Source organism: Lissotriton vulgaris, chromosome 1_1 (genome assembly GCF_964263255.1).
Source record: "Lissotriton vulgaris chromosome 1_1, aLisVul1.2, whole genome shotgun sequence".
Lineage (NCBI taxonomy): Eukaryota > Metazoa > Chordata > Amphibia > Caudata > Salamandridae > Lissotriton > Lissotriton vulgaris.
Window position 1 is genome coordinate 91177399 of NC_141685.1, and position 72089 is coordinate 91249487.

A 72089-nucleotide genomic window follows, 5' to 3' on the forward strand; every position below is an offset into this window, starting at 1 on the left:
GAAACTCCCTGGCGCACCTTTGTCTGGCTTAACAAATGTTTCCGTTGGATTCTCTGGCGCCCCCGTTAGCAATCCAGTTTCGTGCCCTTTGCCCCTTACAATTGGGCCACGTGAGCTCCAAGCTCCGTTGATTTTGACTACTGGTTGTGGTGAAAATCTTTTGGGCCTGGATTTGCTTAAACGTTTGTATGCAACTCTGTATTGTTCTCCTGCAGGAGTACAGCTTACGTTTGGAGAGAGAGTTGTCTCTCCCATGTACTTGTCTCTCGACAGGCTCCCACCGGAATTGAGTTCTCTTCCTGCGTCTTTGTGGGCGACAGGTCCAAATGACGTGGGCCTACTTGATATCTCACCCTATGTTGTTCAGTTGAAATCTAATGTGCGTTTGCCACGTATTCCCCAGTATCGTATCTCCCTTGATGGTGAACGAGCATTGTTAGCGATCATTTACGATCTGATTGAGAAAGATGTTATTGAAGAGACTCGGGGAAATGTGTGCAACAGCCCTGTGCTGCCCATTCTTAAACGTACTGATCCTTCAAAACCACCTGTTTATCGTTTTGTTATCGATTTACGGGAGGTGAATAAAATTGTGATTCCTCAATTTCCTGTTGTGCCTGACATCACGGCGCTACTGACTCTGATTCCAGCTTCTGCATCGTGGTTTTCGGTGATTGACTTGAAGAATGCGTTTTTCAGCATCCCGATTGCCGAGGAGAGTAGGGACCTTTTCGGTTTCTCTCTCGGTGGACGTAGCTTCCGGTTCAAACGCGCTCCTCAGGGCTACTGTGAAAGTCCATCTATTTACAGCCAAGCCTTGAAGGGTCAACTGGATGCGTTTAGGTTGCCGGTCGGTGCGGCTCTGATCCAATACGTCGACGACTTATTGGTGGCGGCCGATACTCAGGACATTTGCAAAATTGCTACAGTGTCGTTGCTGCAACATCTCTGCGAGTTGAATCACAAGGTGTCACCTACTAAACTCCAATATTGTTGTCAAGAAGTAACCTATCTAGGTCACTTATTGTCAAAGGAGGGAAGAAGGTTGACCCCAGAGAGAATTGCAGCGATTGCACGAATGGCTGTGCCAAAAACCCAAAGAGATGTACGTGCCTTTCTAGGTATCACGTCGTACTGCAGGCAATGGATTCCTAATTTTTCATTGCTAGCGAAACCATTGGTGGCTCTTACGTGCAAGGATGTTTCAACTCCTTTACCATGGACGGAAGAATGTCAGAAAAGTTTTTCTGAATTGCGTGATTCATTGTGTTCGGCTCCCGTGTTGGGTACTCCCGACTACAGTAAGCCGTTTACATTATATGTTCACGAGAGAGAAGGTTGTGCTTTGAGTGTCTTGACGCAACCTTTTGGTGGTAAGCAGCGTCCATGTGCATATTTTTCCTCGACCTTGGACCCAGTAGCTAGAGCATTGCCGAGTTGTTTGAGAGCAACTGCGGCAGCTGCGGTCTCCATCCGACAATCAGCAGGATTGGTCATGGATAATATGCTTACGGTGATGGTTCCTCATGCAGTCGATACTCTTTTGAATCGAACGAAAACTCAGCACTTGACGAGTGCGAGGTTGTCTGGGTACGAGTTGACACTGTTGGCAAGCCATATTCAGATAAAACGTTGTAATGTTCTGAACCCGGCAACTTTGTTACCGATTAGCGCAGAGTCAGATGAAGTAGCAGAACATGACTGCTACTTGAGGACTGAAGAGGAAACGAAAGGTCGAGTGGACCTTAAAAACACCCCATTGGAAGACCCGGATGGTACTTTGTATGTGGATGGGTCATGTTTTAAGTTGCCGAATGGTGATGTGACTACTGCTTATGCTGTTGTAACGTTGAATACTGTTGTGGAGACTGCGAGGTTGAATCAAAATTCTGCCCAAGCTGCAGAATTGATTGCTCTTACTAGAGCATGTGTGTTAGCGAAAGGGAAACGTGTGAATGTGTTCACCGACAGCCAATATGCTTTTGGCGTCGCGCACAGTTTTGGACGATTGTGGCGAGAAAGAGGTTTCTTGACGTCGCACGGTACGAAGATTCAGCATGGCCAGTTGGTGAATGATCTTTTGGATGCATTGACTTTGCCTACGCAAGTTGCGATTGTTAAATGTAGTGCACATCGTAAGGTGACGGATGATGTTGGTCGCGGTAATGCGTTTGCAGACGAGATTGCTAAGGAGACTGCCCGGAACCTTAGCACTCGAATGTATGTGACGAGTTCAGTTAGGTGGCCTACAGAATCGAGCATGTGTGAGGACACTATCGAAAGTGTGAAAGAAATTCAGAATGAGGCCACTGAGACTGAAAAGGCGAAGTGGAAAGAAAGCACGGGAAAGTTGGATGTGAATGGTTGTTGGATTGATTTGTCGGATCAGAAAAGATGGCTGTTGCCGGATGCGTATGTGCTGGCCGTTGTGACAATGGCACATGGGTTAGCGCATATTAGCGCGAAAGGTATTTGTAAGTTGCTGTCTCCCGTATGGAAGAATGATGGTATCACGAAGTGTGCTGAACGTCTGGTGAAGAATTGTATGGTGTGTATGATGTATAACCCTGGCAAGGGAACCCCAACTCCTCCTGGCAGTTTTGCTCCCCCTTCGTATCCCTTTGAGGTGATTCAATTGGACTTCATCCATATGGAGCGATGCAACAACCTTAAATACGTTTTAGTTGTGGTTTGCGCATTCTCCCGATGGATTGAGGCCTATCCTCTCAAAGATAATACTGCTTTGTCTACTGCGAAAATCCTACTGAAGGAATATTTTCCTCGGTATGGAATGCCTAGAGTCGTGTGGTCAGATAACGGAAGTGAGTTTGTTGGAAGTGTGATGAAGAGTGTGTGTAAGGGCCTTGGAATTAATCAGAAATTCCATAGCGCCAATCATCCCCGGTCAGCTTGGATTGGTTGAGGGGTACAATGGCACCCTTAAACTAAAGCTAGCGAAGATTCAGGCTACGACTGGTCTTTCGTGGCCTGACGCTTTACCTTTAGCATTACTGTCAACTAGGGCGACTGTACACTCCTGAGTAGGGCTTAGCCCCTATGAAATAGTGTTCGGCCGTCCTGCGAATGTGTGGGGGGTTCCTAGGCCAGGAATGTTTTCTGATCTTGATTACCCTATGCTGATTGATTATCTACATGACTTGACTGCTAAACTGAGGTTAATTCACCAACAGGTTTACGACGCATTGCCGACGCAGACGGAGGGTCCAGGCCACCAGCTCCAGCCCGGAGACTGGGTGGTGACAAGGAACTTTTCACGCAAAAATAACCTGGACCCGAGGTTCACCGGACCTTATCAAGTGCTCCTGGCCACGAGGACTGCTGTTCGTCTCGAGGAACGTAAAAATTGGGTGCACGCCACCCACACTAAACGAGTCCCCATTCCTTTGCCGGCAGACCCGTGGGTAAGGAGAGGCATTGCGTCTACAGAAACAGAAACATTGCCGGCGTTTGTACCTTTCAGCGACGCACAGCCTGTTGGAGAATCCTCAGCGCAGCAGAAAGGCACCGTTGAACAATTGTCATCAAAAGACTCACGGCCAGAACAATCTACTGATCAGCAGGACGCTGTCCCTTCAACGGATCCTTTGTTCGACGAGCAGACAAGTCCTGGGAAACACCGATACTCTTTGCGATCTCGCACTAAGGACAAATAAAATATTTCGCTTTGCTGAATTGACGACTGCAGTATCCCCGTTTTCCGTGATCAGTTTTGAACATTCGTATTATTGTAATTGATTTTTGTACACATATATTGAGCTTCCTTCATTGTATCTTTTTGCTTCCACAGCTGAGAGACTTTGTTTTTGCATACATACATATTGTGTATTAAAGGCCGTAGGGCCGCGCGCGTACTTCCTTCTGGATAGTAGGTCTTGACGCTAGGTTAAAGGCCGTCGGTTCCTGGGAACCCCCAGGGATTGACTATTGCTACACAGAACGAAGTGCGTCAAGAAACGTTGCGGACGGTCGTAGGGAATGGCATTCTCGAAGCTGAATGATTTGGAGGGAGCTCATGTTCATCGATTCAAGCTGCAGCAACTCAGTCGTACCAAATGTTTTATATTCCAACTGTTTGTATTGTTTTTGACTGCTTCTGCATTATTGGCGGGTGGGGTGTATTACACGATGTCTTACTTCTTACCTGCTACACCTACTCCTACTCCTTACCCTAATCTTACCTCTACTGCTTCTCCCCATTCCTTTCACATGTTACCGGAACACGAGCAGGCTAGACGTGTAGAATTCCGCAACAATTCCTTTATTCAGCTCCTTCATCAGCATCAGTTAGTGGTTAACACTACTAATTGTTGGGTGTGTGGGTTGATGCCACATACTACAGATAAGGGAATTCCATATCTGGTGTTACCGTATAGTTCCCAAGGGTCAGCTCGAGCATTTCAAACAATGTTTCGAAGCGCACTGGGTTTCCACCCCATTCGAGAACCACGTTCCCCCTACTCTGGTCCTACCTCGTATCAAAAACCTTTGTCAATAGCAATAGAAGATTTAGATAGCGATATCTATGATCCTTCGCTTATTCCCGAAGAAGAGATACAAGCCTATAGGGTCCTAAATAGAGGTGAATATAGTGTGTTCACTAGCGAAAAGCAGCTTAAAAGCTCGCCTCCGATATGGGTCGTACCCCACACTGGTAATCTTTGTCTCATGGGTCGTGGCCGAAGATCGCAAGCCCGACTTGGAGCAAGTGCTTGCACCGAAAATTACATTCTGCCAATGTTCTCGTCCCCTGTGTTTCTGGCTGCCAAGGGTACGTACTTTATCTGCTATGATCGTGCATATGCATGGTTGCCCGCTGACTTCCTGGGCTCATGTTTCATTGCAAATCTGTTGCCGCCGACGTTCACTGTGGATGCCGATTACCACAAGACTAGAGTTGTGAGAGGCGTAATTAGCGAAGAGGATACTGCCGGTCAAGAGGCAGGAGACTTTTTCAAGGGTTTCCTCCCGTTTTGGGGACCTATGGTTAATAGTAGGAACCTGAGACAGTTGACTCGAGTGGTAGAATCGACAGCTAATATTACTGCCAGTGCCCTTGGTAATATCACCACAGAACTTCAGGCGGAGAGACTGATGACGTTACAAAACCGTATGGTTTTAGATGTCATCTTAGCAGATCGAGGTGGGGTATGTAAGGTGATCCATTCGAGCTTCTGCATTTTCATTCCAGATAATGCTCCAACTGTCTACCAAGCCATCTCGAGGTTACATAAGATCTCCGAATCCATACACGTGGATGTAGGGGATTGGACGTTACTTGGATGGTTTTGGGGCCTGATGTCGACTTGGGGTTGGAAGATTCTGATGATCATCGGAGTCGTTGTAGTGTTCCTGTTCACGTGTTGCCTTTGCGTGCAGTGTGGCCCTGCCTTATGTGGCCTCTGTGCTACAACGTGTATGAGACAACCACCTGTTACCAAGGGGACTCGATTGGACAGAGCTATGCTACAGCAACATCTCGATGGTCTGATGAATATTGAATATGATTCTGACTAGTGCTTGCCTACATGAGGGCAAAAGGAGCGTCTGAGGTTCCGTGACAATTGTAAGTGGTGCTTTCGACTCGCACGAATATGGTCGAGTCTGGTATCTATGAACCGCAAATGACGAGTTTAGTAAGTGTGCGCAGTTTCGCTGTGCTAAACTTAAACCGTTCGTTTGTTATGTGGGTTTTTCAGCTGTACCCACGGGTTCCATCTTAGATACGGCATCCATTTTGTCTCTTGCCCTCAAGTAGCCAGCGAACGGACGCTGTCCGCTTCGCGACCCTGGGACTCCCAAGATATCTGCGGAAGACACATGTTCTTTGTGAGTGTCTTTATGACGAGGGGGATGTTACTATAAGGCAGATGGCGCCGCTCAAGGCTCATCTTGCCGCACGGACTTATTGTCTCAGCCGTGCATCCCATTAGGCACGTCCCTTTGATGCCTGTATCTCGTGTTTCCCGATACCTCCCCTTTTACACCCTTTCCGATCTCCCCACTGTCTCCATCTTCCTCTGCACCTGTCTTTGTTCCTACTTCGATCTGTTTATTACCGATTGGAATGCACTAATGTTGGGAAGATGGGTTTTTACAGTTGGGAACCGCCAGATGTTTCCGCACTTATGTTCCGGACCTCATGTGTATCAAAGTGACCAAAGCGACCCCTCTGGGGGATGATGGTGGGAACCGGGCCATAAACTTTTGTGTTCAATGTAACCCTATGGGGAAATTGTGTATAAAAGGAGCGATCCACAGAACCAATTTGAAGCAGTCTCCCCAAGTTGCACGTGGTGTACTTGTCGTGACTTCTGTATTCCCTGCAGTAAATAAACCTTGAATCTTTGACGCCGAAGGAAGTGTCCCGTGTCTCTGTGATTCGTACGCCGGAGCAGGTTACCCACGAAGGTTTCAGGTGTTGTGCCCTGGCACCGCTGGGTCCTACAGAACCCAGTCCTTCAAGACGATAAGTCGTTGTTTTTCCTGTCCCCGGAGGATGCCTGGGATTGGCTGGAGAGGTGGCATTCCTCTGAGGAATGGGGTCGCCCATCCCCAGATCAACCTCATAGATCCGACCGCCATCTGGAAAAGGTTGACTGAGAGAACCGGATACAGGTGTTATTGGATGTTGCCACGAACTGGGGTTCTGCCCCGATGTTAATGTTTAGGTGACCCAATAGGGTGGCCCTGGACACGGTTCCTGGTTCAGTGGGAGGGAGGTGTTACTTGCTTCCAAACGTTGTCTGACTATCATCTTGTGCACCGCACTGAGCGCCTTAGGGTTCTGTTAAGGGTTTCTTTGGGACTCAATTTTGGAGAAGGGGGTGGAAAGATATTCCGCTCAGGGTGGTCGGAGCTACATAAATCCAGCTTGGGGCTACGAGGCCCTTTGGGATTCATCATGGGCAAATATAACGGTTCTTTAGGGGGAGACGGTCGTACTCTGGGGTAGTTTGGTTGAGTACCGTTCCCCTCTACACGGTTCTAGTTATGGGTACACAAGCGCTCTGCAAATTGGGGTGGTGGGCAGTTCTGAGTCCACGTTGCAGGGAGGCAGGTGGGGGGGGGGTTCCAGGGTGTTTTCCAGGGTATTTGTTTAATCTTTTATTGTGTTTTTTAAGCAGCTTGTCTTTCAAGGTCACATGCAAACTCGACTGGGTTACTGGCACACATGTTGTCTTACACTATGCATTTCTGCTATGTTTCTGGTGCACTTCCGCTTACATTGCTACCTTTGTGGTCCTCTGTGTTACCCCCGGTGGCTCTGACGAATTCCTCACGGGCAACACTGGGATCTGCTTATTTTCCTGTTATGCTGTGGGGATATGTCTCGTTTTGCCGGTTACACTTTTGTCCCTGTGGGAGGGTGGCTCAAGATCTCCGAATGAGTGACGACCCCACCACAGTGATGGGTTGACTCAAAATAATCTCCTGGAATGTGAATGGGTTTGGGTGACCGAATTAAGAGGGGGTTAGTATTACAATACCTTAAGCGCCACGCCTCGACTTTGTGCTGCTCCAGGAGACGCACATTTCTGGTACTACCTACTGCGCACTCAACAGATGGGGTTATAAACTGCTTGCCCACGCAGGTTATACGTGGGGGTCCAGAGAGGTGGGTATCCTGGCACGCACCTCCCTCCCTTTTCAAATCAAAAACATTACGTGCGACCCCTCTGGCCGCTTTGTCATGGTATCCAGATGGTGGGAGGGTCGATCTCTCAATGTGACCTCACTGTACATACCTCCCAGGCTACACTCCTCCACCCTGATGGACTTAGACCCCCACATGCTGAATTTACCTGAGGGGGACAACTTGCTGGGGGGAGACTGTAACGCTGCCCTGGAGGGTGAACTGGATCGTTTACCACCCGACGCAGTGAACCACAGGGGAAACTCCTGGCAGACTTCCTAGCAGGATTGGTGGATGCGTGGCGAACACACCACCCAACAAACAATATACTTTCCATTCTGAGGTCCATGGTAGTATGTCCCATATTGACTACCTTTTCTGCCAAGCTACTCAACTCTCCATGTTTGGTGAAATCTACTTTTTGCCCAGGAGTATGTCCGACCATTCCCCTATCCTGGCCCACTACGGTGGTGTACCTTCTCGCTCTTGCCGCAAAATGGTTCTTAACCCATGGTATCTCAAGGTTCCGGAGATACGGGACACATTGGTAACGACCACTACTGATTATTTCGCAGAAAATGAGGGATCCATTGAATCAGATGTGACACTTTGGAGGCATATAAGACGGTGATTGGAGGTTGCGGGGTGGCGGCAGTGACGGGTCACAGGAAAGAGAAGCGTAAGCAGTTGGTAGATATAGAACTTGAGGTGGCCTGTCTCGAACGTGACTTAGTCGTATCCGCTTCTCGTGACGCCTCCCACAAACTTGCGGTGAAACAAAAACAATACAGTGATATAGCTAAAGAGGCGGCCCAAGTGCACTATCTATCTATCTATCGCCCTCACTCTGTCTATCTCCCTCACTCTATCTATCTATCTTTCACCCTCACTCTATCTATCTATCGCCCTCACTCTATCTATCGCACTCACTCTATCTATCGCCCCTCACTCTATCAATCTATCGCCCTCACTCTATTGCCCTCACTCTAGCTATCTATCTATCGCCCTCCTTCTAGCTATCGCACTCACTTTATCTATCGCATCACCACAGTATCACTCAGGGGCACCACAACATCACTAGCCTGGGAAGGCCATGGGTCCTAGTGGCCTCCCAAATGAGCTCTACAAAGCCGTCTCTTCGGTGCTAGCCCCTTTTCTCATACGGATGTATGATGAGTGTGTGGACCGTGGATTCCTGCCTGAAACTCAGAGAGTAGCTAAAATTGCGCTCATACACAAAAAAGGGAACCCCTGGACGAAATCATGTCAATGTTCAAATTAGTCCTGACCCTGCTCCTCATGGGAACAGTCCATCTCGAACTGCCAAGCCAGGTCTTCCTTGGACTAGAAACAAACATCCTCGGACCAGTTTTGGGGTATCACCAACCATCAGCCTGGCTAGCTTGAAACAGTGGCACAGTGAGCCCGGGACCCATGTCTGGGCATACCCGTCAGACTTAGGGCGAGAAAGCAAAAGACACAAAAATGATGGACGGAATGAGGAACAAATAAAACATTGACCCCCAGGCAAGAGATCTGGGTTCAATCGTAAGTACTTTTGCTCACCATGCCACCCCAATTTATAGCCAGCCATATGCAAATCAGTCTTAACCCTGCTTTTCATGGAAACAATCCAGCCCTAGCTGCCAAGGCAGGTCCTCCCTGGACTAGAAACAAGCATCCTAGGATCAGTTTTGAGGTATCACTCCTCATCAGCCAGGCTAGCTTGAATACCGTGGCACAGTGAGCCTGAGACCAATATCTGTCCTGAGCGCAAACGTTCCAATGTTTGTCTTCATGTTTCTTCCTTTTTAATTTAGAACATTCTACCCTCAGTGGATGGAATATTCTAATAGCCTTATAGTCTTTCTGCCTCAGGGTATACCGGTTGTTAAAGATCCTGAACCTGAGTTTTAGGCCCGAGCCGCAGGCCCTCGGCAGCGGGCTATTAAGCTATAGTAAGGCCTGTCTGACTAGAACAGTATGTTGGGCAATCATGCATTTGATTGCATGTTTAAAACAGAACTTAACTGCATTGCTTAAATAAGTCTAGACATAGTTAAACATTGACAATTTAATAGAATAATTGTGAAAAATTCTAAGGGGTGCCCTATGATTGCTGGGAGGAAGGGGGGTGTGGTATTAAAAGGTTTTAAGACCACTGGTCTAGGGTGTTCCTCATCGGAGAGGTGTGAGGGGCCTGATGTAACACTGTTGGTTAGCCAAATCTTAAAGGGGAGAGCACAGAGACTTAAAGCCGTTGGATTTCAATGTCGGATCTGTTTATCACCACTTAATCATCCTCACTAATCGCAATAAGTGACTGGATCAGGCCCCTCCCACTATGTCCTGATGCACTGCCAGCTAGGTATATTCAGCACAGGTTTGTAAATCAAGATTTGTGATGTAAAACATGAAAGTAATAGAAACATGTAAACTTTACAAGGGAACGGTGATGGTGATCAACACTGTTAGTACTACTGGCAAGAGTGTGTACATTTATCTGCTAACAGTGCCCCACCATGGAAAAGGTCAGCCATACATTGACTCTTTCCCTGTCAAACCCAACCCATTCTAAGCTCTCTCCAGCAGGACCTGCAGACTGCTGGCGAGTGAACACTAAGCACTCTCTCACAAACCCAACCTATTCTAGACTCTCTCTAGCAGGACCTGCAGACGGCTGGCGAGTGAACACTAAGCACTCTCTCACAAACCCAACCTATTCTAGACTCTCTCCAGCAGGACCTGCAGATGGCTGGCGAGTGAACACTAAGCACTCTCTCACAAACCCAACCTATTCTAGACTCTCTCCAGCAGGACCTGCAGACGGCTGGCGAGTGAACACTAAGCACTCTCTCACAAACCCAACCTATTCTAGACTCTCCAGCAGGACCTGCAGACGGCTGGCGAGTGAACACTAAGCACTCTCTCACAAACCCAACCTATTCTAGACTCTCTCCATCAGGACCTGCAGACGGCTGGCGAGTGAACACTAAGCACTCTCTCACAAACCCAACCTATTCTATTCTCTACAGCAGGACCTGCAGATGGCTGGCGAGTGAACACTAAGCACTCTCTCACAAACCCAACCTATTCTAGACTCTCGCCAGCAGGACCTGCAGACGGCTGGCGAGTGAACACTGAGCACTCTCTCACAAACCCAACCTATTCTATTCTCTACAGCAATACCTGTAGAAGACTTGTAAGCGAACAACAGACACTCCCTCTGTCAACTCCAACTTATTCCAACCCTTTTCATCAACACCTAGAGAAGACGGGTGGGTGAACACTTCAGGCAAATGAAACAAAACTAGGGCTGCTGATTGACCCCGATCGCAGGCCCAGAGTGGCTGATCCACAAAGGCTGGTTCGATCCCATGTGTGGGCAGAAACTTCACCGGTTCTTGTCCAGAAATGCTTAGTGTGCATAGGAGACAGGCAGCCCTTGTTCTGGAAGAGCATGTGTGTTGAGTGCTTATGACCCTTGGCCCTCTTACAGTAATTTATTGACAGTACACATATCACTAGTACAGCGGCTGGTGTCAAACTCTTGAAGGGGGAAGAGTCACGTTCCCTAAACCACTGCTGTTAGAGCTGACGCTAGGAAACCAACCAACCTTCAAATAACTTGGTTTCCGCTGGTTCTTTTGGTATGGCACCGCCATATTTTGTACATTTTGGGGCATATTATCAAGGAGGTTTATCTCCGCTTTTTTGGCTTTAAAAGCCAAGAAAGCGGAGATAAAATTATCTCCCTATTACCTAGCTGTCGCTAACACCAGTTAGCGACAGCTAGTAGGAGATAGCGACCATCTTGGGCCCCACTTTGCATGTCAGTGATATTTATCACTAATGACATGCAAAGTGGGCGTGCCAAGATGTTAGCGACTGGAAACAGTCGCTAACATCGCTATCTCCTATTACCAACTTTTGGAGATATTCGCGCTAAGCGCGAATATCTCAAAAATCTAACACCTGCCCTGAGCAGTTCTTAGCCATGTTATCCAATGGGAGGTGGATAACATGGCTAAGAGCATTAGCTCGGTAATGCATGAATATCGCTGACTTTTCAGCGATATTCATGCATTGCGGCCAATTTTTTTTGCATTTGCGATAAACCTTGGTAATACCAAGGTTTATTTGCGATAAAAATCGCCGCAGCTCAGCGGTAATTTTTTGTCTCTAACCAAGCAATAGCGATAATTATCGCTAGTGCTTGGTAATATGCCCCTGTGTTTTTATTTAAATATTTTTTCAATTAAAAAAAATATTTATAAAATACTTTATACAATTTACATCAAAATATTAGCACCCCAAAAAAAAAACTTCAAAAGTTTAGAACATGTGAGAATTCAAATTTATTTTTGGAAATAATATTTATCTTTCTATACTTGTTTTATTAAAATTCATTTTTAACCCACATTCTTAAATTACTCCCAACCCTTACCCTCTATAAACCCAACATCCTGCTCCTAACTTTTTACATAAAATTAAAAAAATATTTTAAAAAATGGAATAAATATTTTTAGATTACTCCCCACCCTTATCCCCCATTAACCCAACATCCTGCTCCTAAGATTTTACATACATTTGTAACTGGCAATGTTATATGACCATGAGTTAACCATTCTATGGACGGTGACTCTGCCACAGTGAAAGGTAATTGGTCTAATTTCTCAATGTGCAGCATTGTATATTTTGCATCTCTTTGTGCCATTCTCATTTGTCTCTCTGATAGATTATATGCGGAGAATAGAGACGTACTGTTAATATATTGCCAGGGCACATGACCAGAGCGCAAAGATTGTAGCGCCAGCTTAAAAATAGAATGGATCGTAACTGTCCGTGTTGTAAGATGGACAAATCCTGTTCCATTATATTAATAGCAGAAGATACAACACTGCCCAGTGAATAAATCCTGGTTGTCAGTATGGTCACACCATTGTCAACCACAGCCAAAGCCTTTCCTAAGTTAACTCTGTCAATTTCACGCAATCTCGCTGCAGCTTCTTGTTGAGAGATTTTCCAAATTTCATTATAGATTACGTATAATAAGCGTTTCTGACGTGGCCTTCGGGACGTGGATGTATTGCTGGACCCGTTAAAGGCCTACATAGTGCATTGTCCTCAGCATATTCCCATGTTGATGTCGGCATTCTTAGAGCAACCACAGAAAGCTTCCGCTCCAGTTGGATTGGATACCGGCTTTACTACAGGCACACAGGCTTTAGATGTTTCGAATACTTCCCTAGCATTGGTTGTCGGAACTGAAGAAAATCATCTTTGCTGAATCGACCTGATCTGTGAGGTGTTACAGGGACCATCGTCTGTGAACGCAAGCAGCAGTGATATTAGTTAAACAGTCGGTGGTCAGCAATAGGCAAAGATGGTGCTCTAATGTCTATCACAAGTAAAAATCAGTTACAGCAGGTAATCTGGCACGGTGCATAAGATAGGGAAAAACCACCAGATCCCCTAATTTGTGGCCAGCAGACCACTAATGCTATATATACAAATCCTCTGCACATGTTCAAAAGCAAGTCCATAAAGTTATATTAAATATCACAATGATGCTTGTCTTTATATTTTTAGTTGTCTTTAATTCAAGATCCTTAAGCCTTCTTAGCCAACACGTGTTTCGCCGCTGTTACATGGGATTACCATGCAACTTCTTCAGGGCTGAGGTCAGCTCCAAGTAGTCTCTTAGTTCCGGTGATAGTTCCAACCCGGAAGGGGATCCTATAAGTACTGTTCCTGGAGAGGTAGACCAATTAGTCTCTTGCCCGGAGAGCAAAATTTGCTTCCAAATATAATGGAGTTTCGTTTAGAAGCGTTGCCCCATCCACCAATATTTAGGTAGAACCCTTCAGATCTCCAGGCGGTGGCATGTTCGCCGTGCAAATCAGCAGTCTGAACACGTGTTGGCTAAGAAGGATCACAGATCTTGAATTAAAGACATCTGAAAATATAAAGACAAGTCTCATTGTCTCAGTTTACATTTGTTAATCGGGCCCTAAGTGCAGGACTCCCCCAGACTGCAAGTTCACAAGTGCCTGGGGGAGTGTGTCTTCCCATCGGCAAGCTTTACTGGTGATGTGGCAGTGGCGCTTGTGCTGAGTCCCCAGCTCAGGGCTAAGGTAAGTCCACCAGCATGAGAGTGCTGGCTGCAGACACGAAATCGTCCGAGTTGTCACTCTGATATCTGGCGCTAGGATGCAGCAAACCGACTGCTCTCTTGACCAGACTATGGCAGGCTCGAGCACACCAGGAAAGAGTGCATTCACTGCTACGGCCAGCTGCAAAGATAGTGGCCCTTTGGGGAGGTGCTGGAATGTCTGCCTTGCAGCAATTATGAGTAAGCGTGGGAAGCCTTGCCAGAACATATCAGCAGGCAAGGTGTAGCCTCATGGATCCATGTGTGCCTGGCGCTGTCTGCAGCTGATGGCAGTTATGTTATCACCAATTAAGGTGCAGCTGTGCACACTGATAAGACACGGTCTGACTCAGCTACTAATAATGATTTAGGACTTTATTTTGCCTACGCCTGAACCCAGACCGTAGTAAAATTGACAACATAATGCCAGCGCCCCCCTCCCCAGGATTGGGGCTGTAGGACATAAATTCCCATTGTGGCAGGCACTATTGTGACAGAGCGAGCCACGGCCCGACTGGAAACCGAAACCGGCCCTGGCAAACAGCTCAGCATTGGACAAATCATTGCAGTCTCACGTGATGGATTGGAGTGCCCTGGCTGACTGTAGCTGAACCAGAACCCCTAAACGTGCGTTGCCAGCTTTGCTCAGTTTTACTTCTAATTATTATAGCATCGCTCAGCACTTGACAGCTCAGAAAGCTATACAAATGTGTGACTCTGCATTTTAGTACGGTGATGCGGACCACCGCATTGAAATGCGTTAGTCTAACCTGTGATGCGTGGTACTTGGCAAGCCTGTTCCCCTCAACGCAGGCACCCTTGCACTATGGTGCAAGGCTGCCTGCATTGGCACTAGGCAGCTAAATCTAGCACCAGCACAGGAAGAAATGCAGGGCTGCACCTTATACTTGTAAATACGGTGCAGCCTGCATTTCAGAAGTGGAGAGTACGGTCTTAAGCCAAGGAGGATAATGCCGTACTCCTCCACTTGCTTGTAAATATGTCCCTTAATGTCGCCAGCCTGACCTATTTTATCATTTCAGAAGATGCACCGCCTTGATGTAGCATTGCTCCCGGACACACACCTGCACCTATTGAACATGATACATTCAGAAGGGATTGGATGAGTACGGTACCACATGCCAGCAGGATCCAGACTACCCTTACACACCCATCTACTCCTTTGGAACACAGGGAGAGGGGGTTGGACATCTGTTTTCACAAATCCCTGGGGGTTTGCACACTGCAGACATGGCGGGACCCCCCGGGCAGATATATTTTTGCCAAGGTTCAGATGTTCAATGAGTCTTTGTGTGTGGGCTCTATCTATGCCCCGGCGGCTGACCAAACTCCTCTTTTTTGGGACAGCCAGGGTATTCATGACGGGAGGTGCTGGAATATGGCACCTTGACAAGTCCAGAAACCATACAACCAGGCAGCCCCGAGACAGGTTCATCCTCTCTGACATTATTGATGATCATGCCTTGATGGATCCATGGCGATGGACGCACCTGAGGGACGTGGACTACACTTTCACCTCCTGCGTCCATTGTAAACGTTTACGCCTTGATCCTCCCAAACAGTACCTCTGATCATGATCTTCTGCTACTCGACCATAAACTTTGATTGTTGAAAAACCCTCAGGCCCGTTGGTGTATGTATACAGCATGGTATAAAGCCCCTGAGAACAAACACAGATGGTTCCAATATCTGAGCCAGTACTTGGAGGAGAATACTGGGTCCATCTCCTCTGCACAGGTGCTGTGAGAGGGCAGGAAGGCCGATGAAAGATTTGGCGGCCTATAAGTGCCACTGTGAGGCATAACAGCGTTGGTTGGCTGACCTCACGTTTCACCTGGCTCAGACATATAATGCATTGCTGACCCCAGCTCTTCTCAAGGAGCTGCTTGGGGCCAAGTATGATCTGAACTCCCATTGCACAGTGGAGGACCAGAAGGATACAATCTGTTGACGATATAATACGGGACAGTGAGTTGGCCCCCTTTGCTACTCTCATGCATGATTATGGGATGCCACAATAACATCACTGACAGTACCGACAGCTCATGCAGAGCCTGCGACACATGCTGGGTGCTCCCCCTTATGATCTTGAAACTGTCCCAATGTTGCGTTACACTCTGATGTGGAAAGGATTCAAGTATACTATAGACCCAAGTCTGATGCGGTGTGGAAAGCTTTCCCACCAAATGGGTTTGGGAATGGTTTCCAACCAAATCGGATCAGGAGAGTCGAACGGAGTGAGAATGATACACCTGGACGCTTCCAGATATTATTTGGTTGGACTCCCATTGACTTCAATGGGGACTCCCATTGACTTCAATGGGAGCCTATGTTCCTAACCGCATCAAAATCGGGACCCAAGTGAGAATGCTTTCCTAACCACATCAAAATCGGGCCCCCAGTTGGAAAGACACATTCCCGATCTGATTTGGACGCAGTAAATACTGTTAAGAGGCCTTCCTAACCACATCAGAATGAGGCCCTAAGGTAGGATTGTATGTTACAGCTGCGGACAGCCTTTTTTTGAGCACCACTGCCAACAATCTATGCTGTTTGTTGGAGCAGAGGCTGGGCCTCTCCTCTCTGAGCAGGACTGGCATGACATTTGGCAAGACCATGGCAGTTTCCCCCAGGAGGTCAGGTTGAAATTCAGTTATTTCAAGTTCCTGCACCACTGGCACTGGACGCCGCAGTGGATCTATAAAGCAGATAGGGCAGACGATTCCAAGTGCTGGAGGTGCTGAAGGGGTGGCGCACTCGCCTGTGACATTTTGCATTTCCTGAGGACTGTACAGTATTTTTTGCTACTGGGGCTCAGTTTTGGATACCTTGATGACCAACCTAGGGGTTGCACCGCAATTCATAGCCTGTCAGACCTTGCTTCACAAAAGGTCAATATTGCAGGATTTAACACCCCATCGTAATAGTTAGCTGGCCACAGCCTTCGTAGTGGGAGTTGGCTTTTTTGGGGTGCAACCATGGGGCCTCGCTCCCTAACCTTTCTCTCCTGTTCCCATGTCCCTTCCCCTAATGTTCACCCTCGTCCTCTTTCCCTGATCATCTGCGGGATCTCCTGGGATACATCACCTCTATCTGGAGGGGTTATTTAATTTATAGTTTATCCTGTTTTCAATGTCTTCTGGCAAGTTCTAGTTTACGCAGTATCTTGGACTCTGCTGAATCGATAAACTTCCATCCCTGTTTTATGCTCATTGTATATGAAAAATCAATAGAGAATTGAGGTATTTAAAAAAGACATTGGGAGTGGTGTCACTTAACATTTGACTTTGACAATTCCAAAGGAAGAGACATTACTGAATTTAAAGACATGATCAGAACGCATGTAAAGTGATAAAATTAACAACCAAGTCTCCCTAAAATAGACATTCAATTTAACATTCTACTGAACTGTGTGCAGTACTCATGGTGAAATATGAGAAACGTTTGCCACCAAAATGTGGGACAGAGGGTCTGCTCTCTGCAGAATAGACATGTGTGAAGTTCTAGTTAATCCCCTTAGTTTGAAAGAATGGGCCAGGTTTGTGTGAGACCTCACCACAACCTACAAATGTGTGAGTGTCACTCGTGATGAGTGAGGCTTGAGGGCTCTGATGTATGCACGTCAAAAATAATGTCGCTGTCGAGGCACTCAAGGCTGCTTGTATGACAATGCTACAAAGAGTTGACGCACTCACTAATCAATGGTGTATTGATGACGAGTGTACTATGATATAGGGGCCTATGTGAAGGAGTAGAATATTTTTGAGAAGTGAAATGCCCCTCCCCTGTTCTTCAAACCAGTAACACCCACTCATTTTTATGATACTATGCAAACTGTGTGAGAAACGTCTGGTTCATACTTGATAGCTCTGTCTAAGGAATTACTTCTTTCAAAGATAAATTGCTTTATTTTATTTTCTGTCAGTGAATCTTTGTTGAGAGAGGGAGGTGGTTACTGTAAACAAAACAACAAAGCCTGGAAGAGGCCGCTATCTTGATAATTTAGGAGACAGTTGTGCTCTTAAATCAGAAACGCAAAACCTAATTTGGGGCCTAAATTTCAGTCTTGTTCGTGGATATAAAACCATATTAAATATAAGGAATAAGCCACAGACACAGGAAAATTGGAAAGAAGCTGTTCCTTTAATTGTCGCTTTAACACATGACCTATGCTGTATTGTCACTGATCTGGTGTATACAATTCCATGATATTTTCCTCTGTTTACTTTCCTATGTACCATGCTCTGGATTTGAAAAAAAATATAAGCTGTCGGTTTCATTGCAAAACTGACCGAAATACTCATATATTCATTGAAATACAGATATATTCATTGAAATTCAGACATATTCATTGAAATACAGACTTCCACTTCTAGTTGTCACCTTTTGTAAATACTCTTTAGTCCTTTACATCAATGTTTGGAAGATGCTCATCTAAAGTAAAGCTATTAATGTTTTTTTACAGCAGCAGCCAGGGTGAGGCCCTGTACTTGAACTGTCTAACCCTTAAAAACATTCACATCTGTGACATCTGAAATCCCAGGTCTTTACAGGTATAAATGCTTGTTAATGAGAAATGTATTCACTGCTGAAACCTGGAGGTGGTGGTTCCGTCAGCGGCCGCCAGAGGGCGCTCCTCGCCTGCTGATGAAACCCAATGAGCTGCACATTGGATAAAAGGGAGAAGGGTTTCCTCTTCCGGGGCAGTGGTGGCAGAGACAGCTCTAGCAGCGGTGCTGACATCACTTCCGGCCTCTCCTGGTGTGTCCAGCCTGCTGCAGGGAGGAAGGAGCCCTGTCTGTCTGTGCAGTTACCTTCATCTTCAGACCCTCACAGACCCCCCCTTCTCAGACCCCTGATCTGCCCCTGTCCCCCCTCAGAGTCCATATCTGCCCCTTCCCCCCAGCCCCAGGAGGAGGAGAGAGCCTGGACATGTCTACACAGGTCTCTGCTCAGGTAGGAGATTGTCAGCACCTTCTGCTGTGTTTGCAGAAATAGACTGAATAATCCTGGAGGGAATCTCTGCAGGAGCCGGACTGAGCTGAGCTGAGCTGAGGGTCCCTGGGGCTGAGCTGGGCTCTCCTATCCGGGGGGCCCTGGGGCTGAGCTGGGCTCTTCTATCCGGGTTCCCCTGGGGCTGAGCTAGGCTCTTCTATCGGGGGCCCCTGGGGCTGAGCTGGGCTCTTCTATTTGGGGTCCTCTGGGGCTGAGCTGGGCTCTTCCATCCAGGGCCCCAGGGGCTGAGCTGGGCTCTTCTATCCAGGGGCCCCTGGGGGGCTTTCCTTCCGCCCTGGGGATGTTTGTGGGCATCATGTGTGTTAAAGAGGGAATCTGTGCACTGCTGCACTGCATGTTACTGCCGTGTGAGAGGTATGTGCACTGCACTGCACCTTACTACACTGACGAATCTGTGTACACTGCACTTCATCTTACTGCACTCAGAGATCTGTGCACTGCATCTTACTGCACTGTGAGGAGTCTGTGCTCTGCATCTTACTGTTTTCGAAGCATGACCCCCAGGCAGTGGAACATCAAGGCTGCCCCTTCTCCCCTGCGCCCCCTTTTTCCCTTTGTCCTGTTTCCATCTCTCAGACTAGACAGAAGCTTCAGTGTTATATTCTGATCATCTGTTTCCCTGCTGCTCAGCCTGTGTGTGTGTGATGTCATTAGAATGTTCATGTATGCATGGTTTGAATGTGTGATCAGTTTGAATGAGTGGGGCTGAGCAGCTGGATGCTGCTCCCGGTGGGGCCTTCCTATTTACCAACTTTAACTAATAAACATCTATTTGAGAACATCTACGACTACTGGATCTACTTACATTACAAAGTACTTTTATCATTGCAACAATGGCGACGATGGAGAAAGAACTACGCGTGCAGGAACTATATTTGATACATGGAACTACAAGATGTGAAGTAAAGCTTTTTAAAGAAGACAAGCAACGTCTTTTGATGCCCCACCGGTGTCATGATACATCTGACAGCCTACTGAATACATCTTTTCTAAAGGTATGTTTTGGGTGTTGGACAATGTTTGACTCATATTGCTTTAAATCAACCTGTCTACAAATGGTTATTTTAAATAGTTTGTGAGCTGGAGTTTGATACCTGAAGCCTGCTATTACGACCAATTTTGGGATGTTTTGAACTTTGCTTCTGTCATCCGTTAAATATGCTTTCATTGTGGATGAGCAACTTTCTTTCGATTGATGAGGTTACGTTGATGTTTCACGTAGTTTTGAACCTCTTCACTGTGGGAGAATTTGTTAAGCCTTTTCTCTGACCATCTGTGCATATTTCCGTTTCTGGATTTTTAAAACGGTAAAGTTCGTGACTAGAAAGACATGTGTGTGGAGCTAATGCTTGAAACCTGCCTGCCTACACATTATTTATTCTGATGTTTTGAATACTTTGCTACTTAAACCTGCCTGCTTGCACTGCACCGCTGGTTTCAAACAAGAAGAGACCTGGATATTATAATCGGAATGTATTTGTCTCTCTGGGATCGCATTTTTCATTTCACTTTTATTGTGCCTCAAGAGCCTCTTTTTCAAATGGTTTTCATTTTACACTTGAAAGGATTTAATACTGTGTGTGGAGCCCATGTGTGATCGTCGGCAAAGGCATTTGAAAATGATTACCTGTGACGTTAATCTTCTGTGTGCCAGCCGACATCCATCCTAAAGAATCTTTCAGCTTTGTTGTCCCCGCATTCCAGAACGTAGTTTGAGCAGGCTGTGAATGATGAGTCATCACGCTGTGATGACAAGAAAGTCGTAAACCAGCAGAGACGCACTGCGTGATTACGTTTGCCTGACACCTACCCGGAACTATGAAGTGTCCTGAGAAAGCGTCATAATTCACTTTCTGTTTCAGCATGGCAGCAATGTTTTGTGGAGAAATAATTACACGGACTTTAAGAAGTGGAGCTGCGCATTGAGTCAACGGTTACTACATTTATTTTGTCAATTTATTTCTTTGCAAAGCTAAGGTCTTACAGCATTCTCGTGACAACGGTGACTACTTTTATTGTTTTACTTTCTTATTTTGAATATGGCTGAGATACCCGCCACCCCCTCTCGACACAATCCCCAAGGATGGGAAACCGGAAACGGTTCTGAACTTTTGGAAGGCGGGAGGGAGTGACCCTCCCGGCCGTATTTATTAAAATATGAAACAAAATCAAAACATTAAAATTAACAGTTTCATATTATGTACAATTTCATTTCCACATCACGATGTTTGGCTAACCTTAACATATTTCTAATACAAAGGTTCTCCTAGCCGAACTAACATCCTACAAAACATTTAACTTGAAATTGTACATCCTAACTTTTAAGGGCCAACGGCAAGGTCGCAACCGGTGTCAGATCCCTAAACCAGAAATACCTCCCCCACTTGTGAGGGGGGACCGCACAGAGGCATACCTCAAGTGCATCTACCAATTTCCCTTGACTTGACGGGGGCCCCAATGAACTCGACGCCATTTAAAGGTCGTCCGAGGACTCGTGTGAGGTGTCTAGAAGGTAGCGTAAACCCCCTCCCCACCCCACACAACTTACCACATCTGCCGTCGCAGGTGTCCTGGCCCCGGGAAATTCCCCAGGAGGGGCCCGTAGCCCCTCCTATCCAGGAAGGGGCCTTGACCGCCTTCCTTTCCTTCCGGCGGCCCATCCTTAGAAGGGACCGCCTCCCCGTTGAGGGGCCAGTGGCCACCTCCCCCGAGCGCTCCCATCCGTAATGGGTGACGCCCCCCCATAGGGATCTTCCAATTACTGCTCACCGATCATGACCTTACCGCCCGACCAAAATAAATACGACAATTTAACTAAAACTACTAATTACAAAACAACCATAACTATATCACGTATGATTACCGATCAACACTAGTGCAAAATCACTTTATTGGAAAAAACATACTGTCAATGACCATTCTTTATTGCATACTCAAAATAACACGACAATCATCACAACCTGTAAGAAATAGAGTTACCACATCAAAACTTTATTTAAAACAACTGCTGTCCTCAGGGGCTGGTGGGTGGGTCAAAATTGGCTCTTCGTTCCGTCTCGAGCTCACGTGCAGCGGGGAGGTGCAGCTTCAGAGCACAGGAACAAGTGAGGTTCCGTGACGATTTGAACCCGTGTTTTCAATATTGTCGGAAATGCATAATATTAGTATCAGCGAACCGCAAATGATCCATTTAGCATATCCTGGTGTTTTCGCTATGCTACGAGCAAGAGCACTCCTGTTATAAACACATTTCTGATCTACCCATGGCATCCATCTTAGATCTTGGCAGCCATTTTGTGTTTCTTGCCCTCACATACGCAATAACCTCTGATCACTTCATTTCAATTAAGGACACGTAGCCTTAGCCGGAGTTTCACCTCATTCATGACACGTGCACCTTAAACCAGATCACGCTGTAGCTGCATGACTCGACAAAGGCTGCCTCCTCTGCCCGAGGCCAGCCCAACTGAACTGGTTCTCGTGTCCATTGTCCCGATCATGATTAGGCGGCCGAAGCCGGTAGCCTTGCCCATTTACAACCCACAAACATCCCTTATCCCACTTTTCTATCTTCCACACCTGGCTCCGTTCCTTTCTTTCTGAATCTTTATTAGGGGGGAGGCAACGAAATTTACGATGAGGCGGTCCGGCTCTTGAATGCAATATTGACAAGGGATTGTGATAAACTAGTGGGAACCCCTCTTCGTAGATGTTTGGTATCAGATTTTATCAACGGTTCCTGTGTAACGCCAAATATTTATTGTTTTAGACACAAAGGTTTTGCGAATGTATTACATGTAAAGAATTCGCCCCCAGCTTAAAATTTAGTATATAAGGAGCAACCCTCTTTGTACAAATCAAACAGGCTCCTAGATACTGCCCATGCGTAGTTTCTGTGACTTCTGTGTCCCTGCAGTAATAAACCTTTGGTCTTGGACGCCACCATCGAGAAGCCCGTGTTTCTGTTTATTTGTGCACCAAGGCAGGTGGAACTCCGGGGTCTTTGGGTGTTGTTCCCTGACACCTCTGGACGGAACCAAAAAGTCCAGAACTCCAATTGGCGCCCAACGTAGGGCGACGTCATTCGGTACCGGTCCAAAAGCCTGAAGAGTTCGAGAGGCTTCGTGTGAAGATTCCTGAGGGAGGCGCCCCACTTCATCGATCCCGGCATATCGCAAAAGTGGCCCGAAGTTCTCTTCCACGAGGGTTCCCGTTCAGGACGGCTGCAGTGGGCCGTTGCCTTGACCGTCGCCCTGTCTTGGACCCGAGGTGCAGTCCTTAGTACGGCGAAACGTGACGGGTTTCTCCTTGGTGACGTCTTCAGTGCCTCAGTTAAGTATTTAGTGGTTGCTCGTTGGTTACTTCGTGAGGATTGTTAAAATCCTTTTTGGTCCTTGGTTTGGTTTGGTTTCGTAAGATTATCACTGGTTGTTCTGGTTACGATAATCTATTTGGTTTAGTTTGGGTATCGATACATCAGTTCGTTTTTGGTAGGCCTAAGTTCTTGGTTCAGGTGCACATATCTGTTCTGTGTTTTGTTTGTTCTGTGTTCCGGATTGCAAAATGGTAAGTCGGAGAAACTGTATGTTGTCTTGTTTTGGTTGCAACAGTGACTCACGATTGGAGGACTCATGCCTGGTTCCTCCGATTGGGACTCCCTTATATGACTTGTACTGTAAACATGGTGTGGGTCCTATATCTTATAATGAGGTGTGGGTCCGATACACTGAGAAAGATGGTGTCCTTAGTTGGCCACTACATGGTAGTTTTGAACCCGAAATCCTTGATAATTTAGAAGCGAAATTGTTTAGGAAGAAAGCCCGGCCGGCAATGTTTGATTCTTTCCGTTACTGGCGAAAAGAATCCAAACAGAGAGAGATTAAGAGATTGAAGAAGGAACAGAAAGAGCAAGAAGAGTTGACTCTAGAGCAAGCTGTTAAGCAGCTGCAAGTCAACGAATCTGAAAAGGCGGTAGAGGTGGCCATTAGAGAGCATAATTTGAAGATCGACAAGTGCTATCCTGCCTTGCCATCGAGTACAACTAAGATACTGGAGGATCCCGAAAACGATCCTCTGTTGTCTTACTTGTTACAGTCGCCTCCACCGTATGCACAGGGTATTGTGGCTCCACTTGTACCGAATGTTCAGTTACCGGTTGCTGGACAACCTGGTATTCCTGCTCCTGCCCCTCAGAATCAAGTTTCTGTACCTCCTGTGTTCAATGTGAATGTTCCTACGGCTCCTCCTCTTCCTGGATTGCCGACTTCTATACCTGTCTCGCTTACACCTACTGTTCCACAAACTATCTTTCTCGATACTCCCACTGTCCCGCTATCTGTTCCTACTTCTACTGTGTTCTCTGCATCTGCCAGTATGTTGACTCCGCTCTCTGTTCGTCGAAGAATCACTGATTCCGTCTCTAATATTCTGTCTCCTTTCTATAAGACTTTAATTAAGACTCCTACTTCTGACTCTGTTCAAAGACGCAGTCAGCTTCCAAGTACTGAGGAACGGGGAATTTTAGATTCCACGGCTCTTAGATGGATTTCGAAAAGTAGGAGATATAGTACGAGAGATGTGCTAGATACATTTATGCAATGGAAGGAGCCAACGCAACAGTATGTCTTTGATGAGATGTGCTCGCTGTTACGTGAGGAGATAGAAGAAGATGATGTTGAATCGAATTTAGAAGATTTAATTAAGGTTCAGAAAGAGTTTGCTGCAGGAATGATAGTAGGTCAAGATATAAAAGAAGCGATGGAACTGATCTTAAGTTTTAGAAATGATCCATCTCTTCGTTCACCAAGAGACTTAGAGAAAAGTAAGACGAAGCTAAGTCGCCAATATCCAATGAGGGAGGTTCCTCCAATTTGGCGCGAAGCTGTAGAAGCGGACGCACCGAATGGTATTGTAGCTGCTCCGGCGCAATTCCAAAGAGTGTGGATACATATTCCATGGAAACGAGCCGAAGTGCTAGCAGTGAAACAGGCTTTGCCAGATCCGCGTAAAAATCCTGCTGGATACTATAAGGAATTAACACAGACAGTTGAGGCTTGTATAATGAACCTAGCGGACATTGACATGTTATTTGGCAATGTAGTTCCGCAACCAATTTGGGCTAAAATTCGTAAAGAGAATCATCCAGGTGCCCTAGGTGGTGATTGGGCAGCTATCATTGCTGCAGATGGTCAGCAAATAGGTGGTGCCAAACCCGAACCTCTAATTGCTGATCTTCCAGGTAGAATAATCGACTTGATGAAGACTCTGATGCCAGCATTGCGCGTTAATTGGGACAAGTTGTCCGCATGCAGGCAGAAGAAAGACGAAAGTGTCTCCGACTTTTTCACGAGGTTTGAAGAGACTTTTGTAGATCATAGTGGTCAGGATATGAGTACAGAAGGAGGACAGAGACTGTTTGTCGATAAATTCGTGCATAATTTGTTACCTGAGTTATGCAATAAATTAAAGGATTCAGAGAGTGCGTGGGCTGTCTCTACAACGGCGCAAATACTTGCAACTGCACAATATTATGAAAATAGGGATAAAGAGGAAAAAGAGAAATCAGAAAAGAAAACGAAAGACTTAAAGACTAAAGTTCTTTTGCAGCAGGCGTATCCGCCTCGCATGAATCAGACTAATACGCAGCAAGGTTCATATCAAAGGACAGATTATAACTCAACTAGGCCTCAATATCAGTGGAATCAGTGTGCGTACTGTAAGAAAGAGGGTCACTACAAAAATGAGTGTCCAGTTTTAGCGCAAAATAATGCAGCAGCAGCTCAGAGAGGTCGTGGTGGTTTTGTGCAAAATTCTAGAGGTCGAGGGCGAGGTGCTATGCCTCCACAGACGAATGATCGTCCTTCCAATCACTTTGATCAGCGAAATGGACAGTCTGCCCAGCAAAATAGATCTCAACAATATCTTGTTGAAGACTATTGTGAAGTGGATGAGGGATTTCAGCAAAATGGGTTCTAGGACAGCCATGGACAGAGAGAGGGAGTAGTATCAGTTCCAGTGGATCAGAGTGGGCCTTATGTCGCAGTAGCAACATCAGGTGTAGTTGAACCGTTTCTGTTGGATACTGGTGCCGCAAAAAGTTCTATCATTCATGCGAAACTCCCTGGCGCACCTTTGTCCGGCTTAACAAATGTTTCTGTAGGTTTTTCAGGCGCCCCTGTTTACAACCCAATATCTGGTCCTTTGTCTATTTCTGTCGGACCGTGTCAATTGAAAGCACCCTTGATTTTGACGACGGGTTGTAATGAAAATCTGCTTGGTTTAGACTTGTTAAAACGCCTATATGCGACATTGTACTGTTCTCCGGAAGGAGTACAGCTTACATTGGGCGAAAGAATCACCTCTCCGATGTACTTGTCAATGGATGCACTCCCGCCAGAGCTGCGTTCACTCCCTGATACTCTTTGGGCGACTGGTCCTAACGATGTAGGCCTTTTAGAGATACCACCATATGTAGTCACTTTGAAAGCAAATGTCAAATTTCCACGAATTCCTCAATATAAAATTTCTAGTGAAGGTGAACGTACACTTTTAATGATTGTGAAAGATTTGATTAAGAAAGGTGTGGTTGAAGAAACTAGAGGAAATGTCTGTAACAGTCCTGTACTACCGATTTTGAAACGAACTGATCCTACAAAGCCTCCAGTGTATAGGTTTGTTATCGACCTCAGAGAAGTTAATAAGATTGTGGTCCCGCAGTTTCCTGTAGTTCCAGACATCACTGCCTTGTTAACATTGATTCCTGCTACAGCCACCTGGTTTTCAGTCATCGACTTGAAGAATGCCTTTTTCAGCATTCCGATAGCCGAAGAAAGCAGAGATATTTTCGGCTTCTGTCTAGGAGGTCGAAGCTTCAGATTTAAACGCGCTCCACAAGGCTATTGTGAGAGCCCATCTATTTACAGTCAAGCACTGAAAAGTCAGTTAGATTCCTTTGTCCTTCCTCCAGGTTCTGCACTAGTGCAGTATGTAGACGATCTTCTAGTGGCTGCTGATGACAAGGAAACTTGCAAAGCAGCTACGATTTCGTTATTGCATCATTTGTCCAACTTGAACCACAAGGTATCACCTTCGAAAAATGCTGCCAAGAAGTGACCTACCTAGGTCATCTCTTGTCAAAGGAGGGAAGGAAGTTGACCCCAGAGAGAATAAAAGCAATTACGCAGATGAGTGTTCCCCGCACACAGAGAGAAGTGCGTGCCTTTCTAGGTATTACCTCTTACTGTAGGCAGTGGATCCCAAATTTTTCTCTTTTAGCGAAACCATTGGTAGCTTTGACTGGGAAAAATGTTCCGAGTCCGGTGCCATGGTCTGATGAATGTCAGGAGAGCTTTTCTGAGTTGCGAAAAGCATTGTGTTCAGCTCCTGTATTGGGTACACCCGATTACAGCAAGCCATTCACGCTATACGTTCACGAGAAAGAAGGTTGCGCGTTGAGTGTTCTGACACAGAGATTTGGTGATAAACAACGCCCTTGTGCGTATTTCTCATCAACATTGGATCCGGTAGCTAGAGCGTTACCTAGTTGTTTGAGAGCCACAGCGGCAGCTGCGGTTTCCATTCGACAATCTGCTGGTTTGGTGATGAACAACATGCTGGTGGTTATGGTTCCTCATGCTGTTGATACACTCATGAATCGAACCAAGACACAACACCTTACCAGTGCGAGACTATCTGGTTATGAGCTGACATTGCTAGCGAGTCATATTCAGATCAAAAGATGTAATGTATTGAATCCAGCAACGTTGTTGCCGGCTAATCAAGAGTCGAGTGATTCCGAGCCTCATGATTGTTGTTTTAGAACGGAGGAAGAGACAAAAGGACGTATTGATTTAAAAGACACTCCATTGTCAGATCCGGACGGCACGTTGTATGTGGATGGGTCATGTTTTAAATTGGAAAATGGTGATGTGACTGCTGCTTACGCAGTAACGACTTTGAAGACGATTGTGGAGACTGCAAGAGTGAGTCAGAATTCTGCCCAAGCTGCAGAATTAATAGCTCTAACAAGAGCGTGTGTTTTAGCTAAGGGAAAGAGAGTGAATGTTTTTACAGATAGTCAGTACGCATTTGGCGTGGCCCATAGTTTTGGCCGTTTGTGGAAAGAAAGAGGTTTCATTACGTCCCATGGGACTAAGATTCAACATGGTCAGCTAGTTAACGATCTGTTGGAATCTCTAACCTTGCCGACTGAAGTTGCGATTGTAAAGTGCAGTGCTCATAAAGCAATCACGGATGATGTTGGTCGTGGAAATGCTTTTGCTGATGAAACTGCTAAACAGACAGCTAGAGACATGATGAGTAGAATGTATGTTGCTACGTCTGCAAGATGGATTTCTGAGTCTGGAATGTGTGAGGATACAATGGAAAGTGTGAAAGAGATTCAGAAAGAGGCAACTGAGGAGGAAAAACGTGTATGGCGAGAAAGTACGGGCAAGTTGGATTCGAGTGGGTGTTGGATTGATTTGACAGAACAGCAGCGTTGGATGTTGCCTGATGCGTATGTGCTTGCAGTGGTGACGATGGCGCATGGAGTAGCGCATATAAGTTCTAAAGGAATCTGTAAGATGTTGGCTCCAGTCTGGAAGAATGATGGGATCAGTAAATGTGCAGAGAGAGTGGTGAAAAATTGTATGGTATGCCTGATGCATAATCCTGGCAAGGGAACTCCAACTCCTGCTGGTCACTTCGCTCCTCCTTCCTGCCCCTTTGAAGTGATTCAGTTAGACTACATTCACATGGATCGGTGTAATAATTTGAAATATGTCCTGGTGGTAGTCTGTGCTTTTTCCAGATGGATCGAAGCATATCCACTAAAGGACAATACTGCCCTATCAACTGCCAAAATTCTTCTCAAAGAATATTTCCCTAGGTTCGGAATGCCACGGAGTGTATGGTCAGATAACGGAAGTGAGTTCATAGGGAAAGTTATGCAGAGTGTGTGTGCCGGTCTGGGCATCAAACAGAAGTTTCACAGTGCAAACCATCCCCAGTCTGCTGGTTTAGTTGAGGGTTACAATGGCACACTCAAATTAAAACTAGCTAAAATACAGGCATCCACAGGTTTATCCTGGCCAGACGCACTTCCCTTGGCTTTGTTATCAACGAGAGCAACTGTACATTCTAGAGTAGGGCTTAGTCCCTATGAGATTGTCTTTGGCCGCCCGGCAAATGTGTGGGGTGTGCCTAGGCCAAAGGAGTTTTGTTCTCTAGAATATCCTATGTTGATCGATTACCTTTATGACTTGACTGCTAAATTGAGTCTTATTCACCAACAGGTTTTCGATGCATTGCCAAAGCCTCCGGAGAGTCCAGGGCATCAGCTGAAACCAGGCGACCACGTTGTGGTCAGAAATTTTGCGAGGACGAAGAATCTTCAACCGAAGTTTGTTGGCCCCTACCAAGTCCTGCTTGTGACAAGAACCGCAGTTCGTGTAGCTGGTCGCAAGCACTGGATCCATGCATCTCATGTAAAACGTGTGCCTTTGCCACTTCCTTACGACGACTGGGTGAAGAAGGGAATTGGTGCCTCCGAATTTGAACAAACGCCAAAGTTCATCCCTTTCAGCGATGCCGAATTGATTACTGACACCCCAAACTCTGACTCTCCTCCTGAAAAGACTCCTCTGAACTCTGAACATTCGTCCTCTACATTAGAAAAAACTCTGTCATCTGCGAACCTGAACACTGCAACAACTATCAGTGATACGCTATTTACCGATCAAACAGTACCTGCAAAGCAAAGATACAATTTACGACCTCGTAACATGGACAAATAAAGCAGGCAACTGCCTATTGTGATATTTCGAAATTTTGAACTTTTGCCTTCAGCCAGGAAGTTTGCTATTGTTTTATTGTTTTTAAAATTGCCTTGCTGTCTGGGTAGCCGTAGGGTCGTGGCTGTGTGCCTAGTTGAATCTGCGGGGGTCTGACACAAGGTCGACCTTTCTGTTGGTTCTGGGAACTCCCAGGGCTGATAGAGGCATTTTCATCTACGTACACATCATCAGTGGTCGCGAGCGGATTGTAGAAGATGGAGCTTCCTGCGCTGCAACGAGAAAATGTGATTTATGTTCGCAGAAACAGACTTTACAGAATTCTCCATAGCAAATGTTTCCTAATGCAATGTGCTATTACATTTCTAATTGTTTTGATAACGTTGGTGGGTGGAATCGTCTTTTGTATAAATTTGATCTTTGTGCCAGTAACTACAGTACCTCCCCTTGATCCTGCTACTTCTACTGTTTCTTCTATACACTCTTTTCACTCGTTTCCTGAACATGAGCAAGCTCGACGCTCAGAATTCATCAACAACACTTTTGTACAGCTCTTGCACCAACACCAACTGGTAGTTAACACTACAGACTGCTGGGTGTGTGGCTTGATACCCCACACTATGGATAAAGGTATTCCCTATCTGGTTTTGCCTTTCAGCTACAATGGATCATTTCAGGCCTTTCAAACCATCTTTTCTTATGCCCTTGAAACCTATCCACCGCGTCCACCACGTTCCACTAAATACAACTCTGCCAACAAAGCTTTAGTCCAGGGAATTATTGACATGATCAAGGACGTCAATAATACTCCATCTTATCCTAGAGACGAATTACGGGTATATTTGAGTTGGAACTCTTCAGAGTATCGCCTTAGTTTGGGAGAAAGCAAGCGTAAAAGCTCAACTCCAATCTGGGTCGTACCTCACCGAGGTCAGGTCTGTTTGCAAGGTAATGGGAGAAATCCGAGAGCTCGGCTAGGGAGGAGTGAGTGCGTAGAGACTTACGTGTTTCCGGCTAACTCTTCCCCTGCCTTTCTACTGCTAGGGGTACTTACTTCATCTGTCTAGACAGAGCGTATACATGGTTACCTGCTGACTTTTCAGGTTCATGTTATATTGCTCGATTGTTACCTCCAACGTACACTGCTTCATCTGACTACCACAGGACCAGAGTAGCAAGAGGTGTTTTCAGCAAGGAAGATACCGCTGGTCAGGAAGCTGGAGACTTCTTCAAAGGCTTCCTTCCGTTTTGGGGGCCTATGGCCAATAGTAGAAACATACGTCAGCTAACACGGGTAGTTGAATCTACTATTACCGAAACTGCTGGTGCCCTTAGCAATTTGACAGCTGAGCTTCAGGCGGATAGACTCATGACGTTGCAGAACCGTATGGTTCTAGACGTAATACTTGCAGACCGAGGTGGGGTATGCAGAATGATCCAATCGAGCTGCTGTGTCTTTATTCCTAATAATGCTCCAACAGTCTATGAGGCGATCTCGAAGCTACACAAGATTTCCGACTCTATTCATGTAGACAAGGGAAACTGGTCCTTCATGGAGTGGTTTTGGACTCTGATATCCGCGTGGGGATGGAAGGTTCTGATGGTCATTGGTGTCATCTTAGTATTCTTATTCTCATGCTGCCTGATTATCCAGTGTGGTCCTGCTCTGTGTAGTCTTTGTGCTGCAACTTGTCTTAGAAAACCACCTGCTATTGGAGAAAAGGCACGAGAAAGGATGATGATACAACAACATGTCATTGACCTGATGAGCATAGAACTAGATTCTGACATAGACTGAGTAATTGCCTATGTAAGGGCAAAAGGAGGGTCTGAGGTTCCGTGACGATTTGAACCCGTGTTTTCAATATTGTCGGAAATGCATAATATTAGTATCAGCGAACCGCAAATGATCCATTTAGCATATCCTGGTGTTTTCGCTATGCTACGAGCAAGAGCACTCCTGTTATAAACACATTTCTGATCTACCCATGGCATCCATCTTAGATCTTGGCAGCCATTTTGTGTTTCTTGCCCTCACATACGCAATAACCTCTGATCACTTCATTTCAATTAAGGACACGTAGCCTTAGCCGGAGTTTCACCTCTTTCATGACACGTGCACCTTAAACCAGATCACGCTGTAGCTGCATGACTCGACAAAGGCTGCCTCCTCTGCCCGAGGCCAGCCCAACTGAACTGGTTCTCGTGTCCATTGTCCCGATCATGATTAGGCGGCCGAAGCCGGTAGCCTTGCCCATTTACAACCCACAAACATCCCTTATCCCACTTTTCTATCTTCCACACCTGGCTCCGTTCCTTTCTTTCTGAATCTTTATTAGGGGGAGGCAACGAAATTTACGATGAGGCGGTCCGGCTCTTGAATGCAATATTGACAAGGGATTGTGATAAACTAGTGGGAACCCCTCTTCGTAGATGTTTGGTATCAGATTTTATCAACGGTTCCTGTGTAACGCCAAATATTTATTGTTTTAGACACAAAGGTTTTGGGAATGTATTACATGTAAAGAATTCGCCCCCAGCTTAAAATTTAGTATATAAGGAGCAACCCTCTTTGTACAAATCGAACAGGCTCCTAGATACTGCCCATGCGTAGTTTCTGTGACTTCTGTGTCCCTGCAGTAATAAACCTTTGGTCTTTGACGCCACCATCGAGAAGCCCGTGTTTCTGTTTATTTGTGCACCAAGGCAGGTGGAACTCCGGGGTCTTTGGGTGTTGTTCCCTGACACCTCTGGACGGAACCAAAAAGTCCAGAACTCCACAAGAGGATGCTTTCTTGGCCTGTTGCTCCTTTTATCCGTCTTCGGACGGGCGTAAACCCGCCTCCGCCTGCCTCCCTGGGCGTGGCCGGCCGCGTCAGTGTCTAGGACAACCCACTCCAGGGCGGGAAAAAGGCGCGCCCCGGCTACGCCGCTTCGGGCATACCAGCCGAGACTCGCCTCCCGCCCAAGATGGCCTCCCGGGGGGATCGAGGTACTCCACCATACGTTCGGGGGGACCGAATGGTCGCCCCTTTCCATATGGCTGAGATACCCGCCACCCCCTCTCGACACAATCCCCAAGGATGGGAAACCGGAAACGGTTCTGAACTTTTGGAAGGCGGGAGGGAGTGACCCTCCCGGCCGTATTTATTAAAATATGAAACAAAATCAAAACATTAAAATTAACAGTTTCATATTATGTACAATTTCATTTCCACATCACGATGTTTGGCTAACCTTAACATATTTCTAATACAAAGGTTCTCCTAGCCGAACTAACATCCTACAAAACATTTAACTTGAAATTGTACATCCTAACTTTTAAGGGCCAACGGCAAGGTCGCAACCGGTGTCAGATCCCTAAACCAGAAATACCTCCCCCACTTGTGAGGGGGGACCGCACAGAGGCGTACCTCAAGTGCATCTACCAATTTCCCTTGACTTGACGGGGGCCCCAATGAACTCGACGCCATTTAAAGGTCGTCCGAGGACTCGTGTGAGGTGTCTAGAAGGTAGCGTAAACCCCCTCCCCACCCCACACAACTTACCACATCTGCCGTCGCAGGTGTCCTGGCCCCGGGAAATTCCCCAGGAGGGGCCCGTAGCCCCTCCTATCCAGGAAGGGGCCTTGACCGCCTTCCTTTCCTTCTGGCGGCCCATCCTTAAAAGGGACCGCCTCCCCGTTGAGGGGCCAATGGCCACCTCCCCCGAGCGCTCCCATCCGTAATGGGTGACGCCCCCCCATAGGGATCTTCCAATTACTGCTCACCGATCATGACCTTACCGCCACAGGCCGGATAGTTGACCGGCTATCCGGACCCCCCACAACAACTCCTGCCTAAAGGTCATGTTTTAAACTCTTTAGCCAAGCTATGAGGTCTCCTATGAGTAACTCATTCCCCACCCGGGACAAATGGACCCCATCACCCAGGTACATACTATCCCCCTTAATACAACCATGTGGAATAGAATGCAGTGTACTTGAACGAAACAATCTACCCAATTTGTTATTTACTTTCTTCACTGAGTGATTCAGAGCAGAAACCGAATTCGCCCCCCGCCACACTTTCCGTGGAATCATATGGGACCATGCAATTGTGCACCCTGGAACTCTTCTCGCCAACCAACTTACAGTGGAGAGCATTGCCTCGAGAAGAAGTCGTCTACCAGTGGCCACCAAATCGTTGCCCCCAAGATGGACTATGATTATAGACGGCGGTGACCTCGTCCGCCCTAACAAGCCCTCGAAAAAGGATTGAAACTGGTCAATACAGAGCCCGCCCCTTCCGTAGAAGGTCACCCTGTACCCGTATTCCCCAGCCATGTGAATCATGTCACCTGCTTTGAATACGTCCGCGGCACGCCTCACGTATGAGTGGCCCACGACCCACACCACTTTTTCCGCAGCCGGTGATGTCTGACCGCTGGTTCCCAGGTGTTGGGTCGACTGCACAGTCCGCCCCGCCTCGTGAGCTTGCGAAACTGTAAACCAAACAAAAACAAGAAGCGTGAGTACATCATTACAGCTTCACAACATGTGCAACCGCACATACTTTCTGTAACAATTCGAGGACCAACGCCCCAGACGTTTCACTTTTTCCACACTCAGACCCCTGGCTGTAGCCTCAGTAGCAGCCCCTATCCGAAAGGAATGGGTCCCGAACTCGCCGAGGTTCAAGCCCGCGGCCGAAATTGACATCACAAGCACCCGCTGGAACTGAAACCTTGTCAGTGGGGTGGCGTCAGCGTGTCTCAACAAGGTTCCCCCCCATGATGCCACCCTCTGCGCCAAATATTCCTCTACGCAAACAACAGGGCACATGGGAGACCCGGGAATCCTATGTATGATTATGCAGTCCCCAATCGCACCCTAATCGGTCTTGGACCTGACAAACGAGACAGTCATCGTCTCCCCCTTAACCTGAATGTGCTCTCGGCACAGTCCCCCCACCGTATCCTGCTTGTTCTTCGCCACCAGTTCGCTTACCCGCATAGCCCCATGGAATGCTAGCGCAAAAGCGGCTCGGAATAACACTGTTTCATACCGGGATGAACATGTCGCAGGGAGTACAGAAAGTAACAGGGCCAACCTATCCAGGCCTATCGGGTGTCTCCGATCTACTCTGCGACCCTCAAGGCGTTGCCACCCACGTAGCGCTCTCTGCACCACGAAAGACGCTGTTGGATCCCGGATCCCATGAGCCCTTGCCATAAAGGAAATGGCGGCCCGATGCCTCTGGGCCGTAGCTACTGATTTGCCTGCCTGATGTAGAGACAGCAAAAATTTTACGACAAGCTCTTCCTGGCCCCAAAGCTCCCCCCTAGCAGAACCCAAAAAGGACCAATAGGAACCAAACGCCCCTTCATATGCCTTCCTTGTCCTGGGTGCTAAACTCTCTCCCACGAGGTTTTGTAGTTCGGGGCACCGAGAGACCAGAGAGCTTCGGGAAAGGGTGCCGCCACCCGGTCCGCTGTGGGCAGAAAACCCCAGAAGGCCTGCATACGGAAACGAGAAAGTGCATCAGCCGCTTGATTCAACACCCCCGGGACATGTCGCGCCCTAAAGAGCACATTCAACTGCATACACAATAACACAATTTCCTTGAGCAGTCTCAGAATCCATTTGCAACGTGCTGCCTGACTATTGATACACTCAACCACGGTCATGTTATCAGACCAGAACACCACAGAGTGATCCCGGAACCCCTCGGGCCATGTTTTCAGGGCCACAAAAATAGGGAAGAGTTCGAGAAAAGCAATGTTACTCGTCAGCCCGCACTCGTGCCACCATGACGGCCATTTTTGAGCCGACCATTGCGTGCCGAATATGGCGCCAAAACCTATACTCCCCGCCGAGTCTGTCCACAGCCCCAGCTCCTCGGAGGACACCGCCGGTTTGTTCCAGACAATTCGACCATTGAAATCCGCCAAGAATGCCAGCCAAATGCGCATGTCCTGGCGAATCTCTGCCGAGAGCCTCGTGCGGTGGTGTCCCTCCTTCAGGCCGACCATGGCTTGTGCAATCGAGCGGGAAAAGGGGCGGGCCATTGGCATTACTCTGAGGGCAAAATTCAACTGGCCCACTGTTTGTTGCAATTGATGCAGGTTTACCTTAGACACTCGAATACATGCTTCAAGGGATGCCCTGAATTTTAACACCTTTTCTTTGGGTAACCGAAAACAACCTTCCTCCGAGTCGAGCTCGATCCCCAGAAACTCGAGTGAAGTCGAGGGACCAACAGTCTTACCTGGTGCCAATGGCACACCAAACTGATTCATTAAGGCACAAAATTTGTTTAAAGCCTGTCCACATTCTGGGTCCCCGGCTGCCCCCAAGAACAGAAAGTCATCGAGATAATGCATAACATGCTGAAAACCCGTCTTTCTTGTAAATACCCATTGTAGAAAACGACTGAATTTTTCAAAGTAAGCACAAGATATAGAGCATCCCATTGGCATACATCTATCCATATAATAGCGACCCTGAAACATGAAACCAAGAAGACGCTGATCGTCTGGGTGTACCGGGAGCATCCGGAACGCTGACTCGATGTCTGATTTTGCCATCAGCACCCCGGGCCCCAGGCGATTCAACATGGCGACGGCCTCATCGAAAGATGCGTACCGCACCGAACACACTCCCGGGTCTATCGCATCATTCACGGAAAGACCTCGTGGGGCTGACAAGTTATGTATTAGCCTAAACTCACCCGGGTCCTTCTTGGGGACCACCCCTAATGGGGAACAAACAAAGTTAGCAACTGGTGGAAAATCGAATGGACCGGCAACCCGCCCTCGAGTCACCTCTTTCCCAATCTTTACCCGTACCACTGCCGTATGCTGCAGGACCGACAGTTGGTTCTTACAACTTGCTTCACCCCGAAAATCCCCCACTGGAATGCGGAAACCATATGAAAAACCGTCTCGCAACACCCCAGCGGAGACATGATCCGGGTATTCGTTGAGCCAAGGAATCATTGCCATGGTATCAATCGGGGTAGGTAAAGGCGCCCCTCGGCCTATTTCAGACCTGTTTGGCGCTTCCCCTACCACCGTTATCACCCGTTTTGGCTCTGCACATGGTCTCAGGATGGGAAGACTGTCCACACCCCCCACATTCATGTCTAAACTTGCATGACCCTTGGGGCCTCGTACATTTTCCCCTGTTAAAATTCCAACAAATCCCCCTTTTACCTGCGTTGCCACTCGACTTCGAGTGGTGCTCGTTACCTGCACCCGTCCGAAAGGGTGTCCCAGAGGATTGGCGGGAAGACTCACCCCCGTTACTCCCCGACAATGGTACTTTTAACATGCCTGAATTCTCCATTTTTTGCCAAGAAATGGAGTCATAACAATCCCATGTTAGAGCTGGGTCGTGCTCCTTAGCCTTCCTAAAAAGATTGTCATAACAAAACCACTGATTGCCCTCGTATGCCAGAGAATACTCCATGATACGTGTCGGGTAAATAGGCAACTCCGTCAACAATTCAGGCCTTCGCTCACCCATAATGGAGGTAAAAATGCCAAACGCTCTGCCCCAAGTACCTATGTTTTCGTCGACCTTAAAGGCGGCCATTTTTGCGCGCCAAACACTCGGATGCATAAGCTCTTTTTGGCCCTTCACATGCTCCATCTCGTAATGGTCAGTAAGCAAAGAAAACATGTTCACATACTTATCGGCCCAAATCTTTTCCTTAATTTCAAGTAGAACATGCTGGGCCACTTTCTCCCTTCGTGAGGGTACAGACCCTTCCCCCGCAATCGGCAGTAGCCGCTTACCTGAACTAGGTGCTGTGCTTGCTGCCGAACTCGCGCCTGCTGCAATCTCAGCCACTGGGACCTGTGGGGGAACAGAAGATGGTGCCTTCGCAGCCTCTCTAGATTCCCGCAGTTGTCTCATTACTGCCCTGGCGTCGTCAGCCGTGGTGCCCTCACTATCTTTTCCCAACCACGCTGCCAGTTGTGCCGCCAACTCGCGAGGCATATCCTCTCCGTTCACGGGGGTGACTACCACGGGGATTGGATGCCCCTCCTTCGGAACCGGGGTAGGCTCCTCTATCGGTGTATCGGGAACCGGGGCCTCCCCCCCAGTTGCCCCCCTCCTGGACCTCTTGCCTCTTCCGCTAGGGACTACTCCCGGCAATGCTGGTCCGACGATTCGCTTCGGTCCTCCCTCCCCATTCTTTACCGCCACCTGCTTCTTCAAATCGGCTACTTCCTTTATGAGCATGCGGAGCATCTGATCGGTCCCGACCCGCTTTCCGACCTTCTTGCCCGGCATTCTCGAACGAAGATATCTGTAAAACAAAGACAAAAATTACAACGCTCAAAATTGGCTCTTCGTTCCGTCTCGAGCTCCCGTGCAGCGGGGAGGTGCAGCTTCAGAGCACAGGAACAAGAGGATGCTTTCTTGGCTTGTTGCTCCTTTTATCCGTCTTCGGGCGGGCGTAAACCCGCCTCCGCCTGCCTCCCTGGGCGTGGCCGGCCGCGTCAGTGTCTAGGACAACCCACTCCAGGGCGGGAAAAAGGCGCGCCCCGGCTACGCCGCTTCGGGCATACCAGCCGAGACTCGCCTCCCGCCCAAGATGGCCTCCCGGGGGGATCGAGGTACTCCACCATACGTTCGGGGGGACCGAATGGTCGCCCCTTTCCATTATTTGCTAAACACATGTGTATTGATTTACATGTTTGTGTTCAGAGTGACTGATTTATTTACTTTTACTGCGTGGAACTGTTATGTGCTGAAATATTTTATTCAAGTGCTTCTTTACTGTTATTTTGATGGATTAATTTACGTTTACTGAATTGAGCTACTTATGTACTGAAACCTTTGTTCAGGTGCTCATTTAATTTTTTTTTTAGTGTTGATTTTTAGTTGTCAGGTTTTACTATGCTGAGTCGTGGAAATGTTAGATTTTTCTTTATGGTAATGAACCACATATGTGCTCAATTTATTGGAGGTGTTTGCTTTAATTTGTTGAGCCATATAAGTGCGCAATTTGAGATGCGATGCTCAATTTAATGTATTTCTAGTGATTATTAAGTTGGAGCGTGTGATACTGATATATGTTTTGGAACTACTTTTGGTAAGTGTTGAGATTTATTTATGCTGTATTTTTTGATGAACCACTTATTACATAGTGCTCTATTCTAATAGAGGGTGTTCACATTTTTACTGCGAAGAGTCGTGCAGGGACTACATTTTCCTTTTTATTGCTTTGAACCACTTTAAGTGCTCAAATGTTTTGAGGTGTTCAATTCTAGTGTGTATTTTTCTGAAGATTTGTTCTCCAGTTTGGATTTTTAGTATGCATATTTTGCGGAGCCACATAGGTGCTCATTGTTTGAGGCGCTCCATCTGTTTCAGTGTATTTTCTGAAGATTAATTCTCCAGTTTGGATTTTTAGTATGCATATTTTGCGGAGCCACATAGGTGCTCATTGTTTGAGGCGCTCCATCTGTTTCAGATTGAATTATATGAGGTTGCAGAGTCCTCAGTTCTGTTAATGCTCAGTTTTATACATGATTTATTTTGTTGAACCACGTAAGTGCTCTATTCATTTAGAGGTGTTCAGTTATACAGACTGCCGTTGGGAAGTCATATACTCCATGCATTTTATTTAGTTGGGTTCCCTGTTTATTGCTTTTCGTGACAGTCTGGCCAACTGGCATGATTGGTGATATTTTGGGTTTGGTTTGTGATGGGGGATGGTGGTTATGTGATTTTGCATGGGTTTTGTGCGAGAGGATATTATTCCTCTTTTCGTGTTTTATGCAACAATTCTTATGTTATGCTATATTGCTATTTCATAATTTTGATTTACAGTCATTCATTTTCTTGTGTTGACTGCTTATTTGAAATCCTGACCTTGTCATCGTCAGGGCATACTGTATTTATTTTCTCTTGCTTTCTTTTGTGTTCATTGTTTTAAAAGAGGGAGATGTGTTATATTCTGATCATCTCTTTCCCTGCTGCTCAGCCTGTGTGTGTGTGATGTCATTAGAATGTTCATGTATGCATGGTTTGAATGTGTGATCAGTTTGAATGAGTGGGGCTGAGAAGCTGGATGCTGCTCCCGGTGGGGCCTTCCTATTTACCAACTTTAACTAATAAACATCTATTTAAGAACATCTACGACTACTGGATCTACTTACATTACAAAGTACTTTTATCATTGCAACATTCAGTCATTGCAATAGTTTCCAGTGCCGTAGGTTGGTTTATTGCATTATCCGCTACAGAAGTTGTGTTCCTGCTGCAGGGATTGTGTGTGTGTGTGTGTGTGTGTGTGTGTGTGTGTGTGTGTGTGTGTGTGTGTGCACAGACCTTGGGTGTGCCATGCAGTAGGCCTGCATGCAGTGTAAGGTATGTGTCTGTGTTTTTAATGTATCTCTGTAAGAGGGTGTGTGTGTGTAGGTTGGATGTGTGTGCATGTGAACAGGGTAGGGTTATCTTTGTAGGCTGTGTGTGTGTCTATATGAGGCATGTCTACAGGGTGTCTCTTTGCAGGGTGTCTGTCTTGGCAGATGTTTGCGGTATGTCAGTCACTCTTCCTGGCCTCTCCTCTTCTCTGTACAGAGATCTTTAGGAGGATATTTGACGTTACCACGCATACTTTTACAACGCATACTTTTACAACGCATTTATTACAACGCAAATACTATTACAACGCATTATTTTACAACGAATACCATTACAACGCAATATAGTATTTATAATGAAAAAGTACCATTACAACGAATTCCTTTAAAACGCATACCATTACAACGCAAATATATATATATATTTTTTTTTCATTAATAAAACCTGGCACGGGATGCAGGGAAAATAGGGGTTTTGGGTGGGGAAGTGTATTAAAATGTTATGAAAAAACTAAACGTACTGTTACGAAATGCAAGGTTTTTATATAATTAATACTCGAGTATTAAAATTAATACTCAAGTATTAAAATTAATACTACTATTGTTTAAAAATGACATACTTTACCAAATCACCGATTTACTGCAATTAATATTTTTGTACATTATTTTAGAAAGATAACAATATTTTTACGTAAACTCAAACATTTCACATAGACAGAGTCACCATTTTAAACTATGTATTTTGAAAAAATGTCCTTCTACTCTTTCCATGAAATCATACCACAACAATACTTTCAAAATGGATGCCAAAACGGAACGAGAAATTCTATACTAAACTTTTTGAAACGCAAAATTAAATTAATACTTACCACATTACGTAAAAGATTATTTTTACACATTACCAACGGTGTATTTTACACTAAAAACGATGACCCTCACTAAAACTTATAAATACAAGCAAGACACCATTTTTAACTCAGTTGATTATCAACTAGCAGAGTGACCAGATGTCAAAAGCTGACCCTCTGACCCCTTGACCGTGATATCAGCCGTAGCCTACTTTGAAGCATTTTTAACAGAAATACAAGTAAGTTTGTGAAACGCAAATTATAAATGTTAGCCCAAACATTTTTAAACGCTCAAATCAAAATAATAATTATAACTTATTTTTTTTAATTAAAACAATTTTAAGCATGACAGAATCGAAATACCTTCATATATCACTAAAAAAGCCAAAAACTATTTAACCCCAGCATTTTGTTAACGAAATTGTTTGAACATTTAAATTAAATTCGTAACCAAAGTTAAATGTAATTTTCGTTTAAATTGACAATTTTTTTTTTAAAGAAACACTCCTACAAAGTGTGTCGAGAAAACAACCTTTTCTAAATACAGCATTTTCTTAAAAGAACCACACTTCTCTCCAACATTTATTTACAGGTACTTGTAAACTATTTTTATAAAATCATTAATTATTGTTATACATGTCAAAACATTTAATAATTCATACCTAATATTTACGATTAAACAACACTTTTTCTATATTGATTAAAAAAATCGTCTCGTTAAAAAGAGGGTAATTATATTTTTCATTAAATAAATGTATGAAAAATACGTGAAAATGAGGGATAGTAAAGGTAATAAATTACTGTTCTAACTCCATCATAATGCAGCAGTACGAAATATGTGAAAGGAAATACAGAAATAAAATATTATTTCACCACCAAGAAGGTACAGATGAAGGGTAAGAGTGGGATGGTGTAGAAATAACAATTAGTAGATCAACTCCAAGAAGGAACAGCATAAGAAAAAGTGATGTATATTACATGTGTTGCAATGAGTATTCTTAAACCAGTAACGTGAGGCAGAAGGAAAAGAGTGAGATACTTTCAGAACACTAAATTAAATTTAACTAAAACAGAATAATATTGTCACTTTTCACAACATCGCTAACATTGAAATCAATAATAACATTAAATATTTGTAAACATTTTTTAGATTCTCAAAGAGAACTTCTACAGCCCTCTGACCAACAGAAAAAACCGAAAGAACAAACAACCAAGAAAGCCATCAAAAATCCAGAAGCACGTCCAAAATCCGAACAAGAACTATACAACAAAAATTAAAAGGTAATTGAAAGTAAATTTGACACCAAAAAGCATACCTAAGTAGTCTGCAAGACAAATAGCAAAATTTCAATTTTATATCACTCAAATACTTCGCAAACATTATCAAATTGTTTGAGAAAACAGTGAAAGTAAAAATTACTATTCTTACTCAATAAATGTGCAAAACATGTATAGATGTTAATTAGTAATCTAACTGCTGGAAGGTGCATCAGTGGGGAAAGTGCTGGATAGTGTAGAGGTATCAATTCCAATTCTAACTCCAGGTAAGTGCTGCAGTTGAAAAAGTGCTGGATAGTATAGGGGTATCAATTACTATTGTAACTCCATTAAAATGCTGCCATAGGGAAAGTGCTGGATAGTGTAAGAGTATCAATTACTATTCTAACTCCAGGTAAGTGCTGCAGTAGAAAAAGTGCTGGATAGTGTAGGGATATCAATTACTATTCTAACTCCAAGAAAGTGCTGCAGTAGAAAAAGTGCTGGATAGTGTAGGGATATCAATTACTATTCTAACTCCAAGAAAGTGCTGCAGTAGGGAAAGTGCTGGATAGTGTAGGGGTATCAATCACTAATCAAACTCCAGGAAAGTGCAGCAGAAAGGAAAGTGCTGGATAATGTAGAGGTATCAATCTCTATTGTAACTCCAGGTAAGTGCTGCAGTAGGGAAAGTGCCGGATACAGTAGGGGTATCAATCACTATTCTAACTCCTGAATGATGCTGTAGTGGTGATAATGTAGGTTATTTGAAGAGATTTAATTATTAAACTAACTCCAAAAAAAGGCTGCAGTGTGTAAAGTGTGAGTGACTGTAAATGTAAAATTACAATGCAAAAAATTATTATTCTTTCCATTTCAAAATGTTGTTGAAAAAAAATGCTGATTTTCCAAACTTTTCATCTATAATTTCTGATTTCTCCAGTTGTAAACACAAACCACAGAGTAAAACAAGATCATCAAACGAAAACAAGCAAGATAAAATAATTTCTAAAAACAGCAAACAAAGAGAACAAAACAACAGCAAGAACAAAAGGTATTTAAAAAAAAACACCATATTTTCAAACATTGCAACAAGCAAATATTCTGAAATACCCATTAGTACATCTAAACATACTTAACACGAAAAATAAAATACAATGTAGCAGTAGAGAAAGTGCAGGATAGTGTGTAGTATCAATCACTATTCTAACTCCATGTAACTGCTGCAGTATGGAAGGTGCAGCATAGTGTAGGGATATCAATTAGTATTCTAACTCAAGGAAATTGCTGCTGTAGCTAAAGTGCTGGATAGTGTAGAGGTATCAATTACTATTCTAACTCCTGTAAAGTGCTGCAGTAGGGAAAGTGCTGGATAGTGTAGGGGTATCAATTACTATTCTAACTCCAAGAAAGTGCTGCAGTAGTAAAGTACTGTATAGTGTAGGGGTATCAATCACTATTCTAACTACAATAAAGTGCTGCAGTAGGGAAAGTGTTCAAAAGTGTGGAAATATCAATTACTATTCTAACTCCAGGAAAGTGCTGCAGTAGGGAAAATGCAGGATATTGTGGGGGTATCAATTACTATTCTAACTCCAGGAAAGTGGTGCAGTAGAGAAAGTGTGAGTCACTGTTTAAATGGCAAAAAATATGCACAATATGATATTTCTTTCAATTTCTAAAATTCGTTAAAAAAAGAATGCTCATTTTCATTTCTTTTTATCTAGAATTTCAGAAATATCCAGTTCTAAACGGAAACCTAACAGAAAAACAAGAAAATCAGCAAATGAAAATAAACAAGACAAAATAATTTCAAAAGACAGCAATCCAAGAGAACAAAAGAACAGCACAAAGCAAAGGTATTTGAAAAAAAACACACCTTATTTTAAACATAGCAACAAGCAAGAATTCAGAAGCACCCTTTAATACATCTAAAGATACTTAACATGAAAAATAAAATACAGTGCTGTAGTAGGGAAAATGCTGGATAGTGTAGGGGTATCAATCACTATTCATACTCCAGGAAAGTGCTGCAGTAAAGAAACTGCTGGATAATGTAGGGGTATCAATTACTATTTTAACTCCAGGTAAGTGCTGCAGTAGTGAAAGTGCTGGATACTGTTGAGGTTTCAATTAGTAATCTAACTCCAGGAAAGTGCTGTAGTAAGGAAAGTGCTGGATAGTGTGGGAGTATCAATTACTATTCTAACTCCTGTAAAGTACTACAGTACAAAAAGTGCTGGCTAGTGTAGGGGTATCAATTACTATTCTAACTCCAGGTAAGTGCTGCAGTAGTGAAAGTGCTGGATAGTGTAAGGGAATCAATTACAATTCTAACTACAGGTAAGTGCTGCAGTAGTGTAAGTGCTGGATAGTGTTGAGGTTTCAATTAGTATTCTAACTCCAGGAAAATGCTGCAGTTGAGAAAATGCAGGATAGTGTGGGGATATCAATTACTATTCTAACTGCAGGTAAGTGCTGCAGTAGGGAAAGTGCTGGATAGTGTAGAGGTATCTATTACTATTCTAACTCAAGGAAAATGCTGCAGTAGGGAAAGTGCTAAAAACTGTAGGTGTATAAATCACTTTTGTAACTCCAGGAAAGTGCTGCAGTAGGGAAAGTGCAGGATAGTGTAGAGGTATCAATTACTATTTTAACTCCAGAAAAGTGCTGCAGTAGGGAAAGTGCTAAAAAGTGTAGGGGTATAAATCACTATTGTAACTCCAGGAAAGTACTGCAGTAGCGAAAGTGCTGGATAGTGTGATGGTATCAATAACTATTCTAACTCCAAGAAAGTGCTGAAGTAGGGAAAAAGCAGGATAGTGTAGGGGTATCAATTACTATTCTAACTCCAGGAAAGTGCTGCAGTAGGGAAAGTGCAGGATAGTGTGGAGATATCAATTACTATTCTAACTCCTGTAAAGTGCTGCAGTAGGGAAAGTGCGGGATAATGTAGGAGTATCAATTACTATTCTAACTTCAAGTAAGTGCTGCAGTAGGGAAAGTGCTGTAAAGTGTAGAGGTATCAATTACTATTGTAACTCCAGAAAAGTACTGCAGTAGGGAAAGTGCTAAAAAGTGTATGGGTATAAATCACTATTATAACTCCAGAAAACTGCTGCAGTAGCGAAAGTGCTGGATAGTGTGATGGTATCAATAACTATTCTACCTCCCAAAAAGTGCTGCAGTAGGGAAAAAGCAGGATAGTATGGGGGTATCAATTACTATTCTAACTCCAGGAAAGTGCTGCAGTAGGGAAAGTACAGGATAGTGTAGGGATATAAATTACTATTCTAACTCCAGGTAAGTGCTGCAGTAGGGAAAGTGCTGGATAGTGTAGAGGTATCTATTACTATTCTAACTCCAGGAAAGTGCTGCAGTAGGGAAAGTGCTAAAAACTGTAGGGGTATAAATCACTATTGTAAATCCAGGAAAGTGCTGCAGTAGGGAAAGTGCTGGATAGTGTGGGAGTATCAATTACTATTCTAAGTCTTGTAAAGTGCTGCAGTAGGGAAAGTGCTGGATAGCGTAGAGGTATCAATTACTATTCTAACTCCAGGAAAGTGCTGCAGTAGGGAAAGTGCTGGATAGTGTAGTAGTATCAATTACTATTCTAACTCCAGGAAAGTGCTGCAGTAGGGAAAGTGCTAAAAACTGTAGGGGTATAAATCACTCCAGGAAAGTGCTGCAGAAGGGAAAGTGCTGGATAGTGTGGGAGTATCAATTACTATTCTAACTCCTGTAAAGTGCTGCAGTAGGGAAAGTGCAGGATAGTGTAGAGGTATCAATTGCTATTCTAACTCCAGGAACGTGCTGCAGTAGGGAAAGTGCTGGATAGTGTAGGAGTATCAATTACTATTCTAACTCCAGGAAAGTGCTGAAGTAGGGAAAGTGCTGGATAGTGTAGAGATATCAATTAATATTCTTACTCCAGAAAAGTGCTGCAGTAGGGAAAGTGCTAAAAAGTGTAGGGGTATAAATCACTATTGTAACTCCAGGAAAGTACTGCAGTAGCGAAAGTGCTGGATAGTGTGATGGTATCAATAACTATTCTAACTCCAAGAAAGTGCTCCAGTAGGGAAAATGCAGGATAGTGTGGGGGTATCAATTACTATTCTAACTCCAGGAAAGTGCTGCAGTAGGGAAAGTGTAAAATTATTTTTATAAACTTAAAGTAAACATATGCACAGACTTAATAAAATATTTTTTTTCCTTGCAGATAATGTCTACTCATCCCACAGCAAGATACATCAAATCACGAAAAGGAAACCGAGTTTTAAATCATGCAAGTTACATTTATGGTAAGGAAAGGATAAGTTTCCCTAGAAATCATTGGAGGTGCGTGCAATACTTTTCAACCCGTTGCAGCGGCAGAGCGGTTACGGTTGATGATATCATTATAAAAACAACTGACCATAACCACTCTGCCTCTGCAATGGAGGTTGATGTCAGAGAAACCGTAAATGAAATGAAGGAACTTGCAAGCACCTTCAATGATTCTACAGGATCCATTTTACGAGAGGTTGCACAGCATTTCCCTAGTCATGTAGCTAGCAATATGCCTACCATCCATAATTTGAGAAGAATTATTCAACGTCAAAAGCAGGCAAGTAATACACAAACAAATACACCTCATACCTTTTCTGACATAGGTATTCCTCACGAACTCACTATTTCTTTTGCTGATGAACCTTTCCTTCTGCATGATAATGAAAACCCTCAAAAACGTATATTAATTTTTAGTACACCCCGCAACCTTGTAAAATTTGAAAGTAGTGAAATTTGGATGATGGATGGGACATTTAAAAGTACACCCCATCCATTCACCCAAATTTATACTATACATGCTAAAATTAACAATAGTGTGATCCCCCTAGTATATAGTTTGCTGCCTGATAAGACTTCTGCAACTTACACTGAACTTTTATCAGTTATAAAATCAAAAACAAACCAAAGCCCTAGGAAAATTATTATAGATTTTGAATTGAGCATGATCAATGTGATCACCAAAACGTACACGGATACCCAAATTCAGGGGTGTTTTTTCCTTTTTTCCCAGGCATTCTGGCGTAAGTTACAAAAAACACCCCTAGTTACAGAATACTCATCAGACAGCAAACTACAGGTAGAATTAAAAAAACTGACTGATCTTTGTTTTGTCCCTCCCGAAAGTGTAGACGAGTACTACACTGCCATTACAGAGTCTGATTATTACATTGCAAATGAGGAAAAATTGGCACCCATTCTAAATTATATGGAAGACACATGGATTGGACACCTAAGCAGATCGGGTCGCAGGAGGAAGCCACGTTTCCATGTGGAGTGGTGGAACTGTTATTCGACTTGCTTACAGGGAGAGGCAAAAACAAATAATGCCATTGAGGGATGGCATAACTCCTTCAACCATCTAATTGGTAAACCCCACCCTACTTTCTACTCTTTTTTGGAAACTTTGAAGAAGGAGTAAAGTTTTCAGGAAATGAGAATTTCCCAAACTCATACAGGTAGTCTAAACTCACGAATAACTCAAAAAACAAAGGAAATGTCTGAGAGACTATTGGCACTTTTACAACAGTTTACGTTGTGTGTGGCTCTAGATTACCTGGAAAATCTAGCTAACATTCTTAGTTTTTAATTATGTTTTACACATTACTTTCCTGCTTTGCTCTAAATTTATATCCTCTCTAAATTTAATTGGCTATTACATTTTTCTAATTTTTTTTTTCTTTTTGCAACTTTAAAAAACCCTTAGTTGCAAATCAATCCAAAAATCCAAATATTCCAAGATAATTATTCTTTCCCTTTTTTTTAAAAATAATCCAGTCTTCTTCAGTATATTTTTTTTAGATTTTTGATTAATAAAGAAATGCATTTTTTTAAATTATTACAAATCTTCTGTTCTTCTCTTTTCACCAAAATTGTTAAAAAAAGCTTCTTCAAATGAGTATGCATGCCTTTCAAAATTATTATCTTTACTGAAAATATATTTTTCAAAAAATAAATTAATTACAAAAGATAAAAAGTAATCCATCATTTTTCAGATTGGATTTTTTCTAATTCACCCATCTCCTTTAGCATATTCTAGTAGGCCACAACATAATTTTAAATTCAAAAAATGTTGTAAAAAAAAGAGAGATCCTTTTTTTCTTGACTTTTCTTTTACCAATAAATCACATTTCATTTGCATTAACATGCAATTTTTTCTAAAAACATTCAAATTTTTTCTAAATCTAAACAAACATCCTTCACTGTTTGGAAACAATATTCATTTCAAAATACAATACCTTATGCATCTGAAATCACTCCACAACATTTCTATTTTCTCATAAATATCTTAGTAAAACAATAACAGTACTATAATTTAATCCATTTTAATAATAATAATAATAATAGGGGGTCTTATAGAGCGCTTGGTGACGCACCACGGCGTGTCCCCGCGCTGAGAGGCAAGTGCTGCTAGGAAAATATCGGGACAGGGACCCAACTACCGGGCAAATAGGAAGGTTTTTAACTTGGCTCTAAAGGTGCGCTCTGAAGGTTCCAGGCGCAGTGCCACATCTTTATAATCCTGCTCTGTAGATTACGTCAAATTATTACCATCTCACTCCGAACTCTGCTTATACATTTAAACTATTTTCAACAAAAAACAAAAAGAATAACTCTCGTAAATGTTTCCTACAAAATACCAACACATTTTTTTGGTAAACCTGAAGTCGAAGAAACCGAAGAAACCGATAAATCCCTTTCAAACCACGTGATCTCTCAAAACTTTGTTAAACAACACAACAATTACAAAGAAATCATCCTTACCCAAGAAACTTGATAATACAACTGTTTACTTTCTAAGATGCTTTTTTCAACAATTATCTAACCACTTTTATGTCTTTCTTAATTAAAACAAAAACAATCGATCAATTCTAAAATGCCTTTTTTTACATTTCTTCCATAGCGGTAACAAAAGTTTAAAACATAAACATCTTAGCTTATTTTTTGAAACAAAGACAACTTTTTCAAAACAGTATAAACATTTATTATTTTTTTTCCCCAGACTCGACATAGGCATACACTAGCTATACGATTATCAACATGCTTTTTAACGCACATTACATCATTTACGTATATAGCAACCTCTCCTTATCCTTCCCTTACAATAAATGTATACCTTTTTAATGTAAATACTTAAAATAAAGTTTAAAATGTTTCCTACCTGGACGCAGATCAGCTTCCAGCTGCTTCCACCTTGAATACTCTTCAAAATGGCCGCTTACGCTCACGTTTACGTCAATACGTAATTGGATGCTGCTACGATACAAAAGGGACTACTTTATTTATTAATATTTATTAAATAGTATTTTTTTTTAATAATGTTTCCCTTATAATAAAAATATGCAAAAATATTGAAAAAATTCATAATAATACAAATAACATTTCTATGTGTTTAAAAAAAAATATATTTTTGGAACTATGTTATCGTATTTTTATTGTATTAAATTTAACATGCATTACTTCTTTTATATATTATATATTTTGTTAAATTATATATATTTCTCCTTACCTCTTTTCTGTTTCCTTTTCCCTTCTTTATATCTTCTTTCGTCTTCTTTCCAACATTCTTTTTCTGTTCCGCGGGACTGATAGCATCTAGCATGCAAATAAAAGAAGGACAATGTTTGCCATTGGATTCAATGTTAAAACGTGGGAACCAAATCTTTCAGTAATTATATCTATAACATTGTATTTTATAAAAATGTTATTATTTTTTTTTAAATGTTATGATCCATTTACATTAATAGGTATATTTTTCAAAAAATTTTATCGAACCATTTTTTAAATGTAAAAAAAACCTTAAATAATATTTTTAATAAATTGTTAAATTAATTATTAGTAATAAAAATAATAATTCTAATCTTTTAAAATTATTTAAAAAACTGTTTTAAATAACTCTTTAATTATTTTGCACATTGCCTTATGTAAATAATAACGGTTTTTTTAAATAATATATTATTTTGTTTAAAAAATAAGAAATAATATATTTTTTTTTAATTAAACTAGTTATACAAAAGTTACATAATTTAATAAATGTATTGATCTTCAAAACATTTTCCAATTATGAAAAAATAGTGTAAAAAATACTGTAGTATAAATAATTAAGCTACATATAATGAATAATAGGAAATAATAGACTAGTATTACATTTTCATCAAATTCAAAAGTATATTACATGACATTATTTTTTCCAAAATTTCCAAAGTATTTTTTAAAAATCTTTTGTATCATTAAAAAATATATTTATGTTTATTTTCATATATTTTAAATAATAATACTTTTTTAAATACTTTATTATTAATATTTATTCTTAATATTTATTCGAATAAAAAGAATAAATACAAATAATACTCTAATATTAATTTTTCACCAATAAATAAAGATTAATAAATAACTTAACATTTTTAACAAATTACCAATTTATTTTTTAGCAAATCTTTATTATCATTTAAATTATAATACTTCAAAAAAATAACTTTTTAAAAAATTACCAATTTATTTTTTAGCAAATCTTTATTATCATTAAAATAATAATACTTCAAAGAATACTCTAGTATTAATATTTATTCATAATAAAACATTATTTACATATAATACTCTAGTATTAAAATATACATATAATGCGTTGTAAATGTACATGCGTTGTAAAGGTACTTGCGTTGTAATAGTATGCGTTCTAAAAGTATGCGTTCTAAAAGTCTTTACGTTGTAAAAGATGCGTGGTAATGGTATTGCGTGGTAAAAGATGCGTTGTAACAGTTATATACCCTTTAGGATCACTGGCTGAAAAGAAGGCCTGCTCTGTGCAGAATAGTCAGGTAATACTCGGCACACAGCAGACGTCTGAGCAACGTCACATGTGAAGTTCTAGTTCTTCCCCATAGTTTGAAGAATTAGCCAGGTCTGAGTGAGACTTCAGCCCAACCTCCAAATGTGTGAGTTCCCCCAAGTACCCGGCGGTACTTGTATAGCAATGCTACAACGGGTTGCTGCACTCTCTCATCATGATACAGGAGCCTATGTGGAGGAGTCCAGGATACTCAAAGTCGTTATGCTCTGCTTGTCACTTCACCTGGAAGGGGAGAACAAGATGAGTGAGCAGAAAAAGCAAGACGAGGCAAGAGAAGAGCGAGAACAGCACAGAGGGTAACGTACATAATAGATATCATCCAAAATATGAAAGAAATAGTTCTGAAGGGGAGGGAGCCAGATTTAAAAAAGAAGAGCAGAAAAAGAAATGGAATTAATGTTATTTAAAAATTGTAAAAAGTTTAAATATTTGTTGTGAGCTAAAAATGCGATTTAAGTGCCATGTGAATGTGAATGTTCAAGAGTTATAGGTGTCATTTGCTGTTGAGTGGTACCAATACTTGAACCAACTTTAGTGCTATGAATCAGGGAGTTAACTCCAGTCTTCAAACAGTGTAAATGCACCCACTGGAGGGATCCAGTCTTTTCCTGCGGGGTACACATTTCAACTCTAGTGAGATAGCTAAGGGGTCCCAGGTTCCAACTGTCGTCCTGTACAAGTGAGTTAATGGTCAGAATGCACAGATCTGTTACCTTTGCATCACAAGTACCAATACTAATAATTTCCTAATAATATTTTTATTAAAAAGTACTCCACTAATTTTGCACCCACAACCCCCTCAAGCTGTCCTTACTCTAGACATGTTTTACTATTAAAAAAGAGCTATAAATGTGTCTTATTTCCAGCTAATGTTTAGGTAGTAGGTTGGACAACTGGATTTCTTTAAAGGGCAAGCTGCTTCCTGTATCAATCTGCCCTTAAAACAAGCAGATTTTTAAAAATATTTCCACATCCCTGTAAGGGGTATTTACAGACCTGTACGGTGCACTGATTATCACTCACAGTAAGAGGGTGTTTAGAGATTAAGATATCTGTGCCCTCTGCGCTGATGTTTGCTCTCACTGGGAGGAGCATTTACTTTTTGTGGACACTTTCATACACTCTACCATTTATTACTGGCACTCTGAGTGGTTTTAAATAAATGAGGGAGTCTGTGGCCATTGCACTGTGCTGTACTCTTGCTGTATGCAGTGCTAGCAGAAGAGGAAACCTCTACACTGCACTACTTTTTACTTCACTGCGGACTTAATCTGTGCACCTGGCACTGATTTTTACCACAACGGGGGTAAAGAAGTTTGGCTATGCATTGTTATGTTAAGTGTTTTTGTAGAGGCTCTATCACATGGGAGGGTGTCCTGGCGCTGTGCAGGTGTGGTAGTCTAGCCTCAAGGGCAGAGTCTTTCGAAGAGCCAGGTCTTCAGCTTCTTGCTTAACTCAAGAAGTGAGGAGGGGGCTCTGATGTGTTGAGGGAAGTCACTCCATGCTTTAGGAGCCAGGTATGAGAAGGTGTGGCCTCCGGATCTGTTTCTGTGTATGTCTGTGATGTGTCCGAGTATGAGTACGGCTGAGTGGGGGAGCCTAGGGTGTTGACGGAAGGAGTTGCGGTTGTTAATGTAAGCAGGGACTTTTTGTGTAGTGCCTTGAATGTGTGGGTGAGTAGTTGGAACTGTGGGTGCTTATGTATCTGGAGCCAGTGGAGTCCCATTAGGTGCGGTGTGATATGTGTTCTGAGTGAGAGGTTGAGGATGAGTCTGGCAGCTGCGTTCGGGGTGGTTTGCAGCCGTCTGATGAGCTGTTTGATGATTTCTGCATAGAGAGAGTTCGGGTTGTCCAGACTACTGGTGTTGAGTGCGTGGATGACGGGTTTCTGGTGTTGCTTGGGAGTCATTTGAAGATGTTCTTCAGCATTTTCAGTGTGTGAAAGCAGTGACGACGTTGGCCTGGGGAGACATGTCCAGGCTTTTGTTGATAATGATCACTAGGTTACTGGTGTGCAAGCTGGGGGTGGGAGTAGGTCCTAGGGTGGATGGCCATCAGGTAGACTCCCAGGTGTTGTTTCAAAAGATCAACACATATGTCTTGTCGGTGTTGAGTTGGAAACTGTTGGATTTCATCCTTGTCATGCAGGCAGTAAGTTTGTTCCTTGTGTTGTGGGTTTTATTCAGAGAGGGCAGTATTAGTTGCATGTCATCGGTGTAGAAGAGGATGGGGATGTAGTAGGTATGGATGACGTTGGCCAGTGGGGCTATGCAAGTTTTGAAGAGGGTCCGGCTCGGAGATTAACCTTGAGGTCCTCCGGAGATGAGATTTTCAGTTTCCAAGGACTATGACGTCAGGTTTACTGAGTTCTTTTTGTTAGGAAGGAGCAGATCTATCATAGGCAGGTCCTTGAGTCCCATCTCGTGAAGGTGTTTATGAGGTTAATGTGTGATACCATGTCAAACGCCGCCAAGAGGTCCAGTAGGATTAAGACCCCACTCTTGGCTCTGTCTATGATCATGTGTGTAGCATAGGTGGGTGCGATGGGTGCTGTTTCCATGCTGTTGTTGGGCCTGAATCCAGACTTGGTAGCCTTGAGGAGCTGGTTGTTGATGAGGTAGTTGGTCAGATGCCTGTTCATGGTTTTCTCTAGGACTTTGGCCGTGTATGGTAGGAGGGAGCTCGGTCAGTAGTTGTAGAGTTTGGTGACGTCCATGGGGTGTTTATTCAGCAGGGCCGTACCAGCTGCCTGTTTCAAGACTCCTGGGAAGAGGGCTGCATTGATGGAGTCATTCAGGATGGGAGTGAGGACTTTTTAGGTCTCACCTGAGCCAACGCATGCGCTACCCAGGTGAGACTTTTAGTAAGTGGGCTTTAAAAAGCAGACCACAGCTTTTTATGTGGCCTTTAGCGTGTTTTTACGCGCCCGGTTATGCGCACAGGCGTTATCTGTCTTTCCTCTCTCGTCATGGCTCATTAACACACCACTCACCAGACGTGCCTCCTTGTTCATTGAATGTTCTTGTGCCGTTTATTGCTTGTTTTTCTTCCTGCGATTTATCTTTAACAATGGAGGACACGTGCCTTTCTATTGTTCTGTGCTGCTCACCAAACTCAACTTTTAAAACAATTATGTTTTATTTTTTTTGCAGTGCGCCACGTTTTATCTTCAAGTATACTGGCTGCACCTTTCTAATATTTAACACGGCGCAGCTCGTACACCTCTGCTTAAAAACACACATACATTCCGTGCAAATAATACTTATGATTGGTGCTGACTTGCTCTGAAACACTCCACCCATGTCGCTTTCTAAATCCTGCCCCCGCAGCTAATAACCATTGGTGGAGCTGACTCGCTCATCAACACTCCACCCATGTCGCTTTCTAAATCCTGACGATGTAGTGAGATGGGGCGACCTCTCGTCCCAAACCAATTGCACAGCTATATTGCGCCTTCATGGCTAATTATTTAACTGTTACTCCATTATTTAGTCCATTTTCCACATTTACTCCAACTTTTTACTCTTATATTGTCGCTCAACTTGTTTTGTAATCCACATGCGGGATGCACTGCCATTTTTCAAACTTCTCATGTAAAAACTGTGCCCATCCGGGCCCTTGCTTAAACATTACAAATGCAAAGGTTCGTTCCAAGCAGTGCCTATTTAAGACCCAATCCATTTCGGGCTATAAGCGCCCTTCGCCAGGGGATACTATAAAATAACAATAAAAACATGTCACTGTTACAGAACTGAATGCTGTTACTTCATTAATGAAATATAGTGTGCCACTTATATAAATCCTACAACCATTAAATCCATCGTCAATTTCATGCTGTTTTTTTATGCAAACAAAAATACATTATTAAAGTAAGTAATGGCACCACGTGATGCACCCTTCACTCTACTCTGCAAATTCCCTGTATAACACTATATTTATTCTGTGCTTAACCTCGCACTGTTTACCCTTCCTTATAAATATGTAGGTCAACACACACCTTCGTGGATCTCTTTTTGAACATAATAATAAAAAATAATGGGGAACCCGAGGGGACTCATGATTGTTGTTTCATACAAACAATGAGGGGAGAAATAGAATGAATGTGCTAGGGTGCGAGATGCACGCACTATGGAAGACGTTGTAAGAACAATATGAGAGGCTTCGTGTGAACAAGGAGGAGATGAGATGTATAAGGGGTTATGTAGAAGTATGTTTTATTAGGGTTGTGAGAAGCGGCACGTAGATGGACAGGGAGTTAAAATAAAAGAGATCCACGAAGGTGTGTGTTGACCTACATATTTATAAGGAAGGGTAAACAGTGCGAGGTTATGCACAGAGTAAATATAGTGTTATACAGGGAATTTGTCGAGTAAAGTGAAGAGCGGCTAGGGTTAACTCGGAGTTCTCCATCCTGTCTTTTAGGCGTTTGTGATCTTCACACAGGGGGCCCATCTCTATGCTGAGTGAGTCAATTTTGAGTCCTATGGTAAATTTGATGTTCAGGATGGCTACCATAAGTTAGGCAGGTGTCCTGCTGTTTGGGCTGTGTCCGATGACCTCTCTGTGAGGTCGGACATACCCCCTGTTTGCGCCTGTGGTCTCTCCAATTTATTGCTTCCCATATTGTCTGAGGGTGGGGCAGTTTATTTTGTGTCTGTGGAGACCAGTGGTCGTAATGGTGCATGCTTGGGCTAAGATACCGGTTGTCTTGGCGCAGTCGCCTTTTTAACATGTCCTCCCCTGTGTTGTCCGGCCGGATGAGCTGGCTGATTCTATTGCTTCCAGAATGTGGAGAGGGCACATCCTACACACTGTTCTGGCGGTGCAGAGTGTTGGGGACCTTTTGCCACCCGGTTCAGGCCTCCTCGCAACCCTCCTTGGTGGTGACTCTTCGAGTATTCTGGGGTGTTGGGCATTCAGTGTCCCTGTGTGTCGTGAGGACTTGTGCTCTGGAGGGATGCTGGCATATTTGTTTCTTCTGGTCACCTTCACCAATAAATAAAAATTGGCAGGGTACATGCAGTCCAGCATGCGGTGGCTCAGGCCTGTGCTTGCCCATGCTGGCGCAGTTCATGAGCTATTTTCAGGTAGCTGCCTCCAGTATTGGTGCCCCAGTGTAGATATGGGGGTTGTGTTCTTGTTCTCTGGCGCTGGTTATGTTGGACTGGTGGTGTGTCTCCCTCTGTGGGCCTCCAGCTTGCTCCTCCGCTGCATTGCACGCATATAATGTGCAGGGGATAAGGGGTAATTCGTTGCTTTCTCTTCGATGGCTCAGTTGTTTCTCGCTTGGGGTATTGTCCGAGTGCCCCCCCCCCTGTCTCACAGTGTGGAAGTGGTGGGGAGGGATTCGGCAGTGTTGCAGGCCGGGGCCTGGGCCTATTCCGATATTTTGGTGGGCCTCAGCCGAGGTCATGTCTGGTAGGCCAGTGAGAATGTTGGCCCGCCCCCACGGTAGCTGTACCCCTCCTTGCTATGGTTTGTGGTGTTTTTGCTACAGTAGCGGCTGTGTTGTGGTCCTGTAATTTGGATCGTGGTCCCTCTGGTGAAGGCAGTCTCAGACACCTGAGTCCCGGGTCCTAGCTCGAGGCACCTTCCAGCCAGAACCCGCTGCCGGATCCAGATGCGGCAGCTCAGGCGGCCTCGAAACGCTTTGACCAGGATTTCAGGGTCCCCAACGATGGTCATAGCCCATTGCTGGAGCGAATCGCTCGTGTGCATCTTGAAATGTCAGCATCTTGTGGTGGGTCGCGACGGAGCAGCTTAATGCACATCTGCTCCAGTCGCCATCTTGGCCACACCCTCAGCATCCACGTTAAACGTAGTTACAAAAAGACTGTACTTCCCAGAGCCCATTGGAATGCATGAGTACAGAAAACTGCACCCGGTGCACTGTCATGGCACACTAGATCTCATAATTAGTCCTCTTCTCTGATAATGCACATTGAAAACAAGGTGCAGAGGCTTTTCTGTTTTCATTTTTGATGAGTTCTAAATGATGGTGTATTTTTCAGTTGTTTAAAAAATGTTTTAAAATGGTTACTTTTTTGCTCTGTAAAAATTCACAGAATGTTGAGTTTATTTCCTTCTCCTCTTTGTCCCTATTGCCATTTCTAATATCCATCTATCTTCTCCTAACTCTCTTTTTTGAATTTGCTCTTTCAGGTAATGTTTCAGTGTTTTGCTCACTTCCAAACGTGTCTCATTTCCCATCTATCGCTTCACGACAGTCTAGTCCCAGCATGTGCAGGCTGGAGGTATGTTTGCTTGTCATTATCTCATAAATATTTGACTGCAGCTGGCGAAAGGTTAATGGTCTGCATTTAACACACATTTCCCTATTGCTTTATTCTTCAAACAAACATTAAAGATTGTCTGAAATGGTGTTCAGTGCTGTGTTATTGGAAGCCAGTGTCCTACACTCTGTTCTTTCTCTCAAAATACTCCTGGGCTATAATTGTATTATTACTGTCTGTTACTGGTCTGTATGTGCTGTACCTGGTCATAGAAGAGAAGCTGCTGAGGAATTAGCACACAGGCTACTACAGGCTCTTCGGACACAATGCAGTAACAATCCACTATCCAGCCGCCTCACCTATCACTCGTTGACTCGAGCACCTTTTTAAAGATGGAGTACTTTGGCGCCAGTAAGCGGTGCTGCTATGGGAAGGACCAGCTGAAATAGTAAAGGCATTTGGTGGCCTGCAGCCCGCTTTAGATCATTTGCCGGTGGGTTTCACTCCATGAATTGATTGTATTCTACATTGTTAAGCTGTACCCATGGGATTTTGTGTGTATTTGAAAAGCAGTGCTAAGCATCTGGGCCTTTGCAAAAGCTGTGTAGAGACTGTGTACTTGTCATGCAAGTGTGAGTGATGTAGAAGCCATTTTAATCCTCGTGCACTGTTGTGGTGCATTCTCCATCTTGTGTAAACAATCAGCACCCCTCAGTATTGTTCCATTAAATGTGGCCACGCTGGTTTGTACAGGTGACGTTGCAAAGCGTGAGTAGGAGGAGAGACCTATGGAAAGTCATGGGAAATACGTGGTTCAATAATCTTGTTCACAGGCTTTGGGCTGGAAAAGGAATGTTGACAGCAGGGCTGTGCATGTGAGGAGCAGGTGAATACATATAAGTACCGGGCCTACCTTTATGGATGAAAGCGGTGAGGGCAGCTGAGGTGTAGGACTTCTGGACAGAGCCATTTGACTTAAAGATGTTTTTAAGAGAGTGTTGTGCATGCCGGGCATGGTCCAGGAGTGAAAGGATGTTAACATCCGTGCACCATCCGTGCCCTCGCTACACAGACCCACCACTGCTTTCAACTAGTAGGCAGCCAGGCTGGTGTGCTATCGCACAAAGCACTAAAGTTAGAGGTGGGACAAGTCAACAACTGACCCGCTCAGCTCAGTCTCCTAGTCCAGCCGGTGATCTCCCACTCCGGTGGATACAACTGGCAAACTAAAAAAGCTAAAAAAAACATTGGAGAAAAGTAAAACCACAAAGTAAATGAAATCAATAAACTGCTGCTCTACAGCATAATGTGGGAGTCATTTATTTATTTAAAGATTTACATAGGTGAACATGACTCGAGAGGGTATCGGAGCGCTTTACAAATGATCAGGGTGAGAGAAAGAGGGAGGCCGACAATAATTACCAATAGTAGCAATCACAGGAACAATACAGAAAGTAGCAATATCCAAGCAGGGAGAACTCCTATCAGTCCAAAATAGAGCAACATAAATGATTAGGGTGAGAGAAACCAGTGGTGGCAGGCAAGTTCACCGATTAGAGGGGCGGGCAAATGAGTGGGGGCATAAAATAAATACAAACCATTACTACATAAAATACATTTTGGGAAAAAAAACTGTCCTCTTCTTTTCCAACGTCACATCCAGGGCCTCAGCTAACCAATCCAGGCACTGCTTTCAGCATGAGAGAAGCTCCAGGATTGGAGGGAGTGGTGTCTATTGTGGCTCCCGAGGACAGTAAAGGAATGTGCCGGCTTTCAACCCATCTGTCTAAGACGGCTGAGTTGAGAGGTTTATACTGCACTTTTCAGGCTGCCCGTCGGAAGACGGCTGGCCAAAGGGACATGCGCACTAAAAACTATCGCACAGGAAGCCCACCACTGCTGTCACTCAGCAGGCCCTGCCCCTTCCTGAGTCAGAACCGGTTGACGAAAAATTAAATGGTTATTAATTATCTTCATTATCATTTTTCTCTTTCGTCTCTGGGGCTTTTCTGGGGGCATTTAAGTGGAGTAATGCCCCTTCCCTTCAATGGAGGAGCTGCCCGCAGAGACACAGGTAAAGCAGGCAATAATAAACAGTAATAACCATCGCAACAACAGTATCAAGGGAGCTAAAGCAAGAATGTGTTCATCAGCATCACTTTCACTTATGTTTTTAAAGATGCAGGTGAAGAGTTAATTCGGAGTTTAGACGGTAGGGAATTCCAGATTCTCGGGCATTGCCAGAGAAGGCTCGATTGTAAGTTTTCTTCTTGAATTTCTGTGGTTTAAACAGTAAAGAAGTGGTGCCTCTTGAGATTCTAGAGCCACCAGGCAGCTCCAGTTTTTGTGCAATGTACCTCGGGTGTTGGAGTGTGTGGCTTTGTGTGTCATGCAGGCAATTGAAAATGTAATTCTTGCCTTGTAAGGAAGCCAGTTTAGTGATTTCAAAGAAGGTGTGATGTGGTTATTACATTTGAATACAGTAATGTAAATGTATATGTAAATGTATAGGCATTTATATAGCGCACTACTTACCCGGCGGGTCCCAAGGCGCTTCGACCGCTGCGAAACCCTTCCTGGCTTCCCTGAGAGATGGTCCCTTAATGGGTATCTCCAGGGTGAGACCAGGCATCCCCGGCGGTCTGGTGGGGCCGTTAGTGAAGATGAGGCAAGCTAATGCCCAGAATTGCCGAGTGTGATCGCTGATCAGAGTGGGCACCGAGGCGAGAGAATTATCGAGTCCGCTGACCCTGGTCCAGAAACCTGCCGCGCCGGGAATCGAACCCTGGTCCCGGACCGTCCTCTGCTCTCGGGTCTGCCACCTCTAACCAGTGAGCCACACTACTAATGTAATAAGCCTTGCAGCGGAGTTACGGAGCTTTGAAAGAGTTGGGATGCTAGAGACAGGGCGGAAGGTATGTAGATCAGTGTGTTCTGCTGTGGGTTTTTTAAAGAATGGAGATTATCTGTCTAGACTTGAGACAGTCTTTTATACTGCCTTGAATTAATAAATCATTTACTATTTGGTTCCAGAGTGGGAGAAGAGGGGCTTTAATCTCACTGACGAGATTTGAAGGAAGCGGATCTCTGGAGTGGTTTGACAGGATTTGTAGTTTGGTCATTTTTTCAAAGGATTTGAATGAACTCCACACAGCAATATTTTTGTGTGTGTGTGCAGGACGCTCAGGCCACATGGGTGAGTCGGGCTGATATGTAAAGGTGTCAGGGGGATATCCAATGTAGTCTTTAAGTCACCTTCAATTTTTTCGTCTGTCCCAGGAAGAAGGCAGCAAGTTTTTAGCCGTTAGGCTGCAGATTAGACCCGGAAAGCAGGATGGGTTTCCTGATATATTGCAATTTAATGAATTCAAACAATTTTTATGTCGATTCCTGGCATTGTTTAGCTGTTTCCTGAAGACGTTTGCTTTTGAGCTATGTATGTGTTTGTTGTAAATCATTCTTAGAGATCTAAGATGCTGGAGGTGTTCGAGCGAGGAGGGGAATCTTCATGACCCTTCACTCAATCTTAGATTGCCTCCTTCAGTGTTTAGATTACCATTTTACCAAGGCTCGGAGTCTTTGGTGGATACTCTTTTTCGTTGGAGGGGTGCCATAGAGTCTAGAATGTTTGTCATTGACTTAGTGTAATGATCAATAAGGTCCTGGACATCTGACATGTCCTCGGGAGGGGTTAGGATGCAATTGCTGATAGATGTTAGTTCATTCAGGTTTATGTTGCGAGGGTTCCTTTTTCAGTGTCTGTTTTTTTATTTGAACCTTTTTTGAGGACACTGATTTTTTTTTAAAGTTATTTTTATTGATTTTCAACACCCACACCCACTTTTACATGGAACATTTTCGTCAATGGAAGGCACAAATCAAAATACATTGCATGATTATTCAGTATCCACAGTGGAGACGACATCAATATCTTCAGTCTATGACACCTTATATTACATCCTGTTCACCTTATTTATCAAGGACTTCCTCAATATATGCATTTGATGTTATCCCATGGTGCAACGACTCATCAACCTAGTGCCTCCCGCATTCTCCCGCCCTGCCCTCCCCCTTCCCCTTAACTCCCCCCACCGGTGTGCTCCAAACAACATAAACAAGAATAACCAAATGTCTTTCCGTGCTAGGGAATGTAGGTCTCTGATGTCACTTCAGCCATACTCCCAGGTCCATTAGTTCTGCCCCCGCTCCCACTCGCCCATGGACTATTTACACCTATCTACGTGCTTCGTGGCCCGACAGCGTCCTGAGAACCCTCCAGTGAGCCTGCGTCTGAATCTGCCTCTGAATGCGTCAACAACGCCACCTGAATCCGCCTCCGAATGCGTCAACAGCGCCACCAATGCTTCCCATGCTTATGCGGTGTCCATTGCTTTGTCGGCATTCACTCTCCTGGCCTGTTGGATTCTAACCATGCTCTCACTGGCTGCCCATTTCGCAAACTCCACCCTCCATTGCTCCACACTAGGGCCCTGCCTGGATTTCCACTGCCTTGTCAATTCTCGCTTAGCCAGCAACAACCCTCAGTCCATAAACTTGCTTGTGATCTTAGTGCGCTTTGTGTGTGGAAACCAGTAAAATATACACGCCCACATGTCGGACTCCACCTGTCTGTCTGTTACCCCGTACAGGACCTCCATCACCTCCTCCCAATACGTTCCGAGCTGCATGAAACTCCACATCATATGTTGGAAATCCGACGTTCTCGTGTTGCACTTGGGACAGCATGCAGTGTCTACGTGAAAATATTTAGCTATCCGCTCTGAGGTTAAGTAGGCCCTATGTACAACGTAGAAATGAATGAGCTGAAACCTGGCATTCCGCGTACTTTTCCATGCCCTTTCAACTACTCTGGTCCATGCCATCTCAGGAATATCCTTTCCCAAGTCCGCTTCCCATTTTCCGCGCAACTGTGTCAGTGGCTGCAGTCCCTCCTCCACCATTCGCCTGTAAAGACATGTCACTGCTTTCACCTTCCCCGCTGCCATTACCACATATTGGCACGTCAAGGACGTCTGAGGCTCCAATAGCCCCGTTCCCCAGTATTTCTGAATCGCAGCCAGCAGAGCTGCATGCAACAAATAGCCACCTCTAGGCAGGCCACATCTGTCCTGCAATGCCTGGAAAGGCAGGAGGGCCCCCTCCTCATATAAGTCCCCAATCATCTGCAGTTCTAAATCTTCCCACTCCGCCAATGCAGACCAGTCCCCCCATGTGGGAAGGCCGTGCACATGCCCAGGGGAATCTCCGGCGCATACGGGCGTGGAACACCACACCTACGTTTGTACCCGTTCCAGCTTGCTCTGAGTGTTTTCTCTTCACTGGTCAAGGAATTGAGTCGCAATCGTTGCCCAATTACCACAAATGAGAGAATATGCCTCGGTAGCCATCAGTCCTCTGGTCCATCTGGCCCCCTAAATTCCCTAGCGACTGCCTGCGTAAGCCACTGCAGACGCGCTGCCAAATAATACCCTTCAAAATCCGGGACCGCCCATCATCCTGCGCCCCTAGGCCTCATCATCATGGCCAGAGCCACCCGCCGCCTACCATTTCCCCAAAGAAACCCCCCACCATGGACCGCAGTGCCCTAAACACCGACCCCGGGATCTCAACCAGCAGCGTCCTGAAGTAATGTAAAAGTCTAGGCAGCGCTACCATCTTCAGCAGCACCATCGACCCGCAACCAAGAGCGGCAGAATGTCCCAGAATGCCATACTCCCCTTGATCCCTCATAACGCTCTATTCACATTGCCCTCCAATAGAGCTGCCTGTTCATGGTAGATGTTAGTTCCCAGGTATTGTAGGCAACTAGGCTCCCATCTCAGCCTCTCCAGCCCTGCGGGAGCTACACATAATCCTGACACCTCCCCAAACTTCCCCAACAGCTCCGTCGTCCCTGTGCCTACCTCATCGGGCTCGGCCAGAAACATCAATAGGTCATCCCCGTAAAGCAATATATAGTGTACTTCCCCACGGACCTCTATCCCAGCATAATACTTCCCAGACCAGGCTTGCACCGCCAGTGGCTCAATTGCCACTGCAAACAGAAGCGCAGAGATAGCAGGCAGCCCTGTCGCGTCCCTCTTCCCATTGAACAGGGCACGGATACCGTCCCCCCTGTCCGCACCCGGGCCATCGCTGAATCATACAAGATGCGGGTCCACCTCACAAACGTTTCGCCCAATCCCACTTTGGGCATTACCTGAAAAAGTAATGGCCATTCCAGGCTATCAAAATGCCTTGTCTATATCCACCGATAAAATTAGGGCCTTCACAGTCGGCTCCTGGCAGTCTTCCAGGATTAGGAATACAAAAGGGGGTTGCTGGACTGTTCCTATGGAGAGTAAGGGAGGAATTAACTGGCATGACCAAAGATGTTAGAGTAACATCCTGTGGCATCCATTTTGTTGGATATAGTTGCCTCACACACCCCGAAGGATGTCATGCTTCATCATTGGCGGTTGCTCCTCGTCGGGGAGGCGGTGCAATCCCCGACGGGCTCACCTCAAAGAGGGGCTCTTTGGCGGAGATCTTTTTCCAACAGCCTTATGGTGTGGTGGGGGTGTGTGGACAGAGCTAGGTGTAATGGTGTGAGGGATATTAAAATGTAGCAAGGGGTACCGGAATTCAGTTTATTCTGGGGGTCATCTGGCTGCAGTTAAAAAGTGGGTTTAGCTCACTAGGTGTCAGCAGGTTAGGTCGGGTGACCCTAGATGAGACTAAGGGTGAAGATGGTCGACATGTTTCTCGCTGTGGGTCTAGTCACCCGCGATTCATCAGGACCTTTATAAAGTGAAGGGAAAACATGCTAGTGTCATGTGTGCGATTATTGTTACCTCTGTGGGTTCTCCTATGCCTATACATAGAGAAAAAGGGAACAATGGTTAAATACAAATCTGCATTTAAAAACAAATCACGTCAATGCCAGGGCGTATATACAATGTGGCATGCTATTGGTGCTGAGTCGCAATTTAACACAAACACTGCATGCCATCTAAATTGCGTGTGCAAAGTGCAAAGTGGGGAGCACACACAACTGCTGAGTCCGTGAGGAGGTTTGTGGGGAGGTTTGTGGTGGGGTGCTGGCTTAAAAACAAAGGTTTAAAGAATAATAAAAGCATGAAAATGCAGCAGCTGAGGAGGACTGTTCTGCTCCTCTAGTATAACATGGGCAGGTATAGTGTGACAGGCACCGTTTGTAATATGCTGTGGCTATATGTAAAACACACACATAATGTGACCAGATGGAATATAGGTTGGGGAAACCCACGTGCCCCACTTACCTAATGGTCAAGGACTATATGCCACATGAGGGGTCGGCGGGACAAAACATCAGGGATGAGCCCAGGGGTTTAGCTGGAGATAGAGATTTAAAACATAGCGCCTGTAGGTTATTGCTAAGGCTAGTGTTAGTTTGTCTTAATGAAGAATGGGCTGAAAAAGGTCAAAGACCTCCATACTGTCGCCCTCCGTTTTACACCTCGCCTAGTAGACTCACCTCCATGCTCCTGTGTCCGTGTAGTTTGACCTACCCTTCACCGCCGAGCTCGAGTAGATATGTGAGCTCGGCGGCCGGGGCAATTTAAACCACGCTGACAGGTCGGCGTGTGATGGCACGTCTCCGCCTCCTCTGTCAGGTCACGTGGTTCTACAGGGTTATATGGCGGCCATCTTAAAGCGGTACGCTGGTGCGCTTAGCGCTACATGAAATTCATTTGGCGTGCCTAATTTTAACAATATTAGGTATGGAGCGGGGGAGTCCCGGGGGCAGGAGTCGTCCAGTGTTGCCATAGACTAGTCACAGCCGGTTTATGTGAAAACGAGCCTGCTTACGAAACTCGCCCGCTCAGGTGTGTAAATGCACAGCGGCCATATTATGATGGGCACGGGAGCTGTCCTGAGTATATTGTGTCATGAGTGGCTTAAGGGAGTGATGGTGTGTTGTCACTAGGTAAGCCTACATATTCAGAGCCATGTATGGCACGTGTGTCACGTCATGTGGTGTGTGATGCCAGCTACGGGAGTTGAACTCATATGGTGGGTCAATATCAGGGGTGCGACCAGTGTCCAGAAAAATTGGTGACACATGGGGCTGAATGGGGAACTAGATGTTTTACAGTGAGTGCCACGGAATATCTTCGTTGAGCCCCTGTTTGTCAGAGGACAGACGATGGATCCATCTCTGCTCTTTCCGAAACAGAGCGTTACTTGGGCAATTGGGGCTTGCTTCTAGTACCACCCATCTCATGGAATCTGCATCATGATTTTGTTCTACAAAATGTTTGCACATCTTAGTATGGGTCTTCTTGCACCAGAAGTTGCTGCGGTGTTCAATGATTCTGGTCTTGACCGGACGGGTTGTCACCCCGATGTATTTTAGGTCACATGGGCACTTGAGCATATATATACAGTGTGATGTATTGCAATTAGTGTGGTGTCTGATCTCCCATTTGAAGGTCTCAGAGAGCTGGATGGTCTTCAGTGTCAAGGTGTACCTACAAACTCCACACATTCCACAAGGATAGTGGCCCGTGACCGGGGGTAGATGCCACAAGGTGTGTTGGGTTTCTTTTCTGACACACTTAGGTCTAGTGCTGATTAGGATGTCCTTCAGGTTTTGAGATCTCTTGAAGGCAAACCTTGGTTCTTCCAGGGACATGTCCCCAGTGTTGAGGATGTACCAGTGCCGCCTGATGGTGTTCCTGATTTTGGTGGATAAAGGGGTGTATGTTGTCACACATGTGATTGGTTGATTCTCAACCGGGACTCTTTCTTGCCTTTCTAGAAGGGCTTCCCTGTTATTGTTCCTGGCGCGTTTCCTGGCTTTTAGGACATCGCGTCTTGGGTATCCCCTGTCGAGCAGGTTCCTTGAGAGGATTGCAGACTCCTTTTTGTAATCAGACACCTTACTACAGCTACGTCTTATTCGTAGAAATTGACCGAAGGGCAAATTGGTACGTAGGGCTCTCGGGTGGTGACTCTTGAAGTGTAAAAGACTATTGCGGTCAGTTGGTTTGCGGTACATGGTTGTGCTTAAGGATCCTTCTTCCAGTCTTATAGTGAGATCAAGGAAGGCGATCTCCTTGGGTGATGAGGCCATAGTGAAACGTAGGTGAGGGTTTAATGAGTTGACCCAAACTAGGAAGGCTTCATGTGACATGGGTGGGCCTTTCCATAAAATCAGGATGTCATCAATAAAGCGCTTCCACATTTTTATGTTGTCCCTGAAAGGATTGGTCTCATGGTGTATGTGCAGTCCCTCAAACTTGGCCATATACAAGCAGGCCACCGAAGGGGCAAAAGTACTGCCCATAGATGTGCCTTGGGTCTGGTGGTAGTATTTACCTCTGTATTCGAAGTAATTTTCAGTCAGAGCTAGGGTGGCACACTCCATGATGAAAGTCTGTGGAGTGTTTGTGTTCAAAGTTTCTAGGCCCAGTCTTTCCTCAATCACCTCTAGGGTGGCCCTCTGAGGAATGTTTGTGTAGAGGGCCTCTACATCTAGGGTGATCAAGAGATCAATTTCTCCTGTGTTCTGGATGTTGTCCAGAATACGTAGTACGTCTGTGGTATCCTGGACGTATGAGGGAATGCTTTTAACAAGCGGTTGGAGAAAATGGTCGCAAAATTGAGAAAGGGGCTCCAAGACAGAGTCTATCCCTGAGACAATGGGTCTCCCTGGTACCGGTCTTATTGCTTTATGTATCTTGGGCAAGATATAAAAATATGGTACCCTTGGATCCTTCTTAACCAGGAAGTCTGCCTCTTTTCTGGTGATCCATTGGTCGCACTCTGCGCTTGTGACCAAGCTTGTAATCGTGGTTTGTAGGCGCATGGTTGGGTCACTGGCAATGGGCGTGTAGTATCTATTGTCGCTCAATTGTCTGTTACATTCCAACTCGTAGTCTTTAGTATTCATTAGCACTGTGGCACCCCCTTTATCTGCCTGTTTGATGGTGATAAGCGGGTCATCCGCCAAGGATTTCAGTATGGCCATCTCATTCCCAGAGATGTTGCAGTACGGTGTTTTGCGGATCAGTTTGGAGATGTCTTTGAGTACAGCTTGTTCAAAAGTAAGCACTTCATTTGGCACCATTCCATTGTGGGGTGTGAATGTTGATGGATTATGTAATCCAGAGTCAGCCACAGGTTTACAGGGCCTCCCTTCAAGGGGATAAACTCCGATTCATCCCGGTGCACTAACTGCGTCATGTTCGGGAGTAGGCGTGTCGCCAGGATCCTGCTCAGGATTTTGTAGTCGGTCGCCAACATTGAAAGTGGGCGGTAGGCCTTCACATCCGCTGCTTCCCTACCCGGCTTCAGGACTGGAATGATAATCGCCTCCCTAGTGGTCCCAGGCTGCCTCCTCACGGTGAGTGCCTCCTTATAGACTACTTGCAGTCGCAGGGCCAGAGAGTCCAGGTATTTGGAATAAAATTCAATAGGCAGGGCATCCACCCCAGGTGTCTTGTTCCGGGCCATGTGCCTGATCGCGCATCTGATCTCGCCCACCGTGATCTCACCACCCCACGAATCTCCCTGCTCAAACTCGGCATCGCAAGCCCTTCCAGATAATTCCCTCTGCATACACGGCCAGCTGAGTGCGGTATAAATCGGCATAATACTCTAGGAGCCACCCATTAATCCCTACCTGCGTGTGCATCAACTCACCTGAGGCCACCCTTAAGCCTAAGATCGTTTCACCCCTTGGTAGTGGGTTGGCTAGCCACGCCAGCAGAGCGCCCAATTTGTCCCCCTCGCGTGTATCCGTGTCTTTATTTCTTGTAATCGAATAAGCGTAACCTCTTCATCTGCACCGCAACAGCTTCCTCGGCTTTTCGCAGCTCAGTGCCTGCCCCGGGTCTCCCCGGTCTGTCCCTCTCCGCTCCCCTCAGTCTGCCCTCCACTGATTCCAGGTCTGCCAGTAACGTTTTCCTGACCCCTGCCACCTTGTTAATGCAAACGCCCCTGACCACAACCTTAAATGCATCCCATTCTATTACCGCCGATGTCGCCGTCCCCTTCGTTCTCCTCAAAATATCAGGTAATGCCCACCCCCAACCCTTTACTACAGACTGGATCTTCCAGCGCCTCTGGGCGGAGGTGCCAGGTCTGTATAAGTGATCTCTCTCTGCTCCATCGTATCCGCACTAACAACGGATTATGGTCAGAGATTGTTCTTGCTAAATACTCACTATCTGTCACCTTAACATGGACGCCAGGGGTGCACAATATGGCGTCCAGTCGCACATGCATGTCATGGATGCTAGAGTAATATGAGTATTTTAGAGAAACAGTGGTCCTTAGATAGGAAGCGCAGAAGAGACAATAACATATAGACCTTAATAGGTACTATAGATATTCAATGCCCAGCCGGATAAAGAATTTTTAATTTGCAATTGGTCAGTAATAGTTTACATAAGGAACAACACAACACAATGTAAAAAAGGAACGCAATCCTGCATCCAATGTAGGAGAAAGCAAAACAAAACGCATACAACGCGAAGGGTTTCAGGCAACAAAAGAGCAATGGCTGCTTGGAATAATCATAGAGTCAAGCAAGCTAGCCAAAACAGAGATCACATTCTTCATATGAATTGCTAAACAATGGTACTATTTTTGAAAATGTCGACGACGTTTCGATCCCTATCTCTTAACATACAAGGATCATCATCAGGACTAAAGAAATAATTGCCTGGTATTTTTACACAATGCCTTGTAAAAGCGGTGATGCCATCCATAGGGTGAAGGATGACAATCCTGCTGTGATGGATATACTGGGGTAGTCAATAAGGCATTTAGAGTGGAGGAAAGCGCTGTAAGGGCTTCACTCCGGGATTCGAATCATGTATTGGGCCGTGGTATCGGCATAGCTGGAGCGATCACGAGGAGTTCACGCGTCAGCTGCTACGATGGGCGTAGCACATTGACGCCTCTCAGCCATTGAGCAATAAGGATTTTGCCCATCGTAGCAGCTGACGCGTGAACTCCTCGCGATCGCTCCAACTATGCCGATAGTGCAGGATCAATAATGAAGGTCATAGAGCTGCAGCTGTGTGATAGCCAGGTTGCGTACCTCACTTCAGAACAGTTCAGGATCAATAATGAAGGCCACGGAGCTGCAGCCATGTGATTGCCTGGCCAAGCAAAAGGTGTCTGTTCAACAGATACAAATTAATAATGAAACTCTCCGACCCACGTGCTGTGTGATAGCCAGGGTGAGCACAACAGTACGGGCTCATTAACAAAAGTCACAGAGCCTCATACGGATAGATAGCCAGGCAAAATCACCATTTTACATTCTTGGACAACAATTTCTAGATGGCTAATGGAGCCGAATTTTGAAATGATTGTTCCACAAAAGAAATGAAAAACAAAAAGATTGATTGCACAAAAATAATATAAAGCTAGAACCAATCACAATGCTATAAAATGTACACAATAATGACTAGCTTTTTACTTGTTAAAAATAAATGCATGTTTTTTGAGATGTAATAGAATTAAAAAAATGATTTTGATTTTGGCATTTAACTGCTGATTGTATAGAAATGAGATTGCTCCCCTAAACTCAAGATAATTTGTGCTGTCAGCAGGGAGTCTGATAGAGGAGGCAGTAGAAGGGGGTCCTGTCCCGACAGTGTGACTGCTGTCAGCAGGGAGTCTGGCACAATGAAGAGACAACGCTTGAAATGAATGTCTAGAGTCTTCCTCATCGGGAGTTGTGAGGGGCTCGATGTGACACTGTTAGTCAAATCTTCAAGGGGACGTCACAGAGACTCAAAGCCAATGGATTTCAATGTCGAGCCTGTTTATTGCGACTTAATCATCCACACTGATCGTAATAAGTGATTGGATCAGGCCCTCTCCTACCACATTGTGTTTAGTATGTATTAGTTTTGTTTTTATTTGTGATTTTCTACTGTACCATTCTGCGCAGTGATGTTAACTACGATCTCATTGCACTTGTTACTTTCTTATATGATTAGTTGATGTTTGTCCTTCCGTATATATCCTTGTATGTCTTTATATGTTTTACTGTATGTAATTTTGTCTGGAAACAACCAAGAAAAACTTGGTTTGAAATCATAAACCACTAGGACAGCGGCGGATGTCAAACTCTTGAAGGAGGAAGAGTCACGTCCCCTAAACCGCTGCAGTTTGAGCTGACCCTAGGAAGCCACCCGAACTTCACGCAACTTGGCCTCCACTGGTTCTTTTGGTAGGGCACCGCCAGAACCTCCTTTAGGCTTACTTCAGGAAGTAGTGGGTTTGAAACTCTGTGACTTGGATTACAGTCCGTCTTTGTGTAAGTAGCCCTAAAGTTGTAGGGTGCTTCATTGGGTTAGCATTAGAGTTGGAATAGGAATGTCCCCTGCATTTTATTCTGAGTTTTATTAAGCGTGCACTCGAACCGAAGGTATCGGGGATCATAGTGCTTTATCTGAGCCCCAGTTGCGTTACAGATGGACACATTCATTTTTGTTAGGCACAGAGATATTGAATGATTTGCCCAGAATCACAGGATGTCTCACATGACGGATCTGAGTGCCATGCATGAAAGTATAGAGCTGGGAATTTTAAAGATTATTACGTCACCAACAGATAGTTGGAACGGTGCACTAATATACCGTCCCTCAGGAACTAAGACCAATTTCATGGACCAACTGATCGATCTAATTGCTATACATGTGCTCTCCTCAAATACATTTCTTTTGTTGGGGGATTTTAATTTTCATGGTGAAAATCATACGAACCCTGAGGTTAATAAACTCCTCTCTACTCTTGACATGATTGGACTCACCCAAAGAGTTACAGGCCCAACTCATCCAGCTGGCCACTCTCTAGACCTAATCTTTTCTAATATTGATCATCTAACCTGTAACCTCCCAGACTCTCTCACTTGGACCGATCATTCAATGATTAGGTTCTCTATCCAACAGCCATGCCCTAAGAGCTCAGACTTAAGTGCAGGGAAAAAACAAGTGGCGCAAGACCTTGGCAAAATCTTTCTGTAGAGGCCTTTAATGAGAATTTTCACCTGGAATCACCAAAGAAGGATAAGTAAGCTCCTACGACTTTGGAAGAATTTAATACCACCTTTGTGACAGTTTTGGATTCTCCCCAATGTCCACCATCAGCCCCCTGGTGCACTTCGGAGCTAAAGATTGAAAAATCCAAATGCAAGAGATTGGAGAGACTTTGGCGAGTTAGTAGAGACCCACAAAACAAACTACGGTTTGAACAATTCTTGTCTAGCTGTAATCTGAATTTAAAATCAGCCAGACTTCTATTTATTATTAACCAAATTGAACGTGCCAGTAATGTCCCAAAGGCCCTTTTTAATATAGTAAAAGACTTCGTATCTCTTCATGTCTGTAGACAATTGCCTATGGAAACCCAAGATTTTTGTAATTCGTTAGCAATCTATTTTCAAGAAAAGATAATTAATATTTATGCTAACTTTTCATCGATCACCTCTCAAGACCTTGAAGCCTCTACTCGAACCGAGGGCTTAGAAAAAATGGCAGCTAGCACCTTAGATTGTTTCAAGTTAACCACGCTTGAGGAAGTTTCCAATGCTCTCTCTTCTCAAAATCTGGCTCACCCCAAGATCTTTGTCCTCCAAAGACAATGGCCCTATTAGCCACTCGTTGCGTGCCAGCAATTCTAAATATCAATAATTATTCAATACAATCAGGTACCATTCCAATAACATGGAGGGAAGCATTCGTACGTCCAATATTGAAGAAACCGACTGCGGATACCCGAGAACTCAGCAACTACCGCCCTATTTTTTTGCTACCCTTATTGGGCAAGCTGCTGGAAAGTATAATTAA